This window comes from Nicotiana tomentosiformis, chromosome 3, assembly GCF_000390325.3.
Source record: "Nicotiana tomentosiformis chromosome 3, ASM39032v3, whole genome shotgun sequence".
In the NCBI taxonomy this organism is placed as follows: Eukaryota; Viridiplantae; Streptophyta; class Magnoliopsida; order Solanales; family Solanaceae; genus Nicotiana; species Nicotiana tomentosiformis.
In genome coordinates, this window is record NC_090814.1 from 86,299,511 (window position 1) to 86,371,599 (window position 72,089).

Sequence of the window (72,089 nt, forward strand, 5' to 3'; positions counted from 1 at the left end):
TCATTTATTATAGAAATAATTTTTGGGAAAATTATTGTTTTCAAACTTATTCATATTTTTGGCAACTTCGGTAAACGATTTGGGTTCTCACTGATGTACTTGAAAGGAAGAACTATTTTTAGAAATCATGATTTAGCTGAGCATTTTATCTCTGAGTTACTTCTTGTATTATTGTTTTACGTTATTATGGACTGTTGTGGACTATTGGTTTTGGACCCGACCTTGGTACAAGCTCGTCACTACTTTCAACCTAAGGTTAGGTTTGTCACTTATTGAGTACATGGGGTCGGTTGTACTCATACTACACTTCTGCACCTTGCGTGCAAATTTGGCTGTTGATGTTGCTGTGTTCGTTGGGAGCTGGATCTGAAGATGTACCTGCGTTCCGGTTGTAGCTGCCTCTTGTTTATGGTAGCCTTAGATTCATAAAACTTTGTTTATGTACTTTTCAAACAGATGATGTATTTACTTCATGCCAGCTTTGTAAACTCTATTCTTAGAAGCTCATGATTTGTACTACCGGTTCTTGGGGAATGTATAAGGTTAAGATAATTATTTACTTAAATTGCTTTATTAATTGTTATTGAAATTGGTTAGTGGTTAAGTGGCCTACCTAGCGGGTGGGTTAGGTGTCATCATGACTAGTCGGATTTTGGGTCGTGACAAACCTTTTGAGGGAAAATTTACCCCGCAGATGTTATATTTATTATATGTTACATGTTGTGGGAGCTACGCACGTATGAGGTGACGAGTGTCCTTGCGTATGCTAGAATTTCTGACTATGTCCGGGTAGACTTAGACTCATGCCATGTTTTAATTTTACTATCTGAGTTATTCTTGCATGTTTAAATGCTTTAATTTTTATTTAGCCTGAGACTAGACTCGCGTAGAGTATTAGACTTGTTATTTTAGGTACTTGACGAGCTACTTGATTAGCCGTGGAAATTGTACTTTCCTTTGCGGGTTTCTTCCGCGTTGTGCGTATTCATGCGATAGTTTTTCTTGAATTTTATAACTCACACATATATTCGTGAGTGGGGTTAGTGACCCGTCAAAGTTTTATATTCTAATGGGATCGGGCCGTTCGCCTCGGCGGTATCATGTAACACACTCTTATGGGATCGGGTCGTTCGCCTCGGCGGTATCATGTAACACACTCTTATGGGATCAGGCCATTCGCCTTGGCAGAGTAACATATTCTTATGGGATCGAGTCGTTCGCCTCGGCAAGATTATATATCACACTCTTATGGGATCGGGCCATTCGCCTCGGCAGTTCTATGAAACACTCTTATGGGATCGGGCTGCTCGCCTCGGTAGAATCGTGCGAAATACTCGATAAGGAGTCTGCGTACTTATGAGTTTCCTGGCTTGAGATGTGACCGTTGATTTGGTATTGACCATTACGTATTCCATTTGAGGAGGTATCCGATAATTGGGGAATTTGTGTTCACTGTTTAGTTGTAGACCGTATTATTTACCTATATATGTTCTCATTGTTTACTTACCATATTTTATACTTGTCTACCTTATTATATTTGATTTATTGGACCACTAGTAAGTGTCAATATCGATCTCTCGTCATTACTACTTCGGTTTTAGGCTAGATACTTACTGGGTACACGTTGATTTACGTACTCATGCTATACTTTTGCACTGAATGTGCATGTACTGAGGCATGTACATTAGGCGGTCATCTTGGCGCAACTGTTGAGGGCACTTTATGGTGAGCTGCATTCTACGATACGATTCGTAGCACACAGAGTCTCCATCTTATTCAGTTATTATATCTTGTCTATTTTATATTCCAGACATATGCTGTGGTAGTGTTGTATAGTTTTAGTAGATGCTCATTCTCTTGTGACACCGAGTTTTGAGAGTTTCTAGTGGATGTTCATTATTTTTTTTTTACGTTATTATTCTCACTTCACTTTATAATTTATTTATATTCAAAAATTTGGTAAGAAAACACATGTTGCTATGAGTGCTAGATTTTATTATATTTATTTAATGAAATTTCTGATTTTAAATTTTACAATGGATAGTTAAGTGGACTTACGCATTGGCTTGCCTGGCGGTATAGTTGCCCATCATAGATTTGGGTCGTGACACCGACGGCCATCTTTACTGGGATTGAACGTGCGCCTATATGTTATTGCCGATCCTTTTATGCATTTTCTGTTGTCCATTGATATTTTGCTTCCTACCATTATTCCACCTCCATTATGTCTCAGCTTGCGGAGTTGCCGCCACTCCAAAACCCTAGCCACCTTTATTTTAAACTAAGTTCTCTGCTAACTCTGTGTTTATCTACTTATTCTCGAAGAACATAGAGATCTTCAATGTTCTCTTCATGTTCTTCTCCATGTCGGTTTGTAGATGACAACAATGGAAATTTTGGTTGCATTCTTCATATGATCAAATAATTTTTTAGTCTGGGTCAGGGATTACCACCAACACAGTACGGGTAACTCTATCCACTAAAAGCCTGGACAAGTGGGAAGAATCACCAAATGTTTTTCCCTCCGCTCGAATTTGAAAACCAATAAACAAACACCATATGATTAGTTATAATTTCTTTCTAATTGAATTGAATGTATACTATGGTGTCGTTATTTTTTAACCTTTCTGAGTTGGTATGTTTATCATTCTCTTATAGAAGTACGTGTCCTTTTGCACTTCTCTAACACTTAACTGTTCATCATTAGCTTGTTAATTGCTCCTTATTCTTTAATATCTTGCATCTAGCTCTTTGATTTTCTTTTGGACTTACTTTTAGAATGGATTTTTGCTGATGCTATCCAATTTTTGCATGTGTACATAAGTGGTTTAAAGGATTTTTTTAGGCTTCACATGCTTTCAGTGATCCAAAGTGAGATGTTGTCATGATCCAATATGATCGATTTACTATAGACACGATCCTTATTTTTATTTATGAAAGGAAAATTTACTTTATTTTCTTAGAACTTCGCTTCAGAGAAAGTGATTGGCCCCTCGACATAAAAAGAAAAGGTGTGATTTGAGAATTTGTTCGTGCTTTTGCCACAGCACAATCAACGATAATCCATATATTCTGTCTATTATTGAGGCATCAATTTTTTGTCAAAATCTAGATAGCGGCATTGCAGTTAACATATGATCTTGGGTTTTAAGTTTCCTCTTATGATCCACCATTCTTCATGATGTGATGACATAAATCAGTAGTAGAAATCTCAGAAATCTACTCTTTTCTCCCTCATGCTAGATTTCCTCAGGGCTATGCTTACAAATTAAAGAGGCTTGATCTTGTGGTGTTTTCTCTTATTTTTATAATCTTTTATTATGGACCTAAAATTCTTTTGGTGTATTTGATATCTGCTAGGAGCTTATTTTTGAAGATGTTATGTTATACTAAGATAGGGACCATTGTACAGAAAGTTATCTCTCTTTTTAAAAATCGATAGCTTTTTCCAGATAGACCATCAATTCTTTTGGTGTAGTTGGTGTCCATTATAATTTTCACTTTAAAAAGTTTTTTTGTTCCAACTTCGTAACATAACATAAGATAGGTATGTCTAATAAAGGTGCTTGTTTGTCTTTGTGAACAGGAGGACCATTGTCTAATGAGACAGGATGAACATTGTCGATCTTATGATTTGGGATAAGGCTATGCCTCAATTGATGTTCTCCCTCTACTTGTGATTTTGTTTTGAGTTCAATTCCAACCCTAGAATGGATCGCTCAGACACTTCGGGCTTTGTTAGTGGAGGTGGCCTTTTGTTCATTGGAGAAAGTACAAAGTAAATTTGTTAGCAATTTCCTTATCTTTTTCGAGCACCAGAAGTCTGGTTGTTGTTTCCTTGCAAGTGTGAGTTGTTCTTGTGAAAAAACCTATGAGTTTCAAGTACATGGACAATGTTCGTGTACAGAAAGATGCTACTTTTGCTTCCAACTTAAAATCCGCAGCTGTTACAGTTGAAGCTGGAGCTAATCATTCAAATGATGCTGTCGCAAGGGTTGATTCTCTTGGGTTGTCCAGTTCTCCTTCCTTTGTAAATGGAGGCAAGCGGAAACATGGTATGCTTGATGGCTCTATTAATGTGAAGCATAAAGCCTCACTGCTTCTTGGGTTTGGTCATTCATTGAGTTCTTGCACCAGCATATCATCAGGGAAAGAAGCCGAGGAGCGGGAATCTCTCAGTCTAGGTCTCGGTGTTGAACTTCAACTTGGAAGCGGTGCGACATCCAACATGGAAAATGCTCTCTCTGAAACTTCAAAGGAACAAGAACCTACAAAACCAAAACTAGACCTTGAACTAAGTCTTTTAACTGGTCCCGCTGAGTCTCATACCAATACTCTGAAACAGTGCTCTAGTGCATATCAACATATGGTGGTAGGTTCAGTCCAATAAGTAGATGATGGATCAACATCGTCACAATGGAAGTCTGGATCTCTTGTGCCTCTGTTGCAGATTGCAGATATGAACCATTCTCTGGACCAACTCCACAATCATTTTCCTATTAATTCAAGCATCTTTAAAAACACAACAATATTTCAAAAGGGTTCAATTGCTAGTACTTCTGGGGTTGAACAGAAACAGCAGCACAGTAAACGTGCGAGAACATGTCGGTTTGAAGGATGTCCAAGGGGATCAAGAGGTGCTTCAGCCTCTACATTGCTCATGGAGGTGGCAGGAGGTGTCAGAGATTGTGATGTCAAAAAGGAGCTGAAGGCAAGACGATATTCTGTGAGGCACATGGAGAAGGTAGGCGGTGCCAATATCTGGGGTGCACGAAGAGTGCAGAAGGCCGCACTGACTACTGCATTGGTCACGGTGGTGGCAGACGATGTAGCCATGAAGGCTGCACTCGTGCCGCAAGAGGGAGGTCGGGCTTGTGCATTCGACATAGGGGTGGGAAAAGGTGTAAGATGGAAAATTGTTATACGAGTGCTGAGGGCGGCACCGGCCTATGCATCTCGCATGGAGGTGGTCGGCGTTGCCAGTATCTTGCCTGTAAGAAAGGTGCTCAAGGGAGCACAATGTTTTGTAAAGCCCATGGCGGCGGCAAAAGGTGTACCATTTTAGGTTGCACAAAAGGTGTAGAAGGAAGTACTCCAAAGGACATGGTGGGGTAAGTGGCGAAGCTAGGAATTTTTTCAAGGGTATTCAAATTTAAAAGAAGTAAAAAAAAATTCCGACAAAGGGTGTTCAATATGTGATATATACCTCTAAAACATAATATTTTACCTATATACACATGCAATTTTTCGACGAAGGGTGGTCAACTAACCACCCTTGTGACCATGTGGCTTCGCCACTGGTGGGGGTAAAAAATGTACCCATGATGCATCACCAAGAATGTGCATGGGGTACCTTATTTTGTGTTAGTCATGGTAGGGGTAAGAGATGTGTTGTGTCTGGATGCACCAGAAGTGCAAGAGGTCGTACATAATTCTGCGTTCATCATGGTGGTGGTAAGAGGTGTAAGTTCACAGTCTCAAAGAGTGCACAAGGAAGCACCGATTTTTGCAAGGCACATGGTGGAGGAAGGCGGTGCACTTGGGGACAGTTGGGATTAGAGTGTGGTGATCAAGCTGCCATGGCATGTGATAAGTATGCCAGAGGGAAATCTGGCCTCTGCGCTGCCCACAGTGCTCAGCTGTTGGATCAGCAGAGGAATGGTGGTGTTGTCAGTCCAGCACTTCAAGAACCCCTACGTCGCACATGTAAACAGGCAAATGGTATTACTGGTCGCGATCCTGATGGTACATTGGTCATAGGCACCGGAGCAACTGCAATTGGCTCGGTCCGTAATGGACATGGAGTGCTATCCCCAGTGAATGAATTGCCAGCAAGCTTTTTACTGAGAAGTGATTCATTAGATCAATTGTCACTTCCAGAAGACAGAGTTCACGGGGGTAGCTTAATGGCAATGCTAGCAGGGGGTGTACAACAGCTGGAACAAGCAACGAGAATCAAGTGGCTGGTTTTTCGTTTGAGACTGCAAAAACTGATCCCATGCCTCATTGGTGGGCGTAAGAAAACGTTTCTCGTGCATGGTACTACTAATTCGCGTTCCTCTGCTTTGATTAGCATGGGGATGTGGTTGTGTTGGAAAAGGAATTAAGGAAATATTATCTTTATATTTGCAACTGGGAAGAATGTGGTTGCATCTATTGTTAGTTGTATCAAAAGACATGAGTCGATGTACTGTAGGTAATAGGATGCGCTCATGTTGCTTTCACGTACTTGTGTAAATATGCATAGTGCACGACAGTGTAAATGATTCTTCGTTTTTATAGTTGCCCAGTCCAGTAACTAAGGAAGTTGCAGTGTTTTGATACTTACAGCAGTAGTATAGGAATATAAGATAAAAATGACATCGGAAGGCATTTCCGCACCAGAAGTCGACATGTTGGGAGCTTTGCTCCTCGAGAGCCGATTGCGTGTGACGGGCGGCCCAACATCATTCGAGGCCTAAAGCAAAGCCTTAATAAGAGGCTTTAATATATATATATCTAAAATTTAATGAACATCGTTTTTTAAAAAATTAGACAAGTGAAGATAGGAATTAAAAAAAAATAAGAACTTAGTTTTATAAAATACAGAAAATTAAATAAATTTAACGTGGATTGCATCACAACTGAAATGGGAGAACCCAGAAAACATACTTCCTCCGTCCCAACTTAAGTGACTCTTTTTTTTAGTAAGTCTCTTTCTATATTTGGTAACAATTCAACTTTAAATTTTTCTTTTTACTATTAATGAGATGATTTCTAGCCCACAAATTTCTATGATTTATTTAAGATTACAAGTTTCAAAAGCCTTATTTTATTTCATAAACTCCATGTCCAGTCAAACACTTTCATATAAATTGGGACGGAGAGAGTATAATTTATGTAAGAAAAATAAATAATAAGTTAGATTATTAGTTATAGTTACGTGACCAATTAATGAATAGAGAAATATAATTAAGTAAAAAAGTAATATAAGATTGACAGAAAGCTATTTTAGTTATATTAATTAGAGGAAGAAATCGAGTTATTAAAAAATAATATGACAATAAAGAAATAAATTTATCAATAATAAGAAATAATTATATAAATAATATACTATTATATATATAGAAATAGTAATTTTGGGGCCCTTAAATTTTTGGGGCCTTAATCAAGTGCAGGCCGCTCGGCGTGTGACTTAGATGTTTATAGGTTGATGTTAGTCCTTGCCCGCTCAATTTTAAGGAATAAAGGAAGGGCATATGCTGAGTCATATTAGAACATGTATTATGAATGTATTAATATGTGAAGTTATATTACACTGATATAGCAGTGTGTGTAGGTTAGTAATTCGGAAAAAAGAACAAGAGAAGCAAATATATTTGGTGAAGGGAAGGCATAACTTTGGATGGCTTGCTAAATTTTGGCCTACAGCCTACTAGCGGTAGAGTGAAGTATTAATATTGCTTTGAAATTAAATTCCTTTATTCTATTCGGTCCTAGCCCTACCCTGCCAAAATAACAACAATAATAACAACCTAGTATAATTCATTAGTGAGATTTGGGGAGGGTATAATAACAACCCAGTATAATTCATTAGTGAAATTTGGGGAGGGTAGATGTACGCAGATCTTACCCCTACCATGGGGTAGAGAGACTGTTTCCGATAGACACTCGGCTCCTTCCCTCCAAGAACTCCCCACCTTACTCTTGGAGTGACTCGAACTCACAACCTCTTGGTTGGAAGTGGAGGGTGCTTACCACTAGAGCAACTCACTCAGTGGAGCAACCCACTCTTGGAAGTGGAGGGTGCACACCCCGTAAAAAGTGAAAAGGAATTTCTACTTTTGGTTTAAATTTGCTATGGCCTGAAGTGGCGATACAATTATAACAACTGCAGAGGAGTTGTGGAGAAAGTTTGGCCCGCCGAATACTTGTAGGAGAATCAAAAAGAAATATTTGGTAAGTATGACTTAAATGTGATCTTTGACGGCCGTTTTAGTTTTTCTTCTCTCTCTTCGAGTTTAGAAAGAAGGAACCGAAGCAAAAAGGAAAGATAAGTTAGAAGTATTTTCCAAATTTACATTTTAGACTACGATATAATTTCAAAATTAATTTTCGTATGCAAAGAAATTATACTTGGTTGATTTCACTTGTTAAGGTATGTATACACAGCACATAATACCATATCCAAAAGAAGAAGAAAAAATGCAACATATTGTGTTGAAGATTTAATATGCAACTGATTATTTTGTTGATAAACAATATATCCTTTTAAAAAAACTGAATATGTATATTCGTATTTCACAAAATTCACACTATGGTTTGTTTAATTTACTCTCTTCTTCACTATTCAAAAAAATAATATATCTTCAGGTACCATAAGTCGATAATAGATGTGCTACTTACAAATTATGAGTTTTGCTATTATCGACATTTAGAATTAAATTCTAATTGCACAATAAAACTAAATGGAAATAGAATTTATCTCTTCTAATGAGTTCGCAAAAGTTGGTTTGTTCTATTCTCGTAAGAAAGGTATATAAAAAAATATTTTTTGAGCTACTCAGAAGGAAAAGATTTAAAAAAATGCTAGTTTAATCTATTCAAAACCTAAAGTTCAAGTTTACTAAGAAATAATTATATGATTAAAATATTATAATTTTGCATCTACACCATGGTCCATGAAGTATATATCAAAAGGTGAAAGTGTAACATACGTAATATGAGGAGATCGAAATTTTAAGTATATTTTTCTTATACGATTATATTAGCGAATAGAAGTTTAACCTAACTTGAAATATTATAATTTTTTCAATTGAACCTTTCTTACACTGAAATTTTTCTACCGCTTGTAAGAAAATATGAAATTGAAGTCTAAGATCAGGTACCGGCCATCCTTGTTCGTAGTGATTAGGAATTCTCTCCAAACTACTAGGTCAAGGGTTCAATACCGGTACAAACCTCTAATTTTAAAAAAAAAAAAAATAATAAGATCACGTGATGTATCACAAACAAGGAAACGTCAAACAAAAACGACGCCGATTTAATCCAATTTGTTATGAAGTTGCTGAATCACTTTTAGATAGAGACTAAAAAGAATTGACTCATATTTTCCAGTTCTGTAACACAGTTGAGCAAACCTCCAGCTTCTTTATATTTTCCTCTTCGATACACACGAGGCCCCTCTCTTCGACATCTCCGCCAAAAAATAGCGGCGATTTCTTCAAAGTCTCACACTCTTGCTTTTGCCTTTTATACTCTCTCTCTCCTCATTCCCTCACTCATTTTCTCACTCTCTCTCTCTAATTCTCCGTCCATTTCTCTCTCTATCTACCCATGTCTCAAGTGGTGGCTACGCGCTCGATTCAAGCTTCATTCTCCAGCCCTAGCCATGGATCTCTCCAGAGCCAGGTTGAGAAACTTATTAAGCCTTCTAGCTTTTCCTCAAAAGTGCTAGCTCGGAATGAACGGAGCAAGAGCTGCAATGCTATTCGCGTGAATGCGCCCCAGATCACTGCTAGGAGATCTGTGCGTGCCGAGCCTCAAGTCCTCCCCGTTTCTCCTGAAGATGTTCCTAAGGTCGTCCTCTTTTTCCCTGCAAATTATCTCGTAATTATCTGTTTTTATCCTTAATGACTACGCCTATGGTTCCGTACTCTTCTAGTATATATATATATATATATATATATACTAGAAGTTGAAAAGCATGTAAGATGTAGCGATCTAGAGCTAATCTAAATTTGTGGATTACGACAATAAAAAATTGAGCCTTTTTTGGCCCCAGGGTTTTGGTCCAGTGTTAAGAGAACAACACAGGATGTGGGAGACAAAATCCTGGTATTTACGTAGATAAAGGTAGAGGGGAAGGCCTGTTATCCACCGAGTTTCGAATCCTGTGCCATTGGCCTTTCAGGGATTTGCTCGGTTATAAAAAATGAGCCCTTTTCAGCTCAGTGGATATGTGAAAAAATATCTACTACAACTTTGCATTTATGGAATATTGACTTTGACAGCAAAACCAAGGCGTTTATCTCATTACTATCAATCAAAAAGGCTTTATCTCATTACTTTTGGTTGTTGATGTTTCAGAGTGAGGAGCAACTTCAGTATCTTCAGGCAATTCAGCAACTTGGTGACACTTCTGTGGGTATGTGGTCTAAACCTACTGTAAGGCGTAAGACGAAGATAGTATGTACAATTGGTCCCTCTACAAACACAAGGGAGATGATATGGAAGCTGGCTGAAGCTGGAATGAATGTTGCTCGGCTGAATATGTCTCATGGAGACCATGCATCTCATCAGAAAGTCATTGATTTGGTTAAGGAGTATAATGCCCAGTCTAAGGACAACGTCATAGCCATCATGCTCGACACAAAGGTAAAATTTCCTTCTTTTTTATGTGTGCACTAGTTTGGTGGTAACAAAGAGGAAATTGTTTTCCACCAGATGAATCTAACATCACATGTTTGAACAGTGGTGCCAAAGTGTTGGCCTATTCATTGAACTTTCAAATTATATGAGATCGGTTCTGTTAAACTGATCTATCACACGCTATGATCACACGAGAGACTTTTTTTGAGCTAGAACCCTTTTATGTTTAGGGAACAATTTTTTCCTTGGATTTGGTATTATAGCATTAGTTTGTCTACATGACAGATATACAATTTTTTAAAGATGCATGCACAGTCAATCATGACAGCCTTGTTTTCGGAGTAGATAAGTAGTACAAAAAGTAGTACCACATTGATTCAGGCTTCTAAGAAGATGAACGTGGAGGTATTTGTTCAAAATAGAACAAATACCTATTGGTGGAGTTGCGCGATTGACAATTGCTACATTGTTCAGAAAATAAAAAATTGATTAATGATGCTAGGATGGACTGTGCAATTTGTTAAAATAAGAATCAGTTTATTTTTTATCGAACTACTTTGTGTATTATGTTTCCCTTTTATAAAATTGTTAAATGACAGGCCATGGGAGTGTAGTTGGTTTTCCTTAGGGGTGTTTGTGGTTCATTTCGAATCGTTTTTTTAACCAAACCAACTATGTCAGTTTGCTAATTGCCTAATTCTATTACCCAGACCAATAAAAGCATAAATCAGCTTTCTGGATCAGTATATTTGGGTTTTCTTATTTGATCTTTTTTATCGTTCTCTTTCCTGTCACTTGAAATTCTACAACCCAATTTACTTTTCCTTCCTTGAATATTTTAATATCAAAGCACTAGTTTCTGAAGCTAACCGCATCCACAACTATGACTGGGAACAAGGGGATCCAAATGAAATAGGCTGAGAAGAAGCATTTCACATCTCTTGGTGTCATGTATAAAAAAGCAAAGACTCATTTCCAGGGGACTTCAGTGAGGACTGCAGTTAGCACCAGTTGACTTGTTAACATACACAACACAAAAATGCCAAAACTATACAGTGGGGGGAAAGGACAGAAGCATCTTTAATACATGTATCAGGATCTTTCACAGGAGCCACATTGTATCAAAGACTGACCGGCTATCCAGTGTAATCCTGCATTTAACTCTAAAATCATGAAGCAGACGCAATATTCGTTTGGTAAAAATAGTTGAACTGCACAAGGATGAGAAGTAGCATAAATATCGCCTCATAGCTGTGGAACATACACACAGTACACACACGTATATATGTGTGTGTGTGTGTGTGATATATATATATATATATATATATATATATATATATATATATATATATATATATATAGAGTCTGTTTGGTTTGGTTTAGGCTCTTTTTTTCTTACATTAAATTAACACAAGATCAAATTATGTATTGTCTGTTTCTTTTTTGTATTGTTTAAATTTAACACCAAACTGTACCAAACCAAACTACATGATGTTTTTGTTGTCAGTTTGATTCTTTATTTGATCCGGTTTGTTTTTTCGGTTAATTATTAATGCCCCGGTTTTCCTGTCTTCATCCCTTTCAAGTTAGGACTAGGAAGAAAGCAAATGTTGTTCGGCTTCAAACTCATACACAACTTCAGAAAAATCTTGTGTTACTGTCAATCAATTTTATGTTCATTACATATTAGTGAAATTGCTCGCATGTAATATGCATCATGAAAGATAACTTTCACCTCTCTTTATCACCTGATAATTACTTAGCTGGATATGATCCTTTTTTGGGGGGGTCTGTTTTCTTTTTATAGCCTCTTATTGCTTTGTTGTTTTGATGCTGACAGGGTCCTGAGGTTAGAAGTGGTGACTTGCCCCAACCAATCACATTGCAACCTGGACAGGAATTCACTTTCACAATTAAGAGAGGAGTGGGCACAGCTGACTGTGTCAGCGTCAACTATGATGACTTTGTAAATGATGTTGAAGTAGGAGACATGCTTCTCGTTGATGGTATGTGAAGTAGTTTCTTTTCCGTTTTACTATTTTATCTGATTACATCTTATATCATGTTATCATTGGGGAAGGTGTTGAAGACAACATGATTCCTCGTTTTGACTTGACATGAAATATTGTGCCGTAGACATTTGGTTAACATGTCAGTAGGGAAAAAGTCATGCAGGTTGTCTTGTTATGTCCATTGCATTCTTATACCCACCTCTTTCACGACTTGTGATTGCAATATGTTACGCTAGTACATCTCCATAATTCAGCGGGCTGGAGGGCGTGAGGAACACAATTTGTGTTTCATAGACTACAAAGTGAACTAAATAATAAAGTAGAAGCCTCTCTATACTGAAATGACGCCTTAGAGGTCCAGAGATTGAGTCATCATGGCAATATGAGGCCTAGCAGGTGACTGCCTCCATGAGAAGTCTTTTCTGTGGAGTTTCATCATGTGAAGCTGTAAACTTTGTCTCATTAAGACGCAGCCATCTCGTTTTTACGGAACCAAAAAAGAAAAAAAAATAGGCATCCTTCTCCCCTAGTTGCAGTCCAGATTTTTCTTTTCAATATTTTGTTTCTTTGTTTCTTTTTTGTTTAGTTTTTCTTTTGACCGTTGCCTTTAAAATAATTGGCACAATTTTAGCTGATTCCTCGTGTTGTCCAGTGTTAGGGGTATGTCTTTTCTTATTTTGTGCTTACTTTGATTTCCTTTAATAGAACGGAGACAATTCATACTTGATTTGAAACTGTTAGAGATTTATCATTCGAGCCCTTTGGATGGCCTGTCCCTGCTGTTATTTTATATACACCTGCTAGTGTCATGGCCCATCTCCCTGTTGCACTTGCATAGATGTCCTGTATAAGTGTCTGAACTAACATGCTCAAAAACATTCAGCCATTGAGAGACCAAATTGCTATCACTTAGGCACCTTTTTGTTTTTTTAAATCTTTGTTGTTGGTGAATTGGTGATAGCATGGTCACATCAGGCATTTTTTATTGTAATGCTAGTCTTTTGAGGGGAAGGTACGGTACCATATAGTTGGCGTGACTCAAGTAATACTTTACTGTTCTCTTTGTGTCTATTTTTCATGACAGATATAACTGAAACTTTTGCAGATTTAAGATAACTGTAATTTTTTCTGTTATAGGGGGCATGATGTCTTTACAGGTGACATCCAAGACAGAAGAATCTGTGAAGTGTGAAGTTGTTGATGGGGGGGAGCTTAAATCGAGGAGACATCTGAATGTTCGAGGGAAAAGTGCCACACTTCCCTCTATTACTGGTCAGACAAACTTTTTTTTGTCTATAAATTCATGTCTATCTGCACGTGAAAGCATGAGACATGTACTCCATCAGAAAGTTGCTTGCCTTGCTAATACAGTAATCCTCATTGTGCAACAGAAAAAGATTGGGATGATATCAAGTTTGGAGTGGACAATAAAATCGACTTTTATGCTGTTTCCTTTGTCAAAGATGCAGCAGTGGTCCATGAACTGACGAATTATTTGAAGAGTAATTCCATTGGGTCCATTTCTTTTTAGTGAGCACTGAAGTGTCAATGAGTGCTCATCCATTTTTGTTTCAACATCCTTTGACTAGCCATTGTCTTTTTGATATGGCAGGCTGTGGTGCAGATATTCATGTTATTGTGAAAATTGAGAGCGCAGATTCCATACCAAATTTGCATTCAATAATTACTGCATCAGATGGGGTAATTCCGTAAACCTTTATCTTGCTGGTTCTTTGCTAGAAAAGATTTGGTGTCTAATCAAATATCTTGCTGGTAGTATTTCCATTCTTCTTGGTTGATGAATTGGCACAAACTGAAGCTGTCTATAACATTTGGAAATCACTGGTTATACTTGAATAGTTAGGAGCATCTTCTTCCTTTTTCTCTCTTCTAAAGATTAAGAGGATTTTATGAGTTTAGGCTGGCAAGAATATATCAATCAACTACCCTCAATCCCAAACAGGGGTCTGCTCTTCTATATCTTTTCTGCTCTATTCAGGCCCTATGCAAAGGATTCTTCATTATTTTGCTATCTTTATGCTGGCTCTGTACCTGCAGCAACACTCGCCTCGCCTGTGTTTTGCACACAGCACAAGATACAATATTGAAGTCTGTTTTACCAGTTCTTAGACTTCAATGTAGTTCCTACTCCTATGGAAACCTTTAACCGCCTTTTGTGGACTTCCTACTCGCATGTTTGTCCTGGATCGTAGCTTGTGTCTTCTCTCCTTTTCTTTGATAGACATCTAATTACCCAATTTATTGGGTTTTTTTCTGTTATGCTTAGGCAATGGTTGCAAGAGGAGATCTTGGGGCAGAGCTGCCTATTGAGGAGGTTCCTTTGTTACAGGTAAAGGTCGACAACAGTGTAGCTGTAGATTCTACTGCAGGAATGCAAAACTGGATAGCTTTTACCATTTCGTAAGAGGTCTTAACCATGTATTCTCTATTTTCCCTTTGATGGAAATATCATAATATGCAGGAAGAAATCATCAACATTTGCCGAAGTATGGGGAAAGCTGTCATTGTTGCCACCAACATGCTGGAAAGCATGATTGTCCATCCCACCCCAACTCGAGCAGAGGTATCGGATATTGCGATTGCTGTTAGAGAGGGTGCTGATGCTGTTATGCTTTCTGGAGAAACAGCTCATGGAAAGTAAGTTACTTTTCAAGGTGCTTTTAATATTCCCTTTAAACTTAGGACCTATTACATGGAATTTGGGGGTGTGTCGAAGTGTGCAGTAAGCTTTGATGCAGTTTACCCATGTCACACCTACACAATGTAACACATCTATGGATGAGTATGTCAAGGCAAATGAAGGGTCCATGTAACATAGCTTAGGGTTACATTTGGGAGATCTTAGTTTTGGAACCGATGAACCGTCAGTATTTGCTTTATTATAAAAGACACTGGTCAAGGTTCTTTCATGAGTAATAAGTGTTTTTGCTGGGATCCTATTTTGTGAATCTAATGGTTTTGGGGTGCGAGAAATTGTCTTAGTAACCTATCAGTATCTCTAACAAACTAAATTCGTTTGATTACAGGTTTCCCTTGAAAGCTGTCAAAGTTATGCACACTGTGTCACTACGGACTGAAGCTACTATTGTTGGTGGTGAAACCCCTCCAAATCTAGGCCAAGCCTTCAAGGTAGATGGCATATTTTACTTGAAAATAAATTTTCTAAAGGAGCGAATACTTACCAAAACTTTCTGTGTTTTGCAGAACCATATGAGCGAGATGTTTGCTTTCCATGCAACAATGATGTCCAACACTCTTGGAACCTCCATTGTTGTCTTCACTAGAACTGGTTTCATGGCCATCTTACTGAGCCATTATCGTCCTTGTGGCACTATATTTGCTTTTACAAATGAGTGAGTATTCACCTTGTTGGTCTAACTTTGATGCCAATATTCGAGAACAAACTTCTTCAGCTGAACTAGTTTCATTACCATTACAACAAGCCATTTGTTATCCTTCTGGCACTGATTGCTTTTACTATTGAATGAGCACTACTCACTATTGGTTACACCTTGCTATCGGTAATTGATCTGCAGAAGATATATGTGGTAAACACATCTTAAAGACACCTTGGGAAACATATATAGGTTTCTCTTTATGATAATAAAGCTCCTGTTTTCAGTACCTAAGCAACTTGGGTTTAATTAGTTGCCATCGTTGGGTATGTCTATATTTTGAAGGAAATCTGAGAACTCCATGAATAATTTCTATGAAGTGAATTTTAATCATTTGTTCCATAATTGGGTTGCAGTAAGAAAGTTCAACAGAGACTGGCTTTGTACCAAGGCGTATGTCCAATATATATGGAGTTTTCAGAGGGTGCAGAGGAGACCTTCACTAATGCATTGTCCTTGTTGCAGGTAAGATTCAGTATTGCTTAATCCACATATATGCCTTGGTATTTGCTAATAAACAATGCTAATAACTGATGCTTGAAATTGCTCATGTGGTGGTCACAGAAGAATGGCTGAGTTGTTATGTCTTATGGCTGCTAGTATCCATGCTTTATAATTAAAAAACAATCTTTTAATGATAATTCAGACAATCAATTAACTAGTTATACTCCTCTTTTCATCCATGAGATTCTCCTGTATGGATGTGATCTGAATGTTTATGTTGCAAGTATGTTATTACTATCATTTTACTACAGCTGTATTCCTGCTATATCTGATGCCATTCTCAATCTACAGAAGCAAGGAATGGTGAAGGAAGGAGAGCAGGTAGCCCTTGTTCAGAGCGGCAGACAGCCAATCTGGCGGCTCCAATCTACTCACAATATCCAGGTCAGGAAAGTTTAGACAGATGAAAAGCCTGGAGCCAGCTTAGGATTATTAGTGTTGGACGCTTGACGCTTCAACCTTTCAGTGGAATATACCTCAGTCGGTGGTGTTACCGTGAATTTTTGTGCAAGGCTGCTCGAGTCCTATTTATTGTATCTGCCTCGTACTTCCGTATGTTGTGATCTAGGATACCAAGTTATGTTTTTTTTATTAGACACCAATGATACTGGCAGTTGAATGTGATTTTTGTATGAGAAAGTCTTGGAATGAGATGTCATTTTTATTCCGGAACAGATGTAAAGAAGCAGCATTTGCGTTGATTACCAAAACCTGCAATTGGTCCATTACACTGATAGGTAGTGAAATTTTAGCTCCTCCTAGTACCTGCAATATCTCTAAGGGGTTGTTTGGTTGGAAAGAAGTTATTCCGGGATTAGTTATTCCACCTTTCTACGGGGATTAAAAAACACTACAATCCCGGGTAGTGGTGGACCCAGGATTTTGTGCAAGCGGGTTCAATTTTAGAAGTACATAACTTTAGTCGTAAAATAGTAGTTGTCAAGTGGGTTCAAATAAAATATTTATACAAAATTTACACAGTTTTAATTCTTATTTATACATATTTACAGTATTATTTTTTGGCGAAGCGGGTTCAGTTGAACCCGCTAGCCACCACGTGGGTCCGCCACTGATCCCGGGATAACTAAACCCGGGATTAATTATATTACAATTTTCTCCCAACCGAACATGGGATAAATTCTTCTTAAATTTAATCGCGGGATTAATTATTGGGAGTTTTTCCTATATATATTATGATAGGAACTTATTAATTTATTTTCTTTAGGTTTTGTAGTTTTCAAACAGTATCTAGGTTTTTCTTACAAATTGTATACATTCCCCCCTTAAAAAACTCTCATCCCATGATTAATACATTTAGTTAAGGGATTCAATTATATCCTTTCCTTTTTTCACACTTCTCCTCATTTCATGCGTCCTAATTTTTTTAATACACAAATCTCCTTTTCTCTCTCTTCGATAGTTGCATGTCTTCAACAAGAAGCTGGTAATTTTGCTTCAATTGTTGAATAATTTTGGTTGGAACCTTCAAATACTGGATATAATGTCATACTACTTATTCTATGTTCCTATTATCTATATAACGTTAGCAAAATGATACATAATCTAACAAATCCAATAATACATAACTGATTTCCATAATAGACACCAAAAAGATACTTTTTCTTTGGAGTTAGAAATCTATACACACGGCATAGAATGTCATGAGATGACAAAAAAAATCAGTTGCTAAATTTTTTCTCAACAATTCAAAAATTGTTAAACTCTAGCAAAATTTATTACTAATAGGATAATGGCTCATACACAATCCAAATTTGAAATTGGTCACAAACTTACAATTGCTCATCACCATATACAATTATCATGCATTTGTGATACAATTTCTGCAACAATTATGATACAGTCGTGATACAATTCTGATCTTCATCTTCTTTGAGTTTCAATCACAACTCTAAACTTAAATTATGATACAATAATGTAATATAATTGTATTGGTATTGTATTGGGTATTATTTTAGATATTGATATATCAGATACAAGTCAAATATAACTTTGATACAACTGTGATACAATTAGAAATAATTATGATACAATTATCATACAATCGTGATACAATTCAGAAACTTTTCTTTTTCGAGTTTTAATATGAAATTTTACCTAAAGTAACTCTAAACTTAACCAATCTCCCTCAAAATTGAGATATAAACTCCAAGTTATATTCTCAATCGTTTGCAATAGCACCCAATCCAAACAAATCATAAATTCGTAAAACCCAAATGTTGAATTCAAAGCTTCAAAGCTTTTTAATGGTTGTCAATAGAGAACTCTTTGCTACTGCAATTTTAGAGATAATGTCGATGAATTTGTGTGAAGAGGATGAGAACAAATCACAAAATCGTAAAACCCAAATGTTGAATTCAAAGCTTCGAAACTTTTTAATGATTGCCAATGGAGAACTCTTTGCTGCTGCAATTTTAGACATAATGTCGATGAATTTGTGTGAGAATGATGAGATTTGGATTAATTTGTATGAAAGAGAGAAATATTTCAAAATCTTTTTGAAAATGGGATGAAAACGTGATTTTAGGATTTTTGTATAACTGATATACATGAGAGTAAGGGGGGAGGGGCTGACCGGGGGGGGGGGGGGAGGGAAGGGATGTATAAGTTACATCCTAGTTTTAATGATGCTTTCTTTATTAATGTTTTGTATATAAATAGTAAATATAGATAGAGAATATAATTTTTAAGGAACCTAAAGAAAAAGTGGTAAATAAGTTTCTATTATAGTATAACTACGTTGATAGTAGAGGTCTGTTGGAATTTACATTCTCTTCATTTTGAATTAAACCATATTTTGCTTGAATTATTATCGTCGGTTCCTATATATGTCAATGGATGTCAACCAAAACTAAGTAGTAAGCTGTTTTGCAATTTGTTCAAATCAAACTAAAGTAATACTTATTAGACGATTAAGTTATAACTCAACTAGCAAAGCACCTACTTTAACATACCAAATGTGAAAATTTAATTTTCACCATACTCAACCTATTCCTTTTATGTTTACTCCAGACCTTGCCATCGTCAAAAAAAAAAAAAAAAAACCGAGTTACAAAGTACTACTCCATATAAGATAAGATTACATAAAGGAAGATGAGCTAGGGATTCAAAAAAGAAATATTTGATTTGATATAAAGGGAAAAAAAACCTGTATAATTTTTGTTAGGATCATTTTCTAATTCTAAAAAGGATTTCTTTAATTTTCCTCCATTTAAGGCCTTTGCCAACAGAAAAAAAGAAAGAAAAAGAGAAGACCAAACAAAAAAATAAGACCAAATGAAGGCGTGCCACGTAACGGGTACTCGACTTCTTCGGTGGTCCTGACAACAACTTATAATTGCTCCAGTTACCACGTAGATTTCTGCAAGCGCGGGAAAAACTTTCAGATACCCCTTTGGCGCCATAAAAAAACCCTAAGTGTTATTACTCATCAAGTTCGTAAAGATCAAAAATTTCATCCAGAATTACCACACAAGCTTCACACCAGTCCTATTTGATACCAATTGTACCTGAATCGAGAAAGTCTACCTCAAAAAAAGAAAAAAAAGATTCATAATCAATGGAAGGGCTGTCAACGATATGTGCTGGCCTCGGAATCATTGAAGAGGACGACGATGCTAATCGAATTGGCTATTCGAAAGGAGAGTACTGCTTAGGTTTGTTTACCTTGCTTCTACATTTTTATATTTCTCTTTAACTTTTTGTGGTTAATTGTGAAATGAATACATATGATCCACATACTCGATCTCAGGTAATTTAGGATTGAGATATAGGTGATTGATTAATTGATAAAAAGTTTTCATCTTAAAATTAATTTGTTTTTCTAGCTTCATATTATTTTCTGTTAGTGTAGGGGCTGTCACGTTAGTAAATGGATGTCACGTTTTATGGTTTTGTTTAAGTATTTGAGTTACATACACTGACAATGTAATGAATCTTTCACACTATCCGTGTAATTTAACCTGTTATAGAAGGTTATTTACCTTTATTTTTAGGTTATCAATAAATCTATTAAATAGAGTTACCTAGTAACCTCATTATTGTATTTTTTACAGTGTCAGTGCATAAAACTTTAATTCTATGTTTAATTGGTTATTTGTTATCCTGTTCCTTGGCAGATAATTTGAAGGATTTGTTGAGGTTTTTAAGGCGAGATGACCCTCAAACAAGAGAAGTTTTCAAGCAAGTATGTAAATGGAATATTGTGGGCAAAGATTTGATTCCTATTATTGAGTACTGTCAAGATGACCGAAATCTGCTGTTAAATGCAGGTATCTTACTTTAGTTTATCAATTTCATTTTATATAGGTAACCATGGAATTTGTTGTTTTTATTAATTTCGTCTGCCTTTGCTCTCCATCTCATTTTACAGTAAAGGTTATGGTGTTTCTAACGATGCCCATTGATCCTACATCACATGACATACCGCAACAGATAGAGCTTCTTTGGGGAGTAAAGTCATCACTTACCTATAGTGATGCTGTGCCGGTGATAATGTCTCTCTTGGAAAGCCCATTGGAAAATTTGGCTTGGTAACTGCAATCATCTTCTGGCTTCATATTTTTGTTTGTGCATAAATATGTAAAATTCCTTGAAGTGATGTATAAAATTGAGCTGACATGTCATAGTCCTTTCATTGGCTTTACTGTACTTCATATAAGAATGTTAAGCTTATGTATATGATAGCTGCTTCTTCTTCATGAATTCATAGGTTGTTAATCTGGTTACAAACTTATCTTACTATGTTAACAGCGAAGCCTTCACAGAAGATGACTGGAAAATGGTGCAGTTGGTGCTTAGTTTATTTCGTAATGTTTTGGCTATTCAAGACATATCAACCCAGCAGAAATCTGGTGGTTCTATGACAGAATTTGTATTTCTCAGAGACATGTTTCTAGAACTCTTGTTTAAAGAGAATGTAATGGATGTCATCTTAGTTCTATCACAGCATGTTGGTGGCTCTTGTACCTATCTCCGTCATGATAATTTGCTTTTGTTGGAGACATTCTATTATATATTTATGGGCCAGCTGCCGGAGTTGATTGCTAAAGCACATCTCAAGGATGCAAAGGTTAGTTTTTTACAATATCATTAATGGCCACTAGGGGCTAAGCTATGTTGGCCCATCGCCGAAAAATTATACTACGTATAAGGTAAAATATTACTTGTTATTAATTAAAAATAGACTTTGAACACCCTTGCATAGCCCACTGGCAAAGGGTATTCAAAATTTGAATACCCTTATTGAATTTCCTGACTTCGCCACTGATGGCCACTATTTGAGTCCAATTTTGTCTACTGTTTTCTGTTTTTTTTTTCTTTTTTTCTTTTTCACTTTTTTTGCATTTCTGGATGAAATTGTAATTTTGATTAGAGATAGAACTTGTAAATTGGACTGATCTTGTTATGGCCAGAATGCTATATGGAAGGTGGGATATGCAGGAAATTTTGGTTGACAACACTTAGTTTCCATGGAGAAAGAAAAAAGAGATGCTTTTTTCTTTCTGCAAACATGTCATTTATACTAGTACACCTTTTTAACACCTTTTCAATTTAATACTCATAGAAGATGAAATGGAGCACTCGCCTAAAAGTTTTTTTACACAATCTTAATATTTTATTGATATCTGGGTATGTCTTAAAATGGGACAAGGTAAATCTTAGATCATATAGAATGATTGTCTTAAATGACCTACAATCTCTAGGAATCCATGCATTCTTAGCACATTTTAGGACATAACAAAGAAAAAGATCCAATAGATGATACGAATTAGTTGTGATTGAAGTATAGTTTGCTAGGAGTCTTTTAGTCTTGTTAGAGATTTGTATTCTAGTGGAAAATGTATAAAACTTGTAATAGTAGAGAATCTAAATCTTCAAATTTTGGATTGCTATGGAGCTAATGGAGCGACTTAAATAGTTAAATTTTTATAGCCGACCCCAACTAGCGGGGATTCAAAGCGTAGTTGTACTCATAGAAGATGAAAGATCTTCGAATTTTATTGTCATGCCCTATTTAAGTTTTAAACAGAATTGCTCCTGAGCATCAGTGAGGTGAAGAGACCGAATCTATAACTTTTTGAGAAGCATACCAAGGAATTATTGCTTTGCCTTGTGAGTTGTATACTTATTGGCCTGTCTTTTCCTTTCTAATCATGAGAACTAAGAAGTTATTGTGTATCCCGAGACAGATAAGCAGTTCAGCACCGTTTGGCCTTTAGAAGAAAATTCTTCCATTGTTAAGCATAGATTTAATGTTTGAAGTTTTGGTGGAAGCCTTCATCAAGTAGAGCACATATGCTTTTCTGCATGCTTTTTTGAGGCTTTTTCTGAGCCGGACTAGTTCATATTGTGAAGAAGCTTTTTTAAGACAGCTGGTCCCCCCCCCCCCCCTCTGGTTTCTGATTCATAAGTTTATTTTGTTCATCAGGTGGATGAAGATAGTGATATTTCAATTAACTCTCTCAAAGATATAATGGAAGAAGAACGTGAAAAGAGAAAAGTTATCAGACAACGAAACCTGGGTTGCTATTCTCAGTTCAGTGGAACTTTTACACGGTTTTCCCTGGTAAGTTATCCTCCTGAATTGATTTTCTACACGAGGACTGATGGTGTACTAGTAATAGTTTAATAAATGGTAGTTTGTACTAGTACTAATGTTAACTTTTTAATTTAACAGGATGGTTCTAAAACATTAATTAAGGGCAATCCTTGCTCTGTTTCTCATGATCCCTTGATAATAGCTCACAAGAAGCACCGAGGTCCGGCAAAAAGGACTGTGTGGGACCAAGGAAGACTACCAGCAACCAAGAACAAGATTCTAAATTTGCTTTATGATTTTATTAACCAGTTCCTAGAAGGGGGATACAACGGTAAGATATGTGGTTAAATGATGCATCTGCTTTTGCTTTGTTTGCTTCTTCTTTCTTTCTTATGGCACTACTCATTTTTCTATTCTAATTCAACTCCCTACAGTTCTGATGCAGTCAGTTCGTGATGACATTGAAAAAGAACATCATGCTATTCAGAATAGCGATATTCTTATTTTCTTTCAGGTTGCTCAGTTTGTTACTTCTTTTCAGTACCACAAGTTTTTGAATCAGGTAAGCAACGTTCTGTGCAAGTGATGTTACATGGTTTGGGTGTGTCTGGATATCTGTAAATGTGCTCCATACAGTTCCTCTTATCCTCCCTCTTTATTAGTAACTGCAGTTGCTAGAAACTGATTGAAAATAATTAAGTTTGGGCGTACTTGCTCTGAGGAATATTTACATTTTGAAGCATTTGATCAGCTTTCTATGATCTCCAGTGATGCCTGACTGTTTAAACAGCTTTTGATTCCAAACTTGTCAACAAGTAGGGAAATATTTCTGTTACTGGAAGGTGAACATCCATCTAACAGAGCAAGTTTAGGCCCGGGATATATAGTATTATGTTGTAGTGGGTTAAACGAATTTAGGACAGTTATAATGTGGATCCTGAGTCCTTTCACGTTATTGATCAGATTTTGAATGGTTAGTGACTTTTATTAATTCATTTAATCATTTGGAATCAGTAAGGAGTTGAACTACTAAAATCATTATGCAGTCAAATTTTTGCATTGGGAAGTTTGACTGAGTAGTCAACAGCTAATGTTTGCTATAGAGAGAATGCATACGCATTTACCAGCTAAACAACTTTTGTAGACCCCTCTTGTATTTGTAGCAAGCTTCTTGAATCATAATCATCATTTCTGGATAATACTAGTTTGCTGATCTATGTCCAAATATGAAGCTATCTAGAATGTTGAGAAGTAAGATATTCATACTCAGAACATTGGGAATCTAATTGAAACAACTTAGGTCTGGTGTCTGATCATTAGAGTTGAGACACTAAAAAGAGAAGTGCGAAGATGTAATAGTAAATGGTACTGGCTCTTGGAAAATTCTTTGTTGAACTAATTGTGTGCTTTTCTTTTTTGTTGGAATTTCAGTAAGTAGTTTCCATTTACCTAGTTTTATCCTTGTCATCCCATATCTCAATCTTCTCTTGATTCTCTTACTTGATCAGCCTAACAAAGAAGCTGATACCCAAGAACCGATGGATTCTAGAACTGATAGCACATTGTTCAGAGGTTGTATATGTGGTCCTATTGCCGAGTCTTTAAATGAATCAATGTTCCAGCTGGTTCTTTTGAGATGGCGCTATTCGCTTGAGACCTTGAAGGAGACAAACGATCGCAAGTTTCTCTACGTGGCAGGATCTCTTATGAAAACTATGGTGATCATGACTATCCTCAAAGTTTTGTCTTTCCTCTTGGTTTAGTTTAGCGTTTAATGTTGAAGAAAAGCATGAGATGCCTCTGTATGGTAAAATAGGTCTAATATGCATATTGTAGGAGATGGATTCATAGAACAAAATAAAATGAGATTTGTCACACCTCTAGCAGTACCCAGTGTTTCTCAGCCCAAAAGCTGTTATTTATGATGCTTCAACATCAACTTCAGCTTAAGGATTTGTTTAGTATGTTGGGTGTTATGATATGAATCGAACTTTGGGATCCTTCTCTGACTACTGTTTTTGGTTGGCAGCTTCTTATGCTGGAGATGGCGCTTAAGCAGTCTCCTGAAGATTCCAAGGAGCATCAAACAGCTCGAATTCTTCTTTACAAGTTATTCTACGATCAAACTGATGAAGGGATGACCCAGTTTCTCTTGAACCAGATCAAATCGTTTGATACCCATAAGCAAGCGAAAAGGTCTCCCTTCTAGCTCTCAAGTTTTTTTAAATGAACTGTATTAATGAACTATATCATTCCTGAAAATTGGAGAAAAGCTGAGTGAATGCAGTAAATGTGATACCTCAGCCAAGTTCATTAGTGACATCCAGTATTACATTATGGATGAGGTGCAAATCAACTTATAGTTTATTAGGTGGAAAAGCTTAGCTTGATGTTGAACCCAATTTCTGCAAATAGACAGGGATTAGCTCATTGAAGATCTTAATAGGTGTTATGCGGTGAAGGATACTCTTATTTTGAATTAATATATTCAAGTATTCAACTGCCATAGTAAAGCCATCTTTGTGGATAAAATTTGCTGCATTTGTTTGCTGGACTCTGCTCAAAAACTTGCTTTCATTTCTAACCTTCTGGTAAAGCAATATCGGGTCCGTTCATAACAGTGTAAACTTTAAAATATAATTCCTTGTTGATAACTACTATAAATTTCTTGATCCATGTCAGAAAAGCTTTATTCATGAATTTTCTTAGCTGCAGAAAACTTTACGTAGCAATTATAAACCATGTTTTGACGAAGGGTCTGAGATAAGTTTGTTTGTTGGCTTCTAAATTCCACTGCACCAAGCATAAAATCATGTCAGCATGAATCAAAATGCACTTTTTGCTGTTTTTTGACTACCTGCAATTTATCAGGTTAATGCAATGTTGTTTGTATGATTGGCCAAAAAGGATCTTTAACCTTTAAGCCTATATAATCTTCTCTTGCTAATATTTCAAATCTATTATTGCCAGTTACCTTGCTGATTTGGTAGAAATTATCAATTTAGTTATGAAGCTGATGGAGAACCTTCAAGCACGTGGTTCATTAAGGGTATTCCCTGATAACTTTTGTAGTTGAATTTTTCATTATTTTTCTTATAATAAATAAATTTTGTATTCATTTCTAAGGGATTTTTATATTTGTTATCTTGAATGATTCAGTCACTTGTAATGAAACTTCAGCCTCTCTACGTGCATAAGGTAGGTTTAAGGTCTGTGTACACACTATCCTCCCCAGACCGCATGTTATTATTGTAATCAAACTTCAAATGCTCATATTCTCCAGCAGATACTAAGTAGATGTTTCTATGAAGTAAAAAACTTGATTGGAGAAAAAAGACCTTGTTTGGATTTGAGAGAGATCGTATGAATGCTCATTTAGTCAGATCTACATTCTGCAGTAAAGATATAATGGAGAAGTGAACCACAACAAGATAGCAGCAACCTTGACCCATGCTCTCTATATCTAAAGTAAAGCCGTTCTTTTATTTTTATATGATAGATTGACTTGTTTGTCTAGAGAGTAAGAGAGAAGGGTTGTGGGGTAAATTTGGAGTTCTGGAGAGGTGTGGCATTTAGGTTCTAGACTATTACCGATTCACATTGTCAGCTCTTTTTGAATGGAAGCTACGTTATGTAAAGGGGATGAACTAAAATAGTTTCAGTTGTTTTTGGATGGTGCATCTCTGGCTAACTCTTTCACTCTAGACCTGAATGTCTCAAGTTGGATTTGGAATATATTGAGCCATGCACTTAAGGACCCGTTTGTGCGTGTATATATATATATAATAAGTGTGTATTTATCAATATATTTATGCTGGGGAAGTGGGAGATATAGTGCAGATGAGTGATGATTTTTCTACTGTTAGTCTCAGAAATTTCTGTTGTTAACCAGTGTTAACATGCTCGCAATAATACTTTAGCTTTACTGAGTGAAAAATTCTGGTCCTTTAGCTTAAGGAAATTCGTAACTTAGTAACCCACACTTTGTGGGGATGAATTACTTGGGAGCATAATTGAAGGCATATTATGAATCTTAGTTCTTTTGTGCTCAAAGGAGCATTACAAAGAATTATGCTTAGCTACCTTGTGTGGAAATACTGAAGCTGAATTTAGTCGTTAAGTTATGTATCTGCAGTAGCGGTGTCACCGAAAGCGAATGAAATAGTGAACATTCGACATGTGTCCTTATTTTGAATTACTCTCTCATGTCTCATGTAAGGAATGATTGTTTCCCCAACCTCACATTCCCCCATCATCCTACCAACACGATAGGGAATAATATATATGAAGAATCATGTTTGTTATCTTGCTATCTCAGAAAAAGTGCATAAGTTTGGCTCAGTATGCCACAGCAGGATCTATATCTCATTAGTGCTTTAAGTTCCATAGATGCTAAATATAGTTTATCCGACGACAATTTTTTGCTTCAGCAACTGACATCTATTGATTAAAAAGGATTTATTTTTGTGTAGATTTCCAAAAAGTTAAGGAAAAAACGACCGAAGACAACAGTTACAGATGACAAGAAGGATAATGATGAAATGACTAGAGATTCAGCCTCCTTTGGGATAGGTTTTGGCGGCTCTAGTCATGAATCTAGAGATACCGGATTGGCTCACAATGCAGAAGATGCCATAGACTCCAATAAGGTTGATGAACACACGGGTTGTACCATGGTGAACGAAGATCAAATGGTTGAGAGTACTGATACAGCTCACAATAATGCTGCAGGCTCTGGATGTGAAAAGTCAAACAATCTTCATGCAGGTGGAAAGGGAGAAGAAGATATCACAGTCCTAGATAAGCTTAATCATCCTGTATCTCTTGAAACTAAGTCAGGAAGACACCAGAACTCTGTGCCGGAGACACAACAAAAACTTTCTAATGATGTTAACGACGAGTATGATCAAGGCAGGGATGATTCTTCTGGTGATGAAAATGTGTTAACTGCGGAAGATGATCTCAAGATATCTGCCTTGGTTTCTGCTCTTGCAAACAACTCCACCATTCACAACCTCTGTTGGTTGCTAAAGTATTACAAGAGCAACTCCATTATTACAAATAATTATGTGATATGCATATTACAAAAACTATGCGATGATCTCGAACTTTCGCCCATGCTATACCAGGTAATTTATTGAAAACTGTATGTTTCTATCTGAAACAAGATTAATGTGAAGCTTAAGTAGCAGATTTCATTTTAATATTTTCTGCTTGATATACAGCTATCTCTCCTCACCACATTCTATGACATTCTAGAGGAGCAGAAGTCAAGGCCTTGCAGAGAATATGAGAACATTGTCTTCTTTTTGACAAGCTTAGTTAGGAGAATGTTGCGTAAAATGAAGAGTAATCCCCTACTTTTCATAGAGGTTCTCTTCTGGAAATCACGTAGAGAGTGTCATTATCTTAATTGTGATTCCATGCTAAAGGAGCTATCTCAATTTAAAAAAGATGGTAAAAATAGTTCAGGTGTTTCCATGACTGATGAAATTGGCTCATCTGAAGCAAATGGATGGATCCGCCGAAGTATAGCTGATGCCCTTGGTGATGATGAAGCTGATTTTCCATTACCATTTTCAGAGGCTGTCAGGTAAGATGTTTGGACTAATACTGGAAGGGTGTTATTGTGGTTTGCTGAATGCCATAGTGCTTGAATCAAAGAAACCAAGAATGTCATATGTTGAATTCTGTATTATTCAGACTGAGTTTATTTTGGTGACAGACCTCATAAACTTAATCCAAGTTTTTGGCTCATCAATTTTTTGACCTCTAATTTTGGAGATATTCTCTTTTTCTGACATTGATCATTCCTACTAAAAAAAAGTTAAAATAGCATTTGACAGTGTTGTAGGTCTTTTATTGTTAAGATAAAGAACCAAGTCAACTTTTTTCCTCCAACAGAATCTTTTAATTCAATGCTGTTCGCAGAAACAACACAGAGGTCACAAATAGGAGTAACCAAAGTTTGCTAGAGAGAGAGGAAAGTCCTACATCAATTTCAAATGATGGAAATGATGTGATGAATCAGAAGCGACATTTGGAAAAGTATGATCCTCATTCATGCTTTTTTTCTCTTCTTGATTTCCCAGCATAGCCATCTTTATTGTTTTCTTATTGCAGACAGGAGCAGTCAGCTGAACAAGAGTCTCAAAGGGAACCTAAAAGACGAAAACTACAAGCTCTTAATGATGAGTTACGACAGGAAGTCGAGCAACTCTTTGAGAGGTACGTATATATAATTTTATTATTTGCGTGTTTGAAACCCTCTTTATCCTACAATGATAAAATAGAAGTGTGCACATACCTCGAGTGTACCAGATTAGCTCCCAAGTCTGCGTTGCCCTGTAACTGGTTGAATATCTTTAGGAAGCGTTTGTGATAAGTTAAATTAGGCAGTAGAACTGGGAATTATGGAGTAATAATCATGTCTGAAGGGTGGCATGCCGCATACGTACACATGTCATTGGTTGTAAAAACAAGATCAAGAAGAGATCTAAGTTCGTAAATGTTGTATTCTACTATCTACTCATATTGTTTCACAAATGATGAGCATTTTCTTACTCTCTTCCTGACTATTCTATAAATGTCTTCTGTTAATGATGTTCTCTATGCTCTAAATATACCTCTGATGTTGCAAAGATTTGATCTTTTAGAATAAGAATTGCTATCTCCAGCTTACCTTTGTCTTTCCTGGGGCAACACCATCCCAAATCAATTGGTTGTGAAATCGGCATTAGAGTTTATCTTTGGAGGACCACTTCCCCCTCTGTTAACCTTACAAGGTCTACCAATCTTCTCAGTGAGAAACAGACCTGGAACACTTCTATTATTAGCAGTGACTGCATGTTTCATGATAAAGGATACAACAGCAACCAAAACATTTGACTCAAACAATGAAAACTGCAAACTGCCATTTCCATCCTTCTTTCGATGAATATTCTATATTGGTTCCACTCTTTGTTCTGAAGCATCTGAATTTTTTTTTGTTTGATTTCCAGGTATAAAGATAATCAAAATTGTTGTGATCTCATTGCGGAAGCCCTTGATCCAGATGGAAAGATTTCACCTCTCCAAATTTCCAGGACACTTAAACAGTTAGGATACAGAATCCCACGGAAGAAAAAGACAGCATATGCTAGTGCTCCTGACAAACCTGGGAATGAAGAAAAAGATCTAGAAAGTGAGATCAGACTTCAAAATTCAGATATACTGGAAGAGGGTACTTCACAGAGAAGGCATCTGTAAGTGTCTGTTTAAAGCAATTGTAGTTATATGTTTCATGAACATGATTTAAATATTCTTGCTGTTCATTCTCAGGCACACTAGAAAGAGAGTGCAGGCATTTAGTCAGGAGCAGGAACAGAAGATCAAAGATTTGTTCGAGCAGTGAGTTCTATAAATAAGAAAGTGATTTTTTTGTGAGACATTTGCTTTCGTAAATCTGTTCCTTATAGGTTATAGCTAGGCTAATAATATGATGTGGTTTTACTATGAAAGGTTTAAAGATCACAAGAGGTGCAGCCACATGATTGCCAATGCACTTGATTCTGACGGAACTTTATCGGCAGCTAAGATTTCACGAAAACTTAAGCAACTTGGCCTGTATGTCCCCAAAAAGAAAAGGTTAGAAACCAACCTGCAATTGATGGATGAAGCAGGTGATGCTTCTAAAGAAGGTTCAGACAACTCTGATGATGAGACTTTGTTATCAATGAGAAGAAGGTATGATTAAGTTTGCAGATGCTATTACTTGTGCTCTCTGTTCTTTCCGATTCAGCAAAATTTTTGAAAAATAGTGGCAGAAGATATTCTAATGATACTCCTTCCTTCTCTCATCCTGAGTTGGGTTGTGATGTTACTGAATAGCATGTAAGATAGAAGATAAAAAGCACTATAATCTTAGCAATGAATGACATTATCATCCATCTTGCTAAGAGAAATGTTTTGGATGAATGGTAAACACATTGAAATTACTGTGCTCCCACCAAATACTTGATAAGGGCTTTCATTGTTTTATGGAGTTTCAGGAGCAAATATCAGGGAAAAGATAGCACTTCTGAAGGAAGAGAGAACCAGAAATCATCAGAAGATGAGTCTGATGATGAATTGCTGACCTCGCTATTGACGTATGTTTTCATATGCTTTCTCCTCCTCCTCCCTTTATACAGATATCATTTTTACATGACTTTGAACATGTTATTTGTTTGAGAATCAATGAACAGTCTTTGTGGACATCCTTCTCCCTTTCTTACTGCTTTAGATGGTGGATTTATTCTGATTTATGTTTAAGTGTATGTAGCTTATAAAAGATAACAGTTTCTGTTTAACTTTTGATAGAAATATCCCAATTTGCATGGTACAACCAAAGTTGCACGAATGTATGCTGATAGACTGGTCCATTTATTTACAATCCGTAAAGGTGAAAAAGTCAATTAGGGAGGTGTACTGCATTGGTTGTTGGAGCACAGTGGTAGTGCACGAATGGGTAGGGTTGATAAAGGTTAATTAAGGCCACAATTGGGCGAAGCTATGGGGTGCAAAGGAGTTCATATTACAGTAATATATAAAGATTAAAATTATTTTTTATGTATAAACAGTAAATGTTAAATTCCCTTAACTTCTTCGTGTACATATTTCTTTCTATTTTGAATTCCTTTAGTAAAATTTTTGGCTCTATCACTGGCCACAAATATAATTAACTAGAATAGTGAATAGAGAGGATGATAGCTAAGCCATTTAAATGGAACTTGCACAAATATGATACCAAAGGAAGTAAATATTTGAACTATTATCAGACTAGGAAACCCCTCTACACCTCTATTCTTTGTTTCTTTTTCTTTTTTATCCAAAAAGAAACCTAGCATCCAACATTTTTTTCATTATGATGATAAATTGTTTCAAAAGAATACGTTATGGTCAAAATATTAGCGTATTACTTTAATTTCCACCTGTATTACCAGAAAAAAAAAGGAATAAAAAACAAGGAATATCATTGAGTTCCCGTCAAACTCACATAAACAAACAAAAGAAATAAATAAATAATCAAACAAATAAATAAAGATATGATGCTGTTGCTTTATCGCACAATCTTTTTTATGGGAAAGAGACATGTCCGCTGTATTTAATTCAAAGAAAATGGAATTATGTCAATTAGAAATCAACATTTGACTTCAGAAACATTGTTGAATATGATGGTTGTTTTCTGCTTCTAGCATTACTTTATTTCGTATTGTGTCATATATAGTGCTTTCTCCATTGACCAATTACAATTTACATATAAGGATTTCAGTTCCTCAAGCCCCAAGAATTGCCTTAGCTAAAAAATGATTATTAAAATATAAACAAAGTACTATTTGATGTCACAACTAAATAAGTAAATATATAACTTAAACAAACTAATTTCATGACCACATCATTAATCATTTCAGTCACACTTACCTATTTGATTCAGCAAAATTTTTGAAAAATAGTGGCAGAAGATATTCTAATGATACTCCTTCCTTCTCTCATCCTGAGTTGGGTTGTGATGTTACTGAATAGCATGTAAGATAGAAGATAAAAAGCACTATAATCTTAGCAATGAATGACATTATTATCCATCTTGCTAAGAGAAATGTTTTGGATGAATGGTAAACACATTGAAATTACTGTGCTCCCACCAAATACTTGATAAGGGCTTTCATTGTTTTATGGAGTTTCAGGAGCAAATATCAGGGAAAAGATAGCACTTCTGAAGGAAGAGAGAACCAGAAATCATCAGAAGATGAGTCTGATGATGAATTGCTGACCTCGCTATTGACGTATGTTTTCATATGCCTTCTCCTCCTCCTCCTCCCTTTATACAGATATCATTTTTACATGACTTTGAACATGTTATTTGTTTGAGAATCAATGAACACAGTCTTTGTGGACATCCTTCTCCCTTTCTTACTGCTTTAGATGGTGGGTTTATTCTGATTTATGTTTAAGTGTATGTAGCTTATAAAAGATAACAGTTTCTGTTTAACTTTTGATAGAAATATCCCAATTTGCATGGTACAACCAAAGTTGCATGAATGTATGCTGATAGGCTGGTCCATTTATTTACAATCCGTAAAGGTGAAAAAGTCAATTAGGGAGGTGTACTGCATTGGTTGTTGGAGCACAGTTTCCGAATGGCCAGGTTAATATACAAGGAAAGTGTTTACAGTATAATTACTGCAACAGTTCCTTCATGCGGTTGTCTCAGGTCCATAGTTTCTTCGAATCAAGATCTTCACCAATCACCAAGTCTTTTTATTCTATCAAAGCATCAAAATTACCTATTTGACTTGTCCTATTCATTGACTTGAAGCTTGAATGTGGTCTAAGCTAAAGGTCATGCTCCACATCTTTAGGACGGGTAGGAGGTATTTTCATTGGTCAAGTTTGGGTTTCTTTACATGAACCGACTTTGTCATGGCGATTACGAAATCTTGTGTAGACTGTAGATTTTCGCTGAGTTGGTTTATTAAGCATCCTAAATTACATTTTAGTCTTTCTTTCAGTAGTAAAATTAATATAAATATTGTAATGAATTATAATGTTATTTGATGCAGAAAAACTCAAAAAGCTGTTCCACAGCGTGAGGGGAAGCTTATTGTAAATTCAAGGAAGATCAGCAGCGAAAGTGACATTGAAGACAAAGATACTTATGACTCAGAGAGGTAAACTGTAGCTATGTTTTTATTGATGTCACCTTTTCCGGTACCACGATTGATAGTGCTGTTGTCCGCCATTAGTATGAGCCTCTTATATAGTCACTCATCCTATCTTATTTGCTCTTTTGGAACCCCTTCTTTTTGCTTAGGAACTTTACAAAACTACTATGCCAGTTCTGTGTTCCCATTGAGTATGAGCCTCTCATAAAGTCACTCACCTCATCCCTATTTCTTTTAGGGATCTTTCTCTATTTTCTGGAGGAATTTTTAAAACTACTATGCCATCTTTCTTAGGCTTCTGAGCTCTTTTTGCCATCCTCTTCCACTTTCCTAAATCCCATCGCTTACTTCCTGTTATTTTTCTTAAACCAAGTTTTGCTATCTAACTACATTCACAACAGTGTAGAAGTAGGCTGTTTCTGGATTGTCTTGTTTTATTTTTGGTCTAAACAAGAATTTTTGAATGAGGTAGGAGACCTGATAGATTTTATAGGTAGCTTGTAGTTAGCTGTTACATCAGGTGCTCTTCTTTTGCTTTTTCGAGTTGTACATGCTGTTATCAGCACTAACCTGGTGCTGATTTATTATCAAAATACAAATTGTTACCTTTCGCAAAAAAGTAGGCTGTTTCTGTTTGAATTTATCATAAAGACACGGCGTCAGGCATATATAGCTTGATATTTAAGCATTGTCAATTGATAACATACAATCTAGGGACCATTAATGTCTGGCAGTTACTTTATATTTTCCCCGTTGTGCTCAGCTGGATTGTAGCAACAGCATTTCTGATATCAAAATAGTTTTCTTGTTATTTACATATTAGGACTTAGTTTCTGCAAAAAAGCCTGTCATTATTTTAGATCCATTCGCACTGAGTTATTGACAACTTAACTAACATGATCTTAACCTTTGGTATTTCAAGGGGAGAGCTTGATCAAGCTACTGCAATGGAGGAGGGTACAGAAATTAATAGTATTGCCTCAGACGATGATGTTGATGCTGGAAACCTAACAACTGACTTTAGCAGTGACCAAGATGTTTCTCCTGTCAATCAGCAACTGCGTAACAAATTACATTCTGAACTGACTGATTTGGAAGATGATGCTGCTTCACTTGATGCCCCTATTACTACTGTATCGAGAAGGCGGCTGAGGATGGTCATTGATATGGAGGAAGATGATTAAATCATAGCCCCGTCCATCTCAATAGCTTGTGGTCGACTAAGATGTAAATTTTTATTCAAGTATCTATGATGGTTGCTTGTGTAGATGAATGTAGAGCGCAGTCAATATTTTTACTTAATCTAAAGGTGGAGAAACATCACAAATTTTCTTAGCAGGTGATGAATCAACCTTTAGAAATATAATAGTAGAGTTGAGCTTATTCCTTTTTTTGTGCTAATATTTTTCTTCAAATTTTGGTGCCAAATTACTGACCAAATGAAACATCTAAAGCCTTAATATATTCAACATACTATTGTTAACTGGGTGAATATCAATTTATTTTCTTGTTTAGCATCTTTTGTTTAATAATCTATTAACGTCCTGAAACAAGATTGGCAACACTGACCTAGCATTTTAAATTCAATATAGGTACTGATATCACATGGAGTATGAAGTACGACCGATCATACCTGTACATAATTAGTTCCAGCACAATTACTCAGCTATAATTTAACCTAGTCATCACCAAACCAAAAAAAAGAAAAAAGAAAAACTCTGCCCATACCAAATTTGGGTCAGTCTTAATTAATCGGGCGAAGTGTAGCAATAGCCACTTTTAAGCCCGTTATTTAAAATATATCCATAATTTACAATGTATTTAAAAATTAGCCAATTCATTTAAACTTCAGACTAAGTATCTTGAATTTGAAAATTCAGGACTTAGTGTCCTGAATTTTTGAGCTGCTAATTTGAAATTCAGGACATAATATTCGAATTTCAAGACACAAATTTCGAACTTTAGGACATGATGTCCTGAAGTTTGAATTTTGAGGTTTAAACTCAAGGACGCCGTGTCCTGAAGTTTGAGCGAAATTGGCTAATCTTTAAATACATTGTAAACTGTGGATATATTTTAAACAACATATTTAAAAGTGGCTACCTAGTGTCATTTCCACTAATTAATCCCATCTATTAACGGACTATAGTTCAATAATCAGATATGATTATTGTAAGAGAAAACTACCTTCTATAGCCCCTCAAAATTTTAATAGCCCATGTTTTTGTCCATTGACACAAAATGGCCCTCCGACCCAAACATATTACATCTAATAGCCCGAAATGTCTATTTTGTATATTTTTTGTATAGTGGCAGTCTATTTTGTATATTTGTTGTATAGTGACAGTCTATTTAGTGACAATTTATTTAGTATATATTTTGTATAATGACAGTCTATTGTATATAAGTTGTACAGCGACAGTCTATTTAGTATATTTTTGTATAGCGACAGTTTATTTTGTATATATTTTGTATAGTGACAGTCTATTTAGTATATTTTTTGTATAATGACAGTCTATTTTTGTATATATTTTGTATAGTGACAGTCTATTTTGTATAATTTTTGTATAGTGATAGTCTATGTTGTATATATATATATATATATTTTGTAATATACCAATATTCAAAAGAAATGCTCTCCAGTCTAATACATAATCTAAAATGACTTTTAAATATTAGCCTCATATACAATTTTTTATGAAAAAGTTGGTCCAAAAAAAAGATTGATAAAATATTCATGTTTGATATGCACGAGTTGCAATAGAGGATAGGGAGAGTAATTGATACTTGGGGGCCAAATGGGAGCCAACCCTCTGAAACATATTACAAAGAGGAAATGGCAATGATGAGAAAAGAAGCAATGAGCTTCTATGGAGGTAAAAACCGCTCCCCAAAACTCCTAAACGCTTGTATTTATAGATAGAGCGGGATTTCAAATTCCAAACGTTCAAAGAACCGTTTTAAAATGCAGCAGAGAAGTTGGCCGTTTGTATAGGCATATCTCTAGAAAAAGATTAGAGAGGGGGGCTCACGTGATCTGCTTCAGATAATATCAGAATTATTTGGCTTATTGTGTTGATCAAATCTCGTTGCAGATGAGAGAGAAGAAAAAGTCATGGTTTTGAAGGGAAAATCGAGAGAGACAAAAGACTTACTCAAAATTGGAGAGGGCAAGCTTCTCCCATGGTCAAAAACAAGCTGAACTTTAGCATAGAAGTGGAAAGGGTTGATAAGGGGGGTGGTAGGAAGAGAACGAGATTAAAAATCTTTTTTTTTGTCTCTAGAGTGAGATATTTGGGATTGCAGGTTTGGTCTTTGATCGTTTGGGCTTGGAATTGGGCTGGTAGCTTGGTCATAATTGATATTAAATGGACTAGCTACTTAATTGGCTAGCCGTTATAATTGATTTTAGGCTATAAAATGCACATTGCAATTTGTGACTAGCGGCTGATATTAGTTTCTAGCGGATGACCATGAATGAGGTTTGGTCGTATTGTAATGCAACAGTATGTGGTCTCTCTGACTCTATGATAATGACTGTGTACCCATTTAAAAATTTGGGACAAGACTTGATAATTGCTGCTTCAAACAGAATTTAATGCATATTACACTATCCCGTAATCTCCAGCAACGGATTTCACGAAAATCTGTCAAACACTCAAACCATTACAGCTCGCCACTCAAATTTACAGCGTATAGAATATAATAGAAATTCAGAAAAGTAGAGTCCCTAAGGTGTACTCCATCTCTGGGCAAAAAAAGCACTCAAACTGGTCATGCAAACTTCTCTGCAAATTGTGCTACATTACATATGTATATTTTACTTGAAGTACACAATTTTGCTAGCTCTTGCAAAAACTTATTATTTCTCTTATGAAATGTTTATTATTCGTTGATGGACTTAAAGCTGATGTTGTAGAAGCTGGCATCAAGCTATTGGCTTATTTGAAACATCAATGGTTTTACATTTACATAATCCTAACAAAACTTCCTATTCCATTCCACCTTTTTAACTATCTAGGTGACATTGTGGAGTAACTACATGTAGCATTAGATGATGGATGAGTAGTAATAGTAAAGGAACTGAATTGATTGAGCTCCCTTTTCATAGATCTGTATACATGATCTAAGCCTTCTTCTATTAGCTCTAAAACTGTCTGTGGCATTGGAGGCATATTAATGTCAACTGATCCTTCCAACATCTTCACCACTTCCCCCATCGTAGGCCTTGTCGAAACCTCATCCTGAATACACCAAAAGGCTACCATTAAAGCTCTCATTAGCTCTTCTTTTTCCATTGCTCCTTCAAGTCGTCTATCAACAACCTTTTCTGCCGTTCCTTCGCTCATTTCCTGAAAAAACAAATAAACAACATATCTGGTCCTTTCAATACTTTAAGTTTTAAAGAGGGAAATCTACGAATCAAAAGTAAGGGGATTGCCCTTTCCCTTTAGAGTTTAAGTTTTGTGCACTGTCAGATTAAGTTGACCTACATCAACATGTAATTCTTTTTTAGATTGATATGATACCTTGAAAAATAGAGTAATAACCTGCTATAATCGGTTAAATTGCACCAACAGAGTAAAAATTCTTTACACGATCATTGTATATAACTTAAACTCTTCCCTCTTTATCAGAATTGATCAAGTGAGTACCTTGTAAGCCCATCCAGGGTAAAAGAAGTCCTCAGCATCACAAGTCATATCAAGATTTCTTCGACCACCAACGATTTCTAGCAGCAGCATTCCATAGCTGTAAACATCAGCTTTTACAGTTATGGGTCGGTTGCTGACCCACTCGGGGGCTAAATAACCTCTGGTTCCTCGGACCATAGTGACAACATGGGAATGCTCTCTCCCCATCAATTTAGCTAGTCCAAAATCAGAAACTTTAGGACAGAAATTCTCATCCAAAAGTATGTTCTCTGGCTTGATGTCGCAGTGTATTATTCTATTCCTGCATTGCTCATGAAAATAGGCAATCCCTTGTGCAGTAGCAATGGCTATGCGGAAACGTGTAGGCCAAACTAGCAGTCTATCTCTGTTACTATATGAATGAAATATCCACTTGTCCAGTGAGCCATTTTTCATGAACTCATATACTAGTAGCCTGTTAAAAGAAAATGCTCAGTTCATACTTACATATTTAAGTTGGCACAACACAACCATCAAATTACAATGAAATGCGTTACTTACCTTCGTGTTCCCTCAGAACAGTATCCGCATAGACGAACCAAGTTCATATGATGCATAGAGCCAATGGTGTTGACCTCTGTTATAAATTCCCTTTCCCCATGAGGTAAAACTTTGCCAAGCTTCTTTACTGCAATCAATGTTCCATCCCCTAGGCTTCCCTTGTATACACTGCCAAATCCACCTGCCAACATAACATTGTTACTTATTATGATAAAATCTCATTTAATTTATTGGACCAGTTGTCTTGGTTTGGATTTCCTGTGGTTTTGAATAATACTAGATAGAAATGATAATAGTCATGTCTTTACCTGTTCCAAGTAACTCGGAAAAATTGTTAGTCCGGTGTTGCAAGTCACGGTAGCTGAAACTAATCGGAGCTCCTGATAAGATCAAAGAGCCCTCAATAGCTCTCTTTAAGGATCTTTTTCTATGGATATTGATATATAACAGACAACCAAGTAGCGCGATGAGAACTGTCATACTTAGGACTATAGGAAGTATCAAAACTTTATCGCGTGTACTCTGCGATTCGTCTGATGAATTCCCAGTTTGTTTATCACCACTCACTCCAAATGAGCCATTAGCCTCGACCTTCACGAATAGAGTTGAGCCAGGATCCTCGAATCCACCAAATTCCAAGTTTCTTAGGACCCAACAATAAGGCTTTTCCTCACTAAGACCATAAACAGAAGCAACACAATCACAATTTGATAAGCAAGCATTCCCACATTTGGACACTGACTCTATATCACTATAATTTGCTATAACAGATGATCCTGAGAAATAGTAAGCAGTTTGTTGAACTGTAGAAATCTTGAACTCGGAAGTCAAATTTTCATGATGAGGTCCACATTTCCCTGTCAATGAAGAATTTCCAGAACACGAGATAACATTTCCCACCTTAGAAGTGCCTGGTAAGCATGTGCAAGAAGCATTCGTTTTACTTCTGTCTAAATTACAAATCCCATTGCCACAAATTCCAGCAATGCCACATGGATTGGACACAGCTGCCCACTCTGCAACCCATTGCCTCGATCCATTCACATCGTTGTCCCATCGATACAGACGTAGATTTCCATTACCCTCAAGAATTAACCTTCGAAAAACAGATGGTCTACTCCAATCATTAGATTGATTCACAGCCGAGAATAGCCCTCCATAATCACCATCATTTTTGTACACATAAACTGCTCCATCCGAAGACGATCCATAAACCATACCAAAGCTTCCAGCTTTATCCAAGACTGCAACAACATCTCCTGTCACATTTGATATATCAGGTCCTGACCAGTAAGAATAATTGCTATACAATTCAGGTGACATATGATAGGACTCAGGCACATTGTAGGTCAATGCTAGGTTTAGTGAGGTGGGCTGCTGCAACATTTTTAACGTGTAATAACCTCCGGGGGAAGGCGATTTTGATGATGTTAGTTCTACTGACACTGTTAAAGGTTGGCCAGGCAATAGAGTATCTGATGGATGTGAAAAGCTCTGCCATACAATGCTTAGGTTGTCGGCATAGAGAATGAAGTTTCCATTTTCAGACATGACAGCTGTCTCAACGCCAGCTTCTGAGGTGTTTGATGCCCATACAGTGGTGCCTCTGTCCATCAACATGAGATTTCCAGTATTGTCGAACTCCAAAATTGCGTCTCTGGTGACTGGAGAGTTTCTATTTAGATGATGAACACAAAATGAAAGGGTTGGCCAAAAAGTTTATATATACCTGCAAAAGCTTTAGTAAAAACTAGAGATGGAGGAATACATTCTGCTTTGTTCCAACTAAGTCTAATATAAGAATAACATCTCTCTAAAGAATCTACCATTCAAATTTATGTTTACATGTTAAGCATTTTGAAGAAATTCTAGTTCCATATAACATTCTCAGCTTCTTGCCCCTTTTTTCAAGAGAAAGAAACCCGGACTAGTTCACATTGGGAAAGAAATGACGAGGCGTTAAACTTCTTTACACTAACAATATAAAAAGTTTCACTCTAAGTGATAACTACATGTAATCGTCCATATAAATGTGAAATTAGTAACTTTTACTTTTTTGGATGGTTGTTACCGATTGTATTGTTTCGTATTGTTACTTTAAATAGAATGTTGTTTTAGTTGTTACTTAAATTTTATATAATAATACTGCTCCGTACCCTATATTTTCTTTGTAATATTGTAAGTTTATTCTTCATAAAACTGGTACGTACTATTATGAAACGACAACAAACAATACAATCTTTCTAAATGTTGTATTCATAAAAACAATACAATACAATACATTATGAAAGGATATATAACAACCATCCAAAATGCTATAACAAGTCAAAAGATTAGTATATATATGTTAAATCCTTAACTACGATTTAAATCATACACGACTTGTAGTAATAAGTTGACAAGCATTGCAAGAGGATTACTAAATGGACAAATTAAGTAGCTACACTTACATGTTAGGGGACCAAACCAATGTGCGATCCCCTGGAAGTTGCGCAAACCAAATAGACAATTGATATTTATCATGTGATTCTGCTGTTGGTGTGAAGCCAAATGCAAAAGTTTTATTGTCAGAAAACCATGCTTTGTTCTCTTTAGCTAACAATCTTGAACCCAAAACAACTCCACTAGACTCAATGCAGCAACAAAGCTCTGCTATAAACAGCAAGAGCATTAAGGCCAAAGCAGAGGAAAGTAAACTTGTAGCCATATCCATTCAGCATTAAGTTGGTATAGTTGGAATGATCTATTTCAAGAAAATCAGCTTCACTTAAGATAACCATTTGGGTCCTTATATAACATTAATTATAAAGAAACAGGGAGTCAAGAGAGGAAGAAATTCAAGTATGATTTTCCAGATTTGGAGTTGAAGAAAAGTAGGAGATATGAACACGTGGACAATGGTGGGTGAGCTACAACATTGAAAAGTGACCAAAATTCTTGGATGTTTTGGTCGGTTCTGGCATTTGGCGGCACGTGTTTACTTAGCTTCTTTGTTGCTTTCAGCTATAAATCGACCAAATTGCCAAACTTATAAAGCTGGAGAGCAGTTATTCCTGTTTTCACACTTCTCCCAGCAATGCATAAAGGATAAATTAGAAGCAAATTCAAAATTTAGGTTTTAAGTTTTAGAGTTTTGGGTTAGAGTCATTAATTTTAAAATATTATGATTTTTATAGATAGAATTTAATTTTATTAAAAATAACAAGTTAGTAGAATTGTGACAACTCACCCTAAATAGGCATTCTTCACTTTCTAATCTTCAATGTTTAGACAAGTGAGGCATGTTCAGTTGGTAAAGCACTTCTACCTACGATCGTTAGGTCTTAGGTTCGAGTCAGGAGGTAATTATAAAAATACTATAGATTTTCCTAATTGGGAGGAATTTTTTTTTTAAAAAATCTTCGATGTTTGACTCTCAGATCAGAGAGTACGGAAAAAATTGTGGGCTACTTTTTTAGCTTTCGTCTATTGACTATCTTGTACCAATAATTAACATTGAAAGCAATATATAGGGACGGGGCTATTTTAGCTTTTTTTGTCAACACCTAACAATAAAGATTCGTAAAAAGGTTGTTTATCTGGACAAGTAACTTTAACAACCTGGAAATTTGGATTGAGATGATGAGGAGTGAGGACAGAGATCAATTTCTACTTTCTATACAACAATGTGAATCCATCTACCCGGCCGTTTGATCTTAGTATGAATTTGATGTTAACTTTCTGCTAATATGATAGTCTATTTCTGTTTATTTAGTAGGGTTACGTGATCATTGTTCATCTCTACTTTTTAATTCAGGTTGCTATATATCTATATAATTGGCATTTTCATTTTATTCTTCAGGATTTGCCTTTAAGGTGTTTATTTCTTACAAAACCATTAACATAAAACGAAGGATTTATAAACATATACATAAATGTGATTATTCGATTTATCTATTCTGAAGTCAACTCCCGTTCTTTGTTTCGAGTAAAGCCGGGGCGAATATATCTTGTATATATACATTTTGTTGGGTTTTATTTTATAAAAATAAAGAGGCGTGAATAGGAAATGGAGAGAAAAGAATTGGGGGAAACGAAAAATTTGAAGTGTTTCTTTTACTAAGACACTTTGTCCATCATCGAAAAATGGAAAGAAAATCCTTGTGCTTATATGGAGAAGCACACCTTCTAGTTCTTAAAAGAGTTGAGAAGAAGTGGTGCATCGCGTCGTCGCTCGCTCGACTTTGGATTTAGATTTGGTCAATTGATATGATTGCATGATAAATTTTTTGGATCAAATTTTTTTTCCCATTATTTATTTTCTTTTTCTAAATTTTTTTTTTTGTGGAATTTTTAATTTAGAATTCGCAATGATAATTTAATTTCTGGAGGAATTAATCTAATAACTTGGGTAATAGTGAGGGGATTAAATTTCTTAAAGAAATATAGTTTTTTGTTGAGCTCGGAACTTTTTATTTTTCCTACTTCTGTTTCTGTTTCTGCTTCTGTTTTTGTTTTACTTTTGCAGAGTTTATTTTGGAACACAGATCAGTAACACATTTTATATGTATGCAATAGTTTTGGCTGGAACTCTATATGTGTTAAAAACATTCCTAAATAAGTACAAATTAATTATATATTTTGAACCTCTAAATCAAGTGCACTGTATTAAAATCCTGAACTCGAACTATAATGTTCAAATTATGAATCCACCCCCTTAGTTAATATGGAATATGAAACAAGAATACTTCTAATACATTAGATATATTTATAGCATATTTACAAAATTCTTTTGCTTACTTGACATATATATCCAGTTAAAAATCCAATGTAATTAAATGAAACGGACATAGCTGTAAGATTGCGAGAGGGTAGAGATATAGTTGGCTTTTGGATATAAGAATTGTAAAATTTTGAAAAAGTGAAATTGTTTTCCGTGAAAATGGTATTTGAAAGTTAGAGTTGTATTTGGATATGAATATAATTTTGGGCTGTTTTTGAATTTTTGTGAGTGATTTGAAGTGAAAATTTTGAAAATCAGTCTTTTGGAGTTTTTCAAATTTTTAAAAAATTTTAAAATTCACCTTCAAAATGAAAATTGAAAATTTCATGGCCAATACTAATTCCGAAAAAAAAGTAAAAAGTTTTGTATGGCCAAACGACCCATAATCTCCTTCCCAAAATTTACTATACTTCTTAACTATTCAAGAGAAGAGACAACTTTAATTGATGCAATTGGTGCTTAAGGTGCACTGATCATGAAACCAATTAAATCCTTAGTCCCAAATCTACAATATATTAAAAGCAGGAACCCTTTTTTAACTAAAAGTCAAATTACTATTTTACCCTTATTTAAGTAAATTTATACGAAATTACCCTTCAGTTAATTTTTTTAAAAAAACAAAAAGCCCCTTCACCTACGTGCCTCTCTCACAATCGCAACCCTCACCTCGGCGACAGACGCCTATTGCAAAATATCTTCATCTAACGATCATCTTTCCAAACAGTTGCAACTTTCTCTCAATCTTAGTTTTTTTCCCATTAAAGCGATGTGGAATCTGAACACTACTTCACCAAATTGTTACTATTTTTTTCAATTAGTCTTTTCCTACTCAGTTTTTCTTAATCTCTTTCTTTTTCAGATTTTCAATGCTATAACTATTTCATCTTCCCTGCCCTAAATCCTAGCATATATTTAACTCTGGCAAAGTTAATTTGTAAGTTCCTTGGTTTTGTTTTTTCGTTGATTTTATTATAATTTTACATTAAATGGTTTCTTAATCGTCGTTTACAATTGTTCATGTAATATGGCCAAATTTTCATGACATTTGCCATGACATAATATCCATTATTAGGCCAAGGATTTCTTGCTATAAATTGAGAAGTTTCTCCTCACTTGTAAACACACCAATTCAAGAGCTTTTCACTCTTCTCTTTCTTTCTCCTCCTTTATTTCATTATAGAGTATTTTGCAAGAGAGTGAATGTTGGGAAACACTTGTGTGAACCTTTTCTTTGGAGTGATCTTGTGAGGTTATTCTCTTGGGGTATTTGGGATTAATTAGAGTATTTACTCTAATTTTGTACTCTCTTTTGTACTCTTGTTGGTATAGTGAAATTTCTCCTCTCCGCTTGTGGACGTAGGTCACCTTGACCGAACCACGTTAAATTTGTGTCTTCTTTATCTTTTTTAATTGCCGTTATTATCAACTTGCATTGTCTTTGTTATTGTCATTATAACGTTGTTTGGCTAAATTCCGCACTACCCAGTAGCCAGATCCTAACAAATTGGTATCAGAGCCAGATCTAACCGGGTTAGTTTAAAAAGCCAAAATGACTCTAACAAAGTCTTATGTTGAGAAATCTGACCGAAGTGTAAACTTTGAAATGTGGCAATTAAAGATGGAAGCTATCCTAATTCAGGATGGCTTAGATTTGGCACTGCAAGAAAAAGAGAATATGCCGGATAAAATGACAGACGAGGAGTTTGCCGTCATAGACAAAAAGAAAAAAGCAGGTATTATTTTAAATCTTTCAAATGAGGTTTTGCGTGAAGTTGCAGCAGAAAGTTCAGCCAAAGGCATATGGGAAAAACTTAAAACCCTATATATGAAAAGAATAGTAGAAAACAGGCTTTACCTAAAGCAAAAACTCTACACTTTTCGTATGGCTGAAGGTACCTCTATACTTACACATCTTGATACTTTTGATTCTCTTCTTATGGATTTAAGTAACATAGATGCTGAAATCAAAGATGAGGATCAAGCTGTGTTATTGCTTGTTTCCTTACCCCAGTCGTTTAAACATATAAGAGATACTATGATTTATGGAAAGGATAATATCTCTTATAAAGATATCAAATCTATTTTGAAATCAAAAGAACAAATAGATAGAGATATTACTGGGAAAACTAGTGGGAACCAAGGGAAGGCTTATTCATAAGAGGTAGATCCAATAAGAAAAATTCAAGTAGTGAGAAACCTGAATCAAGGTCAAAATCCAGATACATAAATGTCATGTGCAAATATTGTCATAAGAAAGGTCACATTATTTCTGAATGCTTTAAATTGAAAAACAAAGAAAAGTATACAGAAAACAAAAATGAGCACAAAAATGCTGACACTGCCGAAGCAAGTGTAGCTGCTGATGAGACTGAGGGAACTATTTTTTTAGCAACTAATAATAGTTTCAAATCTAACAATGAGTGGATTTTAGATTCGGGTTATTCTTATCATATGTGTCCCAGTCGGGATTTATTTACCACATATGAATCTATTGGAGGTGGAGTTGTCTTGATGGGCAACAATGCTGCCTGCAAAGTTATTGGAAAAGGTACAGTCCGATCAAAGTGCACGATGGTGTGATGAGAACTCTCACCGATGTTAGACATGTTACTGCCTTGAATAAAAATCTCATCTCTTTGGGCACTCTAGAATCTCTTGGGTGCAAGTACACATGTGAAGGTAGAGTTCTGAAAATTTCTCATGGTGCTCTTGTGATAATGAAAGCACGCAGATCTGATACGTTATATACTCTTTTGGGATCTACTGTTACAGGTGCTGCTGCAGTTTCAATATCAGATAAATCAGATTCTGACATTACCAAATTGTGGCATATACGATTGGGGCATATGAGTGAAAAAAGTCTTTCTATCCTCAGTAAAAGAGGTCTCTTATGCGGCCAAAGTACCGGAAATATGGAGTTTTGTGAACATTGTGTGTTCGGGAAGTAGAAAAGAGTGAGCTTCAAATCTCCAGCGATTCATAGAACAAAAGGTACTTTGGATTACATTCATTAAGATCTTTGGGGTCCTTCACGTACCCCATCAAAAGGTGGTGCCAGGTATATGTTAACTTTCATTGATGATTATTCAAGGAAATTTTGAGTTTATTTCCTGAAAAATAAAAGTGATGTTTTCTTAAATTTCAAACAATGAAAAGTTTTGATTGAGAAGCAAACAAGAAAACAGGTTAAGCGGCTTAGAGCAGATAATGGCTTGGAATTTTGTAATGATGAATTCAACGAATTTTGCAAGAATTAAGGAACTGCTCGACATCGTACTGTGAGAATGACACCTCAGCAAAATGGTGTGGCAGAAAGGATGAATAGAACTCTTTTGGAAAGGGCTCGTTGCATGATTTCAAATGCTGGGTTGACAAACGCCTTTTGGGCAGAAGCTATATCTATAGCTTGTTATATTGTCAACCGAGCTCCTTCTGCACCTTTGAACTTTAAGACTCCAGAGAAAATGTGGTCAGGTACTCCTGCTAATTATTCTGATTTAAAGATATTTGGTTGCCCTGCATACATGTATGTAAATGATGGAAAATTAGAGCCAAGGGCTAAAAAGTGCATTTTCCTTGGGTATGCATCTGGGGTGAAAGGATACCGACTATGGTATCCTGATCCCACGACACCAAAATTTATAATTAGCAGAGATATAACCTTTGATGAATCCTCTATGTTACATTCTAGAAAAGAGTCTTCTAGTTCTTGTAATACAGATAAAGGAAATAGTACACAGAACCAGGTGGAGATTGAGATTGGCATTCCTTCTGAGCCAAGCTTATCAACTTTGGAGCAAAATACAGTTGAAACTCCTGAAGTTGAGACAGAAGCTGAAATTCTTGAAGTTGAGACTCCTGAAGTTGAACCAGAAGAAGAGGAGTATTCTATAGCCAAATATAGACCAAGAAGAGAAGGTAAACAACCATTAAAGTTTGGAGATTATGTTGCATTTGCTTTTTCAGTTGCACAGGAAACTGAAGAAATTGGAGAACCATCAAAATATTCAGAAGCAGTTTCTGGTGCTGACTCAGCCAAGTGGCTGATTGCAATGAATGAAGAAATTGAGTCTCTCCACAAGAATGGTACTTGGTCTCTTGTGAAGACGCCATCAGGAAAAAGAATTGCTGGTTGCAAATGGGTCTTCAAGAAAAAGGATGGCATTCCAGGGGTTGAAAACGCGAGGTATAAGGCACGATTAGTTGCAAAGGGCTATAGTTAGGTACAAGGAGTTGATTTTAATGATATTCTCTCACATGTTGTTAAACATAGCTCTATTCGTGTCTTGCTTGCCTTCGTTGCCATGTATGATTTGGAATTAGAATAACCTGATGTTAAGACAGCTTTCTTACATGGCGAACTTGAGGAACAAATATACATGCATTAACCCGAAGGATTTGAAATTGAAGGAAAAGAATATAATGTTTGCTTGTTGAAGAAATCCTTGTACGGATTAAAGCAGTCTCCAAGACAATGGTCTAAAAGGTTTGATTCCTTTATGTTAGGTCATGGTTATTCGAGGAGCATGTATGATAGTTGTGTTTACTTCCGAAAGTTAAATGATGGTTCATTTGTGTACCTATTATTATATGTTGACGACATGCTCATTGCTGCTAAGGATTTAACAGAAATTCACAACTTGAAAAGTCAGCTGAAAAGTGAATTTGAGATGAAAGATTTGGGAGCAGCTAAGAAAATCCTTGGAATGGAGATCAAAAGAGATCGAAAAGCCAACAAGCTATTTATGACCCAGAAGACGTACTTGGAGAAAGTCTTGGAGATGTTTGGCATGAAAGATGCTAAACCAGTTAGTATCCCTCTTGCTGCTCATTTTAAGTTATCAGCTGCTCAGTCCCCGCAGTCAGAGGAAGAAGAGAGGTACATGGCACATGTTCCTTATTCCAGTACAGTCGGCAATATTATGTATGCAATGGTTTGTACACGTCCAGACATTTCACAAGCAGTGAGCGTGGTAAGCCGGTATATGGCTTGCCCTGGTAAAGCATATTGGCATGCTGTGAAATGGATTCTCAGATACTTGCGAGGTACTTCAAACACATGTTTGGAGTTTGGGAGGAATACTAATACTTTGGTTGGTTTTGTAGACTCAGATTATGCAGGTGATCTTGACAAAAGAAGATCACTGACAGGCTATGTATTTTGCATCGGTGGTTGCGCTATTAGTTGGAAAGCTACATTACAACATGTAGTAGCTTTATCTACTACCGAAACAGAATATATGGCAGTGACCGAGGAGACCAAAGAAGCTTTATAGTTGACGGGTCTATTTACAGAGCTCAGTTTACACCAAAGTGGTATTACCATTTTCTGTGATAGTCAAAGTGCCATTCACTTGACTAAAGATCAAATGTATCATGAGAGGACGAAGCACATTGATATAAAGTATCATTTCATCCGAGAAACCATTGCTGAAAGAAAAGTCTCTATTCAGAAGATCAACACTAGAGACAATCCTGCTGACATGTTCACAAAACCTCTTCCAGTGTCCAAATTCAAGCTTTGCCTGAACTTGATTGGCATTTATGAAGAATGATTTTGCCCATTGGGGTTTTTGCGGAGAAGGTGGAGCAAATTTACTATATATAAGCCGAAATTAGGCCAAGGTGAATATTTGTAATATGACCAAATTTTCATGACATTTGCCATGACATAATATCCATTATAACAAATTTGTGGTTCATGACATTTGCCATGACATAATATCCATTATAACAAATTTGTGGATCATGACATTTGCCATGACATAATATCCATTATTAGGCCAATGATTTCTTGTTATAAATAGAGGAGTTTCTCCTCATTTGTAAACACACCAATTCAAGAGCTTTTCACTCTTGTCTTTCTTTCTCCTCCTTTATTTCATTATAGAGTATTTTGTAAGAGAGTGAGTTTTGGGAAATACTTGTATGAACCTTTTCTTTGGAGTAATCTTGTGAGGTTATTCTCTTGGGGTATTTGGGATTAATTAGAGTATTTACTCTAATTTTGTACTCTCTTTTGTACTCTTGTTGGTATAGTGAAATTGCTCCTCTCCGCTTGTGAACGTAGGTCACCTTGACCGAACCACGTTAAATTTGTGTCTTCTTTATCTTCTTTAATTGCCGTTATTATCAACTTGCATTGTCTTTGTTATTGTCATTATAACGTTGTTTGGTTAAATTTCGCACTACCCGGTAACCGGATCCTAACAGTTCAACTGAGATATATTCTCTGAAATGGTTAGAATTTGGAGATGACTTGCGTTAAATGAATTTCAATTTTCACGGCTTGATTAGAATTTACTTGAAATTACTTTTTTCTGCCTTACTTTTTAAAGTTTCTCTGTAACCTTTGTTTACTGTTATTGCTTCAGTATGTAAATATAACTTCTGCAGAAAATGCCTCATACCGTCCATAATCCCTTCATTTAATTATGATTTAAATGGTTAGCATAGTAAAACTGAATCAAGGAAACACAGTTTATGGTGTGTTTATGAAGAAGAAGGGATTAACATTTCTTAGCGATGAATGTGCCGTGAAGGACGCTGAATCTTGTATAACAGATATACGGATTATTAGAAAAAATATTTCCCGATGAAGGATCGGCAGAAGAAATCAAACAGATATTGACAAGAAAAAATCTAGAAAAAACATCTCATATTTTGTTGATTAACATGTGAAAGATGAAAAATTCCGAAAAAAATCTTATATTTGTGAGCAAGCTATTGACTATTTTTTATTATTTGCTACCAAGGGCTAAGCGAACCAAAGGATTCATAAGTCGTGTTCCTCTCAAACATACAAGAAGACAAACAAATTATACAAGGGAAGAAGGAAAAACATTGCGGAATAGTCAATGGTAATAGGTTTTAGACTGATGAAAGTTGCAAAAAATACTAGAGCCTCCCATCATGAATATCCTTACTTTCGGTCGTTTCTAATGGAAATACTAATCCCGCACCTTAGTTCCTACACTACCTTTGTACAATGTATCTCTATTAAGTTGTTCTACACAGTTAGATCAGTAGTATTTATCTCAATTTTCCCTGTACTCTTGGCTTCGATCTATGTAAAATGCATATATTGAAATATAAACTTAAATAAATTTTTACCCGAGTTTTATTCTTACTATATTGTTGTCATATAAATTGTTGTAATAACCTTTCTGTTGCTGCTATTGTGAATCTCTGTGCGATCATGTTAGGTTGAAATTTTCTTCCCTTTAAAGCATAGCAACGACAAAACAAGTGTTGATGATTGTTTGTATGACGTTGCATTGAAATACTCGTGGAATTTTATCCTAATAAGGAAATTTATGAATCTGTTTGTAAATTATTTTTCCACACCCACATTTGCAAGTAACTTAGTTAACCTTAATATTTCTATAAAACTATTAGGTTACTCTTTTAATTTATTAATCTACTCATGCCCACGCTTCACAGCAAGTGTCCAAATCAAAGTATGTTATACTCTTGCTTAGTTCTACGCATTTCTGTATGTGTAGATATAAGTCGTGTGAAGAAGCTTAATTCAATAAGCCACTTTTAATTAAAACCGTCAGACATATATTGTATGCTCGTGGTATTATAATAGTCTCTGCTTAATATTTTGCAAACTGGAAGTTAGATTTAGGGACCTACTGTATACCTATTTTCATTTCACTTGATATTTTACCTATACAATAGTTGATATCACTCTCTCCAATATTAATTAGTTTAGTGCTCCTCTAACAGGTCCCGAGGATTGCTCACTCAAACAATTGATAATACTTCACTTTTTAGTTATTACAGTTATTCCAATATTTTCACCACATTATAAAAGCTACTGCCAACACAAATTGTTCCTGTTTTTATGAATATTTTAAGCTACTGTCTATTTGAAATGACAAAATAAAACATAAAACCACAAAACCTATTACTATTATATTTTTTCCCTTCGTCAATCTAACCATCTCGGGCTCAGACTAAATGGCTACTGAAACAGAATTATGAAAACAATACATACCTATTAGCAAGGTACCAAAATATTTAGTCGATTCTGAAGGAGTACAGTAAAACCGTACAAAAACCCAAAGCACGAAGGTGTTTTCAGAACTCTTATATTTGTTGATGAAAAGGTAATACCATTTTACATTTTTACTCTATACATTACTAATTTTATTATTTTATTTATGACATAAAATGTTTGTTGCATCTTCAATAAGGGACAAAAAACCAAGCAACACTTTTCAATAAGCATATAGAAAAGTAGAAAAGTACTTCTTTGAACCAAAGAAGAGCTACTATATTATTAGTTCACAAAGAAGTTGAAATAGCTTTTAAATGAAGGAATCTGAAAAAGACATCCCAATCCAAAATCTTTCAAATGCTTTTTTATTCTTGGAAGAGGCGAAAAAGTTAACTGAAAGTACTTTCTTTGGTAACACTTTAAAGGAATAAATGAATCATTATAGTGCATATATACTAATATACTTATCACTAATTTTAATCTCATTCTTTTCAGATGTAATTGACATGTTAGTTACAGTGAAACCGCTTCTTGGAGAAGGCCTGAGCAGGAGAAGAGAGTTTATAGTTACAAATGAAAGGTAAGTTAAATTGCGCAAGGTTTAATGTATTATATAGATAATGAAATGCAACTAATATAATTTATAATTTAAATTACAAGTTTGATCTTACAGCAGTTACCTTATGGGGAGATTTTGCTAAAAATGACTGAAACTATTCTAAGTATATATCCACTTCTTTAACTAGGGAATTTTGGAATATCAACTATTCCTATCAGTAGTGTGCTAATCAATCCAACAATTCAAAAGGCAACGGAAGTCCGAAATTGGTACCGTATATCTTTTTCGAATATACCAAAATTTTACTTATGATTAGTAGTCATGTATATCGTTAGTGAAATCTTTATTTTCTTGTTTGTTTAGAGTTTCACAAAGTTTCCATCTTCTATATTCTGCTTTTTTTTTTCTCCATTCTGTTTGGAAACAATTTAATTTCTCTGTATTGTTCTATTCTTTCCGTTTTCTTATCCAAACTTTAGCTACAATGCAATGCACGCTACATGTTTGATTAGCCACACTGACTATTTAGCTAGAGTTGACGAAGTCTGAGTATGTTTCTGAAAATAAAAAATCTGCAGAGTCACATTCCACTTTCAACATCAGTTTAGAGCAGATAAATTCAATTAATTAAATGGTGTCGATTTGAACTAACTGAGCCTAAGCAGAATCAAGCGTTAGTGTTAGCCTTGGCTGCTCATTAGATTCTTTAAAATCCAAATTTGGGTCTTAGCCTTTTTCTTTTTGACTGCCATTTCTGTTGATGCAAAACAAATTGGTATCCTTACTTTGATTCCAGCCAAAATGATTCAAGACGTGTCGTTTCTGTTTGTGTGTTTTTTCTTTTTCTTTTAACCTTATTTGACAGAAGAACATGTGAAACAAGGAATATCCCATCTTTCACATGAATCACAAGTACATTTTTATGCCTTTTCCAGTTTGTTAGGGGAGTGAATTCTGCTTTCTTGGTTCGTTTTATATGCGACAATGTGATGCCCATGAGACCACTACTCAGTTACAATCGTGAAGATGTCTACATCTTTCTTTATATTGTTCTGATTATAGTTTCGTGCAATTTTTAATATTTATAGAAATAATGAATCATTTAGCTAAACGTCAATCTGTATTACTATAATGAATAATGAAACAGTAAACTTTCTAAAACAGAAACCGAAGCAGAAAGTTAGCAGCAACACAATGTCGGAATAATGTATGAAAATAATTTTGGAATAAATCGAGCCCACTGAATGCACAGTGTGTCCTTAAGAAATTATTCCCCTCAAGTACCCGGGGTGCTGGAATATTATCCTCCCAGGATAGAACGATTTAACTCACCAGTGTATTGGTACCAAAAACTTTGATGAACTGTGAACCACTCAATGATTGTAAAACGTACTGGAAAATTTTGTGCAGAAGAAGAAGAAGATCAGAAAACTTTGTAAGGAAAGATTCTAGGATCAAGCCATATTTATAGCCATTTTCTGGCACTGAGGTTTGCAACCTTTCAGAAACATCCATGGCTGTTGGAACAGGTGGGAACATTTCACATTTGAAATATTCCGGGAAAAAGGATTTAAATAATCCGGAAAAGAACCGGATCGGGTCGGGTCGCAGATTCTGGGTGAATTTTTCGTTAATTAATTTAATTAATTAAATAATTGAAAGAAATTTTGTCCAAAAAGATTAATCAATCAAGCCGAGCGACGATGGCGCAAGGCTTACTTTCCAACCCATTTAACACCAAGAGAAGCGCTTTCTCAATATAAGCACATTCACTTTTCTTTTCACCACCAATACGAGGGACACTTTGCTCTTTCCAAAGCAAAAGGGAGTTCACTTTCCCTCCACTTTCTTCCATCCATTTCCCATTCGCCAATCATTTAATCCCAACAATAATAACATTAATTGATGTATACCTATAATATGTATTGATGCCTTTTGTGATTGAATAATTGTCTTTATATGTAAATATAGATTAAATAATCTGTAAAAATGGATACAATTAAAAATATTAGAAAAAGTACGGATGAAAATGATTTGGTGAAGGATGCAAATTCAATTTACAGTGCTCTGCCAACACAATTTATTTTTATATTATGAACACAAATAAATATTTAAGGTAACACAATACCGATAATACTATGGAAATTGATAATGGACTAATTCTATGGACATAACCTACAATTATTTTCCTCAGGTTGCATGTAGTTTTCCTTTAACAGATCTATGATCGTGATGTGTACGTCTTTATTATTTTCATGTATTAATTATTTTGTCCTATAAATAGATGCTATATTTTAATAAATTTACTAAAATACAGACGTGATTCCATGAAGGCAAAAAATAAAGATATTATATTAATACCAAGTAAAGCAACAAAAAACGTCAAAGAAGTCAAGTTAATTGATATTATGGATGACTTACTTACAGATGCACATATAACTTCCTACAAACATCTTCACAATCGACATGTTTTATAATTTTTATAGAATATAATGTAATATATTGGTTACTCTTTATGTGCAGGATTCATATTACAAGTTGAAAGCAAGGATCATAGACATTATATAAGTAAATATATACGTTTCTATTTACAAATACTAATAAAATTTCACATATTTTTATTTACTTGAATAGGTTAATTTTGAAAGAAAATGCGCCCATCATACTACTTAGAAATTTGGACACTTCAAATGGCTTATGCAATGGATAAAAGATGATTTGTAGAGAATTTGACAACAATATCATACATGCTGAAATTACAACGGGTCAATCTGCTTAGAAGCATGTGTTTATTCCAAGAATTCAACTTACTCCCCCTGGAAATAAAGGATATCCTTTCAAATTCGTGCGGAAACAATTTCCTGTACGCTTATATTTTGCAATGATAATAACCAAGCACAAGGTCAACAATACCTAATGTTGGATTTTATCTACCACAACATGTTTTCTCATATAGACAACTTTATGTTGTACTTTCAAGAGGGATATCAATATTGACAACAAGAGTCAATATCATCTATAAGGAAGCATTATGTGAGATATACTTAATGACTAATTTTTAACCTCAAATTCATAAATAAATAAGCAAATCACATGTATCTAATTACCCTTTTATTTTTCATCTTTGTAGGTTCGGACGAATAATTCAATTGACGACGATCCCCAGTGATCACTCACAAAAATTTATGCTATATTCTTTCATGTATACTTACATAGTAATAAATTTATTTTAATAACTTTAATATTAATTTACAATAACGTGTATTAATGAGCACGATACACACGTGCCAAAGAACTAGTAGCTTAATAAACATGGTGGTCGAACTCTATGTTCTTCGTATCAAGCTAAATTTTATTTTTCCTCATAAAATATGGTCGAGGATATAATAAAGTTATCAATTAATTAACTCAAATATTTTATCATTAATTCGTTTAGTGACGCTAATAAACTTCTTCTTTCACAAATATGCATGCTTGATCATTTGTGATTATGGGTTCGTGAGAACGAGTAGCACCCTCGAAATATAACATGATCATCATATTTGCTGGAACAAGAAGAAAGGAAATACAAAAGGAATGGCTGGAGACGTAACGATCCTAACATTCCCAACTTACATGATAAGGTACGTAAAAGTCTAGACAGGGCGCTGGAGTTGTGTAGCGCCCTCAAACTTTGCAGAGTTTAGTACATTTATTCACTGCAGATTTATTCTAAACAACAAAGAAATAGAAAAGAGAAAGATCACATATTATCTTCTTGTTCATGTGCATGATCCAGATGTCCATTTTCAAATACGAAGGTAATTAGAAAGGATGGACGCGCGGAAGGAAGGGCAGCAGTTGTTGATGCAGCAAATGTCGTATAGAGGCTTGCCATTACAGAAAGCGCAGCTTATGGCGCAATGATCCGTACAAGAGTCACCATCGGCTGCATTGCTTGAAATTGCCAACATAAGAACCATTAAAGTTACCATCACGAACACTACTGAAATTGTAGGATTCAATTTCATGGCAGCCATAACTCTTTTTTTTTTCCTCTCCTTTTTGTGTATTTTAATTTTGTGTTTTAGGTATGTGCTCTTGTTGTGAATAAGGTCATGCAAATTTATAGAGCTGAGAAACCCTCGAAAATAGGGAGTACACAATAAAGTTCATGTTGTAATGTTGTGATATTTCCAAAAAGTGGACAAATATCCATCCATGTGGCAACTTGCATGGAAAGTTCAACACTTGTCATGCTATAAGCTTTTCAATTATATCCTATAAATAGGTCTTCAAAATAGCCATCAAGCATTAGTACATTTTATTTTGCCTCTTCAGTTTCCTTTTCTTTCCTTCTTAAAACATTTGTAGTCTACTTTGTTTGTTCTCTCTTTTAAATAGCTGGGTTTGTAATTTAATATTTTGCTGATTTCTGTATTCTCCCTAATAGAGATAGGCTTGTTTAATCCCGAAGAGATATTTCACACTACTGAAATAATTTTTTAGGACAGTGCCTAGCACGACTCAAGCCAATTCGTATATCTACATACAAATAATATTATTGTAACAGTGTTATTATTGAAATTTTGCTCTCACTTGCTACACTTCATGCACATAGAAAAAATCGATCGAGAAAAGTTCATGGGCAATAATTGAGCTCATTTCTAGGCCCACACTGAAAACAAGCGTGAAAAATTAATGGGACATGCTTCTATTCTGAGATGGAACAACAAAAAAGGTGTACTTTAGTTGTGTCTATTCTGATGGTACTAAAATACGCAAGTTAATTATAAGATTAAAAGAGTGACTTTTTTTTAATAATTTTTCATTCTTAAAATTCTATCTTTGATAAGATGGATTCTTGCACAGCAAAAAATGGGAGATAGAGGAACGACCATGGTATGATATCGGCCGAATTTTGAACCTAACTAGTGCATGGTGAAGTTGCAATCCAAATTAATTGTAAAGTTAATCCTATAAAAAATGTTTGTAACTTTTAGCTTTCTCTATTACCATAGTTTTGATTAACTTAGGGAAAAACACCAAATTTTCACTTTTGGAAATGATAAACAAAAGATCAAATTAAAAAGTAAATGAAAATTAGATGTATAAATTAGCTTACGGAAATGAATAAGAGTATTATTTGGAAAAAAAATATTATGAGTATATTGACCATATATGCGTTATTAAGCGGTAACAATATTCTCATTGATCGGATTTGCGTACGTGGATATTATAGCCCGTGGAGCTTAGAGCCTTAGCTAATTGGTTGCTTATAGCAAGTGGTTTTTTAGCTTTTTGATAAAGTGGCGGTGACGCAAATTCTAATGCCTAGCAATGGAAACGGAATATTTCCATTATGTTTTTTACTGGATGTACTTCAGCGGTTTTTTTTTGTTTTGGTACAATTTTCTAGAAGGAAAATGACTTAAAGTCGATATTATATGCCAATTGGGGGATAAAAGATTTTCATATCAAGTATATATCAGCTCCATATGTTAGCTGGCTGGTGCTGAAATAGGGCCTCGAGATCGTATGGAGGTCATCAATGGCTATAATTTCTTCTCTGCTACAGATATATTCACTATAATTAGGTTTTGTTTGTTTGGCTTTAGATATGACGTGATAGTTGAGGACCAAACTTCCTTGTACGCGCGGTATCCGGTGTCCCTGAGAGCTGATTCACTTGCGATTTTGAATTTGAACAAACAGTTTGTGACCAATTATTGCATTTTCATGTGTTTATCGGTGAGAAATTTCAGAAACCACTATTGTTTAGTGGCTACTAACGTCCTATAGCTATCATATACATAATTATTTTTTATAGCTACTGTTCAATTGTTACGGTAGTGTATTCGCTCTATTCGTGTTATTGTATTCATGAATACAACAGCAAAAACGCCTAAAATCAGGGCAATCCAGCTGTACGCGCATGTATTCAAATAACGCCATGTATTCACGAATACAGTAACGACAATCACCTTAAAAATAGGTATGTCCCACTATCTAATAACGAAAATAATATTAATTAGCGTGATACACTCCTAATATAACTCAACAAAATCAATTCTAACATTCTTCATTATCAACCCAATTAATTAGAATAATTTTTCAGTTGTATATAAATGTTGTATTTAACTTTTGTATTTAGTGTGTTTCAATTTTTTTTTACTGTTGCATTTATTAGATTCAATGTTTGTATTTACTATATTCACTATTTTATATTCAGTGTATTCAAATGTATTTGTATTAACAATATTTTAGTTATTCCTAATACATGTTATTACTGCTGTATTCAGTATATTTCATTGGTTATATTCACTGTATTTTCTATTTGTATTCAGTGTATTTTACTGTATTTCACTATATTTTAAAATTAAATATATTCAATTTATATTCTGTTCTATTTTAATGTTTGTATTTGGTATATTTCATTGTTTATATCTTGTATTCATGCACACTGTATGTACAGTATGTATGAATACATGTGTATTTAGTTGTATTAAAAAAATATAAATCTTCGAAATACATAAAATATAGGCAAAAAAATGTATTTATATAAAAATACAATGTGTTTGAGTAAACTTGTACAAAATACAATGTATTTATATCGTTGTATGTGACTAAATAGCAAAGAAGAGAAGAAAGTTCGTCGGAGATGACGTTTTCCGGCCAAGAAGAGAAGAAAGTTCGTCGGATCCGTACAACAAATTTATGATCACTGAATAAATTTTTCTTTTCTCAATAAAATACATTGTAGTAGTAGGTTACCAAAGAAAAATATGAAACCATGCCAAAAAATGTTAGTGAATCTTCATTGTCGCCCTCAAGTTAAGCAACAAACGCGAAAAGAAAAACCAAAAGGGAAAAACAAATTGCAAAAGAAGAAAAATCCAGTAGGTAATTTGTAAACATTTATGTCGTATTGCTAATTTATAAAGCTTGTCAGGGGAAGTTGCTCGAAGAGAGAGATTCTTCTTTCTCGTCGGCCATCAATACTGGGGCTTGAGTAACTCGAAGAGAGAAAGAATCTTGTGTTAATTGAAAGAAAAAGAGAGAAAAAATATAAATAGCGCATTTCATGCCTCAATGGTAGTATATACCATAAATACCTATTTTGCTATAAAATATAAAAAGTAGCTATAAAAAATAATATTTTAAAATAATTTTAGTTTATAATAAATATGGTGTATACCTTTGCTATAGGAGGTAAAATTTCCTTACAATTACGCACTCTTCACTTCAAAGAAGGGAGAACCCGAAAGAAAGGAAAAAGAAAAAAAAGAAGGGGGGAGGGAATGTGTTAGAATAGCTTGGGCTGTTATTTTTGTATTTGGGCTACTAGTTTGCTGAGTCTATATTTATTTATATTATAAATGGTAGATGGGTCGGTTTATTTTTCAGTATTTGGGTCTGTATATAAACACAGCTCCAGTCACACGCTTGACTTAGATGCTCATCTTATCAATTACCGTTTGCTCTTTTCTCTCGAATCTTCTATGGGTCATCTGTCTCCCAATTCATCTCTGCTGAATTCCCTCAATTTCTTTCAATTTTAACATGGTAATCAGAGTAATTCGTTATGCATTCGAGTTAATTCTGCAGTCTCTTTCAAAGCTGAAGATTCGAGAGATTGTTTTTTTGAAACTCCAAGTTTTTTTGGAAACCCTAATTCCATAGGATTTCTCTTGATTTTCAGTGTTTTTCTTAAGATTTAGCTGATACTTCTCATAGTCGCAAGTATTTGATGGTGATTTGTTGCGATTCCGTGTGGGTTAACTGATTCCGTGACCCGATTATGAGATTCTTCACTTTTTCACGGCGGAACGTGATAATTCCTAGTGGTTTTAGTATTTCATTCGTGATTTTTGTTAACTTCGACGGTGCTTTGGTAAGATGTTTTCACTTCCTGTCTTGTACGATAGTTCCTCCAATGGTGTTTCTCTGTTGAGTTATTTTTACATGAAGTCAACTAGTAAACTTTATCTAAAATTAATGGTGATCGAAGTGATTCTGATGACAATGGACCAAATATTTTTGGACTTGAAAATGAACTTAATCTGCCTTCATCTCATCCATTTTATCTCTACTCTTCAGATAACCCTGGTATTATATTAGTCGCGAAACAGTTCAATGGTACTTGCTTTTGGGCTTGGAGAAGGGGTATCATAATTGCTTTGTCAGCTAAAAAGAAAATAGGATTCATAAATGGAAGTTATGTGCAACCTCCTCAAAATTCCATTTTGTTTGACCAGTGGGAACAATGTAATAACATGATTATTAGCTGGATTCTTAATTCCCTTGATCCTGACATTGCCCAAAGTGTGATATACTCTAAGACTGCTAAGAGTCTCGGGGATGAACTCAATCATAGATATGGTCAGTCAAATGGTGCGAGAATGTATGAAGTACAAAAGGATTTGAGTTATGTCTCCCAGGATTCATATGATGTTGGAGGGTATTTCAACAATGTAAAGAGGTTATGAGATGAGATACTCTCTAGACGCCGACTCTTATTGTGTCTGTGAGTGTAATTGTAGGGGGAAACACAAAATAATTAAACGGGTAAAAATAAAAAATTAATGCAGTTTCTGATGGGTTTGAATGAATTATATGGTAATGCAAGAGGTAATATTCAAATGATGGAGCCTTTGCCTGATGTGAGCAAGGCATATTCCTTAATAATTCAAGATGAAAAACGGAGAGGCATTCACAATATTCCAGTTTTTCAATCTGATGCAGCCTCCTTCTCTGCTGGTTCAAATGTCAATTTCAACCCAAAATATATAACTGGTCCATCCAACTCTAACCCAAGATACAATTTCAGTACTACTAATCAAACCCAGAGGTATAATGGTGATTCAAAGAAAATTTTCTGCAAATATAGCAAAAAGAGCGGCCATACAGTTGAGAAATGTTTCAAACTACATGGGTACCCACAGAATTTGAAACCTGTCAGTAGGAGTATGAGAGTGGCAGCCAATGTATGCTCCTCTTCTGATGGAAAGCTTGATAACCCCAGTCAAGGCTCTAATATTAATTCATCAGCTTCTCATTCCATAACTACAGAATAGTACAATAAGCTAATGAACATCCTTCGGAATGTCTAGGTGGTGGAAAATACTCAATCTCAGTCTGTCCCTGTTGTTGCTAAATTTTTAGGTATTTCTACTTGCTCTATCCATACAGGTTGTAGTTGTACTTGTCTGACTTCAATACAAAATTCTGATACATGGATCTTGGATTCTGGAGCATCTGACCATATGACATCCAAAAAATCTTTACTCTCAAATATTATTTCTTTACCCATTTCATATCTCATCAATCTACCTAACGGCTATAAAGTGAAAATATCCTTTTATGGTTCCGTGATACTTAATTCTACTGTTACACTTTCTAAGGTTCTATATGTACTAACTTTTAAATTTAATCTCATTTCTATACACAAATTATTAGTTGGTATATCTTCAATCTTGATACTCACCAACAATTTCTGTTATTTACAGAGCCCTTCTCTGAAAAGGTCATTGAAACTTGGTAAGGTGACAACTGGGCTATATTTTTTCAATTCCAAAACTGTCCAAGCTAAAGATCCACAGAGTATTCATCATGTTGTTCCTATTCCTTATGCTTCTACAAATAATGTGACTAGTACCAAATCTCATGTACTATGGCACAACAGATTAGGCCATCTTCCTTTTTCAAAACTGTAAATAATTAATTGTATTTATATCCCTCATTGTAATAGACAACCTTTCATTTGTGATATATGCCTGCTGTCTAGACAACAAAGATTTCCTTTTTCACAAAGTGTTTTCTATTCTCAGAATATCTTTGATCTTTTTCATGTTGATATTTGGGGGCCGTATCACACTTCTATACAATGACACTATAAGTACTTTCTTACTATAGTAGATGATTGTAGTAGATATACTTGGACTCATCTACTAAGTCATAAAGGAAATGCATTGTCTATTCTAAATTCTTTCTTTTCCATGGTTGAAACACAATTCAATTTAAAAATAAAATCCATTAGAACTGATAATGCTTTATAACTTAGATCCAGTTATGAAGCCTCTCAGTTTCTTCAATCTAAAGGTGTCATCCATCAAATCAAAGATCCTTACACACCCCAACAAAATGGGATTGTGAAAATAAAGTATAAATATTTGTTGGAAGCAGCAAGAGCATTACTTTTCTAATCCAAATCACCAATTCATTTTTGGGGTGATTATGTATTGACAGCTACATACTTGATAAATATATTTTCCAGCACTGTTTTGTCTGCTAAAACTCCTTATGAATTACTTTATGGAGTGTTACCCACTTATACCTACTTGAGAAGTTTTGGATGTCTTTGTTATGTTATTATACCTAAACTCTTCAGGAATAAGTTTTGTAACGACCCGGCCGATAGTTTTGAGTATTATAATCCTGTTCCCCCATTTACTGCTCAATTTATATTTTACAATTAATTTATGACTTATCGGGTTAGTTGGTTCGGGTCCGGAAGGAATTCAGAGTAAAATGAGATACTTAGTCTCATAATTAAAAATTTTAAGATAGAAAAGTTGCCCGGATGTGAATTTATGTGTAAATAACCTCAGATTTGAATTTTTATGATTTCAATAGCTCCGTATGGTGATTTTGGACTTAGGAATGTGTCCGAAAAAGTTTTTGGAGGTCCGTAGAGTAATTAGGCTTGAAATGCCGAAAGTTGAATTTTTGGGAAGTTTGACCGAAGGGTTGACTTTTTAATATTGGGGTTGAAATCTGATTCTGAAAATTTTAATAGGTCTGTTATGCCATTTATGACTTGTGTGCAAAATATGAGGTCAATCGGACGTGATTTGATAGGTTTTGGCGTTGTTTGTAGAAATGGAAAGTTTCAAAGTTCATTAGTCTTGAATCTATGTGTGATTCGTATTTTTAGTGTTGTTGGATGTGATTTGAAGACTCGACTAAGTTCGTATGATGTTTTAGGACTTGTTGGTATATTTGGTTGAGGTCCCGAAGGCCTCGGGTGAGTTTTGGATGGTTAACGGATCAAAAAGTGGATTAAAGTAGCTGCTGCAAATTCCATCTCCCAGGATCGAGCCCTGAATCGTGCCCAGAATAGGGCCATGATCGAGCCCAGGATCGAAGGCAGGGTCGAGGGCCATGATCTAGGGCCCAGGATCGAAGCCACGATCGAAGGCCAGGGTCGAGGACCATGATCGAGGCCCAGTATCGAGGGTCAGAATTGAGGCCTAGGATCGAGGAACACGATCGAAGGCCCAGGATCGAGGCAGGATCGAGGGCTGTCTGGGCAGAATTATAAAGCAGGGGATTTCGTCCCAGGAGCTTAAGGAGAGGCGATTTTTGATAGATTTTCAAGGAAAATTTGAGGTAAGTCCCTTGTGAACATTTCTACTCCATAATATTGATTTATCATCGAATACTCCGACTAGATTACATGATTTTGAGGTGTAAATCAGAGATTTGAACTTAGAAATTTGGAAATAAGATTTGTAGATTTGAGGGTCGAGTTGAGGTTGGATTTTGGTAAAATTGGTATGGGTAGACTCGTGGTTGAATGGGCTTTCGAATTTTATAATTTTTGTCAAGTTCCGAGACCTGGTCCCCACGGGCGATTTTTGAGCTAAATTTCGGATTTTTATGGAAAATTAGTATTTTTTAATGAAATTAATTCCTATAAATTTTATTGACTGAAACAAATTATTTGTGACTAGATTCGAGGCATTCAGAGGCTGATTTACGAGGCAAAGGCATAACAGAGTAAAGAATTTCACGTTTTGAGGTAAGTAGCAGTTATAAATTTGGTCCTGAGGGTATGAAACCCCAGATTTTTGTGTCATGTGATTATTTTGGAGGTGACGCACATGCTAGGTGATGAGCGTGTGGGCGTGCACCGAAGGGATTGTGACTTGGTCCGTCCTGTGAAACTATAAAGTTGAATAACCTGTTGTTAGCTATAAGCTCTCTTTGTGTTGAAGAAATTTGACTGTAAATCATGTTAAAAATTATGCTTAGGCAATGTGATAGTATTGTTGGGACCCATAGAGGTCGCGTAGTTGTTGAATTATTTGCTAGTTGTTGTCTTGTACTCAGTCATGCTTTTACTTGTGCATCATACCTCAGTCTTTCTTGATATTTGTTGATTTACTGTGTTATCTTTGTTTGGACTGATCTTTATGATTTTCGAGAGCCCGAGAGACTAGAGAGGTTGAGGACTGAGTAAGGCCGAGGGCCTGTTAGTGAAGTAAGGATATATGGCAAGTGAGTTGTCCATGCAGGATATTATAGCACGTGAGTTGTTCGTGAGGATTATGGCTCTTGGGCTGTAGGAGACCCTCCGGAGTCTGTACACCCCAGTGAGCGCGGGTACCTATTGAGTGCTGAGGGCTGAGAGCCGAGTGGTTGAGCTGTTGTGACGAGTTGACTGACTGTTGCCCTGGGAGGCTGTACTTGCTTTTCATTTGTTGTTGCATTTAATTTCTATTTGTCATTGTTGTGAAATTCTCTGAAAGATTATATATCCGGATTACATGGACATGAACTGTATAAAATTGATTTGACTTAAACTGCTGTATTTGAAAGTGTCACGACCCGAAATTTCTACCTTCGGACCGTGATGGCGCCTAACATTTCACTTGCTAGGCAAGTCAATGTTAGAATAATATTATCTATTTTAAAATAATTTTTAAATTTATTAATAATAATTGAAACAATTTCGGAAGTAAAGTCCGAAATATAATGATTAATCCATACAAATAACGGTTTCTAAATACCATCCTAGAATTGGTGTCACCAGTGCACGAGCTTCTAGAATAATACAAATAAAGGTCTGAAATAAATAAGCTATCTGGAAATAAACACACAGCAAAAGTAAAATAGACGGGGACTTCAGAACTGCGGACGCCATGCAACTATACCTCAAGTCTCCTCTGGTAGCTAAAATCCGAGTAAGTTTATGGTACACCGCTGGGACCAACTCCAAAATCTGCACAAGAAATGCAAAGTGTAGTATCAGTACAACCGACCCCATGTACTGGTAAGTGATGAGCCTAACCTCGACGAAGTAGTGATGAGGCTAGGGCGAGTCACTTACATTAACCTGTACGCAATATTAGTAACAACAACAAATAATAGAAATAAATCAGGTAACTCATTTATAATAATTGAAGCCAACTCAGCAGTCATAACCAATTATCATTTCCATCAATTTCCGTTGCAGCGTGCAACCCGCTCTCACAATATATTCATATTCAATTCTATTGAGGCGTGCAACCCGCTCCTCCAATATATTCATTTCAATCAAGTCTGTTGCGGCGTGCAATCCGATCCCCCAATATATATATATATATATATATATATATATATATATATATATATATATATATATATATATCGACTTTTAAATAAGTCTGTTGCGGCGTGCAACCCGATCCTCCAATATAGACTTTTAATAAGTCTGTTGCGGCGTGCAACCCGATCCTCCAATATAGACTTTTAATAAGTCTGTTGCGGCGTGCAACCCGATCCTCTAATATATTCATTTCAATCAATTTTGTTGCGGCGTGCAACCTGATCCTCCAATATATTCATTTACCAATTCTTATAGAAGAAATTACCCCAATGAATGCAATGATTAATATAAATTTTTTAAAACAACAAATATACAATAATTATAATTTAATTATGAAACAAACAATGATAAATAGCAATTTATTAAGGAAACCAGGGAGAAAATAGGCAGTTTAATGTTAAATATGCTAAATGTCAAGTAGCAATTAATACACATAAATCAAATAGCATGTAACAATTATTGCAGGAATTCAAGAATTAATATTTGTCAAAGAATAGGAAAGAAACAATTATTATAACAATTAATTCATGATTAAAATAATTTATTATTTTTTAAGTAAATATGCAAATAATTAATTTGACGACGTATAGACACTCGTCACCTCGCCTATATGTTGTTCACATGCATTTCACATAACAAATAGTTTAAGGGTTCTATTCTCTCAAGTTAAGGTTAATCACGACACTTACCTCGCTTTGCAAATTCCAATCAATTACTCGACCAAAGCTTTTCCTTTTAAATTTGTCTCCAAAAGCTTCAAATCTATTCACAAACAATTCGATATACTCAATATGAATCATAGGAATTAATTCCATATGAATTTAATAATTTTCCGGATAAAAATCTGAAATTTATTTAAATATTCGACAGTGGGACCCACATCTCAAATTTCGGAAAAACTCGTGGTATTCGAACACCCGTTCCGTTACTAGTTCAACCATACAAAAATTATCCAATTCCGATATCAAATAGACCTTCAAATCTTAAATTTCCGTTTTTGGAAGATTTTATAAAAATCTAATTTTTCTTCCCTAAATTCACGGATTCATGGTATAAAAGAGTACGAAATCATGAAATATAATCAATAAAGGATAAGGAACACTTACCCCAATGTTTTCCTGTGAAAATCGCCCAAGAATCGCCTTACCCGAGCTCAAAAATTAGAAATGGTTGAAAATGGGCCGAAACCCCATTTTCATTCATAAATATTATAGTGGACCTATATCGGGCTTCAGAACCAAAATACGGACCCGGTGTCAATAAATCCAACATCAGTAGATTCTTAAAAATCATTAAACTTTCAAACTTTTAATTTTTCATCAAAATTCCATATCTCGGGTTAGGGACCTCAGAATTCGATTTCGGGCATACGCCCAAGTCCCAAGTCATGATACGGACCTACCGAAATTGTCAAAACACTGATCCGGGTCCGTTTGCTCAAAATATTGACCAAAGTCAACTCAGTTGAGTTTTAAAGCTCTATTTCACATTTTAATCCATTTTTCACACAAAATTTTTTTGAAAAATTGTACGGACTGCGCACGTAAGTCGAGGAGTGAAAAATAGTGCTTTTCGAGGTCGTAGAACACAGAATTACTTATTAAATTTAAAGATGACATTTTGGGTCATCACATTCTCCACCTCTAAAACAAACGTTCGTCCTCGAACGAAGTTAGAAAAAGTACCTGAGCTGGTGAATAAGTGTGGATATTTACTCCGCATATCTGACTCGGATTCCCAGGTAAATGCCTCTACCGGCTGACCTCTCTATTACACCCGAACTAACGGATAACTCTTAGATCTCAACTGCTAGACCTGCCGGGCTAGAATAGGCACCGACTCCTACTCGTAAGTCAAATCTTTGTCCAGTTGGACTGAGGTGAAATCTAATACATGGGACGAATCACCATGATATTTTCGGAGCATAGATACATGGAACACCGGATGAACCGCTGATAAACTAGGTGGTAATTCAAGCATGTAGGCTACTTCACCTACCCTTTCAAGAACTTTAAAGGGTCCGATATACCTAGCGCTCAACTTGCCCTTCTTTCCGAACCTCATAACACCTTTCATAGGTGAAACCCGGATCAATATTCTTTTTCCAACCATGAATGCAATATCACGAACTTTACGGTCGGCATAACTCTTTTGCCTAGACTGAGTTGTGCGAAGTCAATCCTGAATAATCTTGACCTTATCCAAGGTATCTTATACCAAATCGGTACCCAATAACCGAGCCTCTCCCGGTTCAAACCATCCAACTAGCGAACGACATCGCCTCCCGTATAATGCCTCATATAGAGCCATCTGAATGCTCGACCGGTAGCTATTATTATAAGCAAACTCCGCAAGTGGAAAGAAATGATCCCAAGAACCTCCAAAGTCTATAACACAAGCACGGAGCATATCTTCCAATATCTGAATGGTGCGCTCTGACTGTCCGTCTGTCTGTGGATGAAATGTTGTACTCAACTCAACCCGCGTGCCTAACTCACATTGTACAGCCCTCCAGAGATGTGAGGTAAACTGCATACCTCGATCTGAAATAATAGACACGGGCACACCGTGTAGGTGGACAATCTCACAAATGTAAATTTCAGCTAACCTCTCTAAAGAATAGGTAACTGCCATTGGAATGAAATATGCTGACTTGGTCAACCTGTCTACAATGACCCAAACTGCATCAAATTTTCTTTGAGTCTGTGGGAGTCCAACAACAAAATCCATAGTGATACACTCCCATTTCCATTCAGCAAACCACCAGGTCTCTGATGCTCGTACTTAACTTGCTGACAATTCAGTCACCGAGCTACATATGAAACTATATATTTTTTCATTCTCCTCCACCAATAATGTTGCCGCAAATCTTGATACATTTTGGCGGTACCTGGATGAATAAAATACTGGAACTGTGTTCCTTTTCAAGAATTAATTCACGAAGCTCGTCAACATTAGGCACACAAATACGACCCTGCATTCGCAGAACTCCATCTTCCCCTACAAAAACTTGTTTGGCATCATCGTGCCGCACCGTGTCCTTAAGGACAAGTAAATGAAGATCATTATATTGCCTCTCTCTAATGCGCTCATATAAAGAAGACCGAGCGATTTTGCAAGCTAGAACCCAGCTGGGTTCTGAAACATCTAACCTCACGAATTGATTAGCCAACGTCTGAACATCTGCAGCTAATGGCCTCTCACCAAACGGAATATACGCAAGACTGCCCATACTCACAACCTTTCTACTCAAAGCATCCGCCACCACATTGGCCTTTCCGAGGTGATACAAAATGGTGATATCATAGTCTTTCAACAACTCCAACCATCTTCTCTGCCTCAAATTAAGATCCTTTTGTTTGAACAGATACTGAAGGCTACGATGATTAGTAAATACCTCATACGAGACACCGTAGAGGTAATGCCTCCAAATTTTCAGTTCATGAACAATGGCTGCCAGTTCTAAGTCATGAACATGATAATTATTCTCGTGAACTTTCAACTGCCGTGACGCATATGCAATCACCCTGATATCTTGCATTAATACTGCACCAAGTCTAATGTGAGATGCGTCACAATATACCGTATACGATCCTGAACCTGTGGGTAATGCCAACACTGGCGCCGTAGTCAAAGCAGTCTTGAGCTTCTAAAAGCTCAACTCACACTCGTCTGACCATCTGAATGGGACACCTTTCTGGGTCAGTCTGGTCAATGGAATTGCTATAGATGAAAACCCTTCCACGAACCGATGATAATAACCTGCTAAACCCAGGAAACTCCGGATCTCTGTAACTGAAGTAGGTCTAGGCTAATTCTGAACAACCTTAATCTTCTTTAGGATCCACTTTTATGCCTTCTGCCGATACAACATGCCCCAAAAAGGTAATTGAGTCTAACCAAAATTCATATTTTGAAAATTTGGCATATAACTGATTTTTCTTCAAAGTCTGAAGCACACTCCGAAGATGTTGCTCATGCTCCTCTCGACTACTAGAGTAAATCAAGATATCATCAATGAATACAACCACAAAAGAATCCGAATATGGCTTAAACACCCGATTCATCAAATCCATAAATGTTGATGGGGTATTTGTCAACCCAAATGACATCACTAGGAATTCGTAATGCCCATACCGAGTCCGAAAAGCTGTCTTAGGGACATTGGATGCCCTAATCTTCAACTGATAGTAACCAGACCTCAAATCGATCTTCGAAAATACCTTGGCACCCTAAAGCTGATCGAATAAATCATCAATTATTGGCAGTGGATATTTGTTCTTAATAGTAGCTTTGTTCAGCTACCGATAATCTATACACATTCGCATAGAACCATCTTTCTTCTTTACAAATAATACTAGTGCACCTCAGGGCGAGACACTGGGTCTAATGAATCCCTGATCAAGCAAGTCTTGTAACTGCTCCTTCAATTCTTTCAACTCCGGTGGGGTCATACGATGTGGTGGAATAGAAATGGGCTGAGTGCCCGGAGCCAAATCAATACAGAAGTCAATATCTCTGTCGGGTGGCATCCCCGAAAAACCTACAGGAAATACTTCTGGAAATTCACGAACAAGTGGTACTGAGTCCATAGAAGGAATATCCGCACTGGGATCGCGAATATAAGCCAAATAGGCTAGACACCCTTTCTCTACCATACGACGAGCTTTCATATAAGAAATAACCCTGATGACAGAATGACCAGGAATTCCTTTCCACTCTAACCGAGGTAACCCCCGGCATGGCTAGAGTTACTGTCTTGGCATGACAATCCAATATAGCATGATAAGGTGATAGCCAATCCATACCCAAGATGATATCAAAATCTACCATATCAAGAAGTAGAAGATCCACACTAGTCTCAAGACTACCAATAGAAACCACACACAAACGATAGACATGATCTACTATAACAGAGTCTCCCACCGGTGTAGATACACACACAAAAGTACTCAGAGAATCACAAGGCACAACCAAATATGAAGCAAAATAGGAGGATACGTAGGAATAAGTAGATCCTGGATCAAATAGAACTAAAGCATCTCTATGGCAAACTGAAATAATACCTGTGATCACAACATCAGATGACTCGGCCTCAGGCCTAGCTGGAAAAGCATAAAATCAGGGCTGAGCCCCACCACTCTGAACTGCGTCTCTAGGATGGCCTCTAACTGGATGGACTCCACCTCTAACGGTCTGACCTCCACATCTAATGGCCTGACCTTCACCTCTAGCTGCCTGACCCCTACCTCTAGTTGGCTGAGCAGGAGGTGAAGCAACCGGTGCCGGTATAATGGCACGTGTATCCTATCGAGATCTGTTACTCGCCAATCTAGGGAAATACCTCCTGATGTGGCCAATGTTCCTACACTCATAACACCCATCCTGATGCCGTGGCTGCTGAAGCTGAAGCTAACCCAAATGGGCCGGATAACCGCTGTAGTAACTCTGGAGTAGCGGTGCATTGATAGGAGCTGAATGTGAACTGAATGCTGGCTGCCCATAGTAAGGCATAATAGGACCGTGACTCCCTGAAGCACTGTGAGATGCATGAAGTGCTGAATGAAACGGTCTGGGAGGATGACCCCTACCAAAATTACCCCTGCCTCCAGACAAGTCACCACTGAAACCACCAAACTGACGAGGCCTCTTATCAGACCTCTGCCCCTCTCCTGTGCAAGAACCGTCTTGATCCTCCCCACGATATTAGTAGCTGCCTGAAAAGAAATCTCACTTCCAGTCTCCTTGGCCATCTGAAGCCTGATAGGGTGAGTGAGTCCCTCAATAAACCTCCTCACCCTCTCTCCCTCAGTAGGTAGTAAGAGGAGAGCATGGCAATCCAAATCCACAAAACGGGACTCGTACTGAGTAACAGTCATACTGCCCTGCTGTAGACGCTCAAAATGCTTGCGGAATTCCTTTCTCAGTGTGATAGGAAGGAACTTCTCCAGGAATAATTGAGAGAATTGCTCCCAAGTAAGTGTAGGCGATCCAACTGGTCTAGTCAATGTATAATCCCTCCACCACCTCATGGCGGAACCCGTCATCTTAAACACAGCAAAGTCAACCCCATTTGTCTCGACTATGCCTAAGTTCCGCAACACCTTATGGCAACATTCAAGATAATCTTGTGGGTCCTCAGAAGGTGTACCACTAAAGCAAACTGGGAAGAGCTTGGTAAACTTATCCAGTCTCAATAAGGCCTCAAAAGACATGGCGGGCCTATCACCGGTCTGTGCCGCAACAACTGGCTGAACTATCCCAACTGGCGGGGCTGCTGGAGCCTGATTCTGGGGAGCTATCTGCTCCGGAGCGGGAGTAGTGGGAGTTTGTGCTCCTCCCCCAGCCTGTGAAATGGCTGGTACCATTCTGGGCCACGCCCTCCATAAGACTCACCAAACGGACTAGAGTGTCCTAAAGCACTGGAGTAGCTATGAATCCTTCCGGGACCTGAACTGGTCCAGCTGGTACATTCTGAACTGGAACTTCCTCCTAAAGGTCCACCTGAGGTTCTATAACAAGTGCAGCTGCTCGAGCTCTGGACTGAGCTCTACCTCGGCCTCTAGTACGACCTCGGCCTCGACCTCTACCCCTGGAATTGGTAAAGGTATTACGTGTTCTCACCATCTGCGAGAGAATAAGAGTAGAATGGTTCAATCATCGATGATAGAATAAAATCGCACGACAGAAT

The 72,089-nt window shown here is 36.0% G+C and overlaps 4 protein-coding genes and 1 pseudogene across 8 annotated transcripts; 3 read left to right on the forward strand and 2 right to left on the reverse strand.

Annotated features, from left to right (window-relative positions):
* The first annotated feature begins 2,046 nt into the window (after positions 1-2,046).
* On the forward strand, positions 2,047-6,281 carry LOC104118283 (uncharacterized; annotated as a pseudogene).
* Positions 6,282-9,100: 2,819 nt separating this feature from the next.
* Positions 9,101-16,992, forward strand: LOC104118299 (plastidial pyruvate kinase 2). Its single transcript, XM_009629519.3, has 12 exons — positions 9,101-9,558; positions 10,069-10,356; positions 12,191-12,356; positions 13,500-13,634; positions 13,754-13,864; positions 13,975-14,063; positions 14,650-14,712; positions 14,845-15,020; positions 15,410-15,512; positions 15,588-15,736; positions 16,135-16,243; positions 16,574-16,992. The coding sequence occupies exons 1-12, from the start codon at positions 9,316-9,318 to the stop codon at positions 16,679-16,681; spliced, it is 1,740 nt and encodes a 579-aa protein (XP_009627814.1). The 5' UTR covers positions 9,101-9,315; the 3' UTR covers positions 16,682-16,992.
* Positions 16,993-19,653: 2,661 nt separating this feature from the next.
* On the forward strand, positions 19,654-34,906 carry LOC104118306 (uncharacterized). 4 transcript variants are annotated; one of them, XM_009629531.4, is made up of 21 exons: positions 19,654-19,956; positions 20,419-20,571; positions 20,673-20,832; positions 21,053-21,371; positions 22,731-22,868; positions 22,980-23,172; positions 23,276-23,403; positions 24,350-24,559; positions 24,871-25,037; positions 25,812-25,890; positions 27,314-27,970; positions 28,067-28,434; positions 28,773-28,889; positions 28,965-29,069; positions 29,843-30,085; positions 30,162-30,230; positions 30,342-30,566; positions 30,866-30,970; positions 32,540-32,644; positions 33,422-33,529; positions 34,446-34,906. In XM_009629531.4, exons 1-21 carry the CDS (start codon positions 19,860-19,862, stop codon positions 34,705-34,707), a joined length of 4,008 nt encoding a protein of 1,335 aa, XP_009627826.1. In that variant the 5' UTR covers positions 19,654-19,859; the 3' UTR covers positions 34,708-34,906. The 4 variants fall into 4 exon arrangements, with proteins under 4 accessions (XP_009627826.1, XP_009627838.1, XP_009627833.1 ...); XM_009629543.4 differs by having other exon boundaries at positions 19,656-19,956; positions 32,546-32,644; XM_009629538.4 differs by having other exon boundaries at positions 19,657-19,956; positions 30,872-30,970.
* A 2,466-nt stretch (positions 34,907-37,372) lies between these two features.
* LOC104118329 (G-type lectin S-receptor-like serine/threonine-protein kinase At5g24080) lies at positions 37,373-41,705 on the reverse strand. 2 transcript variants are annotated; one of them, XM_009629556.4, is made up of 5 exons: positions 41,169-41,705; positions 39,027-40,393; positions 38,719-38,899; positions 38,179-38,632; positions 37,373-37,875 (listed from the first exon to the last, which is right to left on the reverse strand). In XM_009629556.4, exons 1-5 carry the CDS (start codon positions 41,429-41,431, stop codon positions 37,537-37,539), a joined length of 2,604 nt encoding a protein of 867 aa, XP_009627851.1. In that variant the 5' UTR covers positions 41,432-41,705; the 3' UTR covers positions 37,373-37,536. The 2 variants fall into 2 exon arrangements, with proteins under 2 accessions (XP_009627851.1, XP_009627857.1); XM_009629562.4 differs by having other exon boundaries at positions 39,027-40,447; positions 41,169-41,301.
* Positions 41,706-65,000: 23,295 nt separating this feature from the next.
* LOC138908127 (uncharacterized) lies at positions 65,001-71,445 on the reverse strand. The gene is made up of 2 exons (XM_070198768.1): positions 71,058-71,445; positions 65,001-65,032 (listed from the first exon to the last, which is right to left on the reverse strand). Exons 1-2 carry the CDS (start codon positions 71,443-71,445, stop codon positions 65,001-65,003), a joined length of 420 nt encoding a protein of 139 aa, XP_070054869.1.
* Positions 71,446-72,089: the final 644 nt, after the last annotated feature.

Excerpts from the sequence above, each read along its gene's own strand:
- LOC104118329 (XM_009629556.4), bottom strand. The coding sequence starts at position 41,431 with ATGGATATGGCTACAAGTTTACTTTCCTCTGCTTTGGCCTTAATGCTC. Across the intron at positions 40,394-41,168 it reads TTGGTTTGGTCCCCTAACAT|AAACTCTCCAGTCACCAGAG; the intron begins GTAAGTGTAGCT and ends TCATCTAAATAG. Across the intron at positions 37,876-38,178 it reads ACCCTGGATGGGCTTACAAG|GAAATGAGCGAAGGAACGGC; the intron begins GTACTCACTTGA and ends TTGTTTTTTCAG.
- LOC104118299 (XM_009629519.3), top strand. The coding sequence starts at position 9,316 with ATGTCTCAAGTGGTGGCTACGCGCTCGATTCAAGCTTCATTCTCCAGC. Across the intron at positions 10,357-12,190 it reads CCATCATGCTCGACACAAAG|GGTCCTGAGGTTAGAAGTGG; the intron begins GTAAAATTTCCT and ends TGATGCTGACAG. Across the intron at positions 14,064-14,649 it reads TAATTACTGCATCAGATGGG|GCAATGGTTGCAAGAGGAGA; the intron begins GTAATTCCGTAA and ends TGTTATGCTTAG.
- LOC138908127 (XM_070198768.1), bottom strand. The coding sequence starts at position 71,445 with ATGACGGGTTCCGCCATGAGGTGGTGGAGGGATTATACATTGACTAGA. Across the intron at positions 65,033-71,057 it reads TGCACAGGAGAGGGGCAGAG|ATTTTGGAGTTGGTCCCAGC; the intron begins GTCTGATAAGAG and ends TTTCTTGTGCAG.
- LOC104118306 (XM_009629531.4), top strand. The coding sequence starts at position 19,860 with ATGGAAGGGCTGTCAACGATATGTGCTGGCCTCGGAATCATTGAAGAG. Across the intron at positions 25,891-27,313 it reads AAGCACGTGGTTCATTAAGG|ATTTCCAAAAAGTTAAGGAA; the intron begins GTATTCCCTGAT and ends ATTTTTGTGTAG. Across the intron at positions 30,971-32,539 it reads TTGCTGACCTCGCTATTGAC|TTTCAGGAGCAAATATCAGG; the intron begins GTATGTTTTCAT and ends TGTTTTATGGAG.